Source organism: Desmodus rotundus, chromosome 11, assembly GCF_022682495.2.
Source record: "Desmodus rotundus isolate HL8 chromosome 11, HLdesRot8A.1, whole genome shotgun sequence".
NCBI classification, from domain to species: Eukaryota; Metazoa; Chordata; class Mammalia; order Chiroptera; family Phyllostomidae; genus Desmodus; species Desmodus rotundus.
The window spans coordinates 34,109,352-34,181,440 of NC_071397.1; positions in this window are offsets into that span (position 1 = coordinate 34,109,352).

The following is a 72,089-nucleotide window of genomic DNA, read 5'->3' on the forward strand; positions in this document are numbered from 1 at the left end:
GTGTTTCTCTCTCATATCAATGCTTCTCTCTCTCTCATTTCCTCTCTCCCTGTCACCAAAATTGGTAAGCATGTCCTTGGGTGAGGATAAAAACAAATAAAATTATTAGTATTGTAATTGGAAACACATCCATTGCAGAGCTGTGCAGTAATAGATATTTAATTTTCCAAGTTCTAGCAACACCTGAGTGCATTATAATCCAGTTACATTGAATTTACTTCTCTGTGGCTATTTCATAGGTGTATTTTAACTCACCAGGAAGAAAATCTTTTAAGAGTAAAATTTCCCCAAAACTTCCCTACAGCTTCCTTACCCCGACACATACAAAGATAGAATTGCTGTTTTTCATCTTTCTTACTGGATATTAAATCTTCATTCTGCTAATGGCTCCCTCCTCTTAAGAATAGTCTGGCTTGCTGAACTTCAGTCTGCATACAGAATGAGAAACTTTAGGAAGCAGACTCATGGTAGAGAAGTTTTCTGTTCCTGGAGATACACAGAAACAAGAAAATAGGGTCTCTGACAACGAGGCCTAGATATCAGTAACAGGACGGAGGTCCTCAACATTTTAATCTGTAGATGTGCATGATATTCTCATGTCTCACACTCCCATGGGCTCAGATAGTAGTGTCACAACCAATTTGCTAGTCATAACGTCACTTCTTTCTGTCCTTCGCATGAAAGCATATCAAAATACAAATGAGAATAATCTTATTAGATCAGTAATATCACATGTCCTCTTTTATTACAAAGATAAAATATTTAAACTTTAATCCTTTTAGTTATTATTAGCTCCAAATTATCTTTATATTTATCAATAATTGAAATAACCATCATGTTTCAAATTCTGTGACTAAGTCCCAGACTAGGCAGATTCTGGAGTTTTAAACATGGAATCAAGGAATTCCCAATTAATTCAGTCTCAGTATTAGCAAAATCAATGTTGCAGTTTTTAGGTTTTAAAACTCATTATAAATGAAAACATAATACAATGTCTTCCATAATATACAATGTACAAAATAAACATGCTGTTTACACATATAAATGGTCTTTTGTTTCAATCACTTTCAAACAGTGATTGGTGACATTTAAAATATGAATTACCTACATATCTCAGATATACATATAAAATATGAAGCTTCAGGAAACAATACTAGGGAGGAAATTGAAATATTGAACAACGGCTTTGTTCAATGAATGTTTAAATCCTGATAGTCTATAATTTTTATAAATTACTTCAGTTCTCCTTGCTATCTGATTTTAAAATGTCATTCATTTAAAAATGGCATTATACCTTTAACCTTAAATAAAAATGAATTATCTACTTTCTATAAATAAAAGCCTATGAGTATACTTAATGGTGGGGCTAGTCCAGACTGGCCTCTCTCTTCATAGCACCTTATCCTTTCTGTTTTCTAGCACTCCTCATCTCCACAACTGATGCCCGTGGGGGCAGTGACTATGTTGATCTGGCTCATTCCTCTGTTCTCAGCAGCTAGCACAATGGCTGCCACACAGTTAATTCCCAGTGAATACTTAATTGGAATAAATTGAATTGATTAGAATTAGTTCTTCAATAAATACCTCTTGAATGATTAAGATTCAGCTATCTGGGAGAGCTCATAATTTAATAAAAGCAACATGAAACTCAGATTGAAAACAATAAATTCAGTTATGCTCTGATAGAACTAAGTTTAGATGTATTCCTTCCCTAACCTTTGATGGACCAAGTGCCTAAGCCCTTATGTTCTTTTTCCTATGCCCCGTTGACTGGTTCAAGCTGGGAAAACAAATCTAGATTTTATTTGTGACTGATAAATTGGATATTTAGAATCATAGAATTATTAAGTTAGTGATTAAATTTTTCTTTTTTAAAGTATATTTTATTGATTATGCTATTACAGTTATCCCACTTTTTTCTCTCCTTTCTTCCTCTCCACCCTGCACCACCCTTCCCAACAGCATTCCCCTCCCCCCCACCTTTGTTCATGTCTATGGGTTGTATATATAAGGTCTTTGGCTTCTCCATTTCCAATACTATTCTTAACCTCACACAGTCTATTTTGTAATTACCTTTTATGTTTCTTTTTTAAAAAATTGTTTTACTGTTGTTCAATTACATTTGTCTGCATTTTCTCCACACCCCTCTCCCCTACTCCAGCCAAACCCACCTCCCTCCCTTGCTTCCACCCTCCCCCTTGGTTTTGTCCACGTGTCCTTTATAGTAGTTCCTGAAAATCCTTCTCCCACTGTTCCCTCTCCCCTCGCCTCTGGCTGTTGTTAGATTGTTCTTAACTTCAGTGTCTCTGGTTATATTTTGTTTGCTTTTTTCCTCTGTTGATTATGTTCCAGTTGAAGGTGAGATCATGCGGTATTTGTCCCTCACCACCTGGCTTATTTCACTTAGCATAATGCTCTCCAGTTCCATCCATGCTGTTACAAAGGGTATGAACTCCTTCTTTCTCTCTGCTGCTTATGAATTTTATTTCATAGTTTTTTGACCCACTCATTTGCTGATGGGCACTGAGGTTGTTTCCAGTACTTGGATACTGTAAATTGTGCTGCTGTGAACATTGGGGTGCGTAGGTTCTTTTGGATTGGTGTTTCAGGGCTCTTAGGGTATAATCCCAGCAGTGGAATTGCTGGGTCAAAAGGCAGTTACATTTTTAGTTTTCTGAAGAAATTCCATACTGTTTTCCACAGTGGTCTCACCAGTCTGCATTCCCACCAACAGTGCACTAGGGTTCCCTTTTCTCTGCATCCTCTCCAACACTTGTTTGTTGATTTGCTTATGTTGGCCATACTGACCGGTGCAAGGAGGTATCTCCTTGTGGTTTCAATTTACATCTCTCTGACAGCTAGTGATGCTGAAAATCTTTTCATATGTCTCTGGGCCCCCTGTATGTCTTCCTTGGAGAAGTGTCTGTTCAAGTCCTTTGCCCATTTTTTAATTGGGATGTCTTCCTGGAGTGGAGTCATGTGAGTTCTTTATATATTTTGGAGATCAGGCCCTTGTCTGAGATATCATTGGCAAATATGTTTTCCCATACAGTTGCTCTCTTTTCATTTTAATGCTGTTTTCTTTAGACATGTAGAAGCTTTTTATTTTGATGAGGTCCCATTTGTTTATTCTTTCCTTTATGTCTCCTGTTTTAGGGGACATGTCTGTGAGGATGTTGCTGCATGGAACGTCTGAGATTTTCCTGCCAATGTTTTCCTCTAGGACTTTTATGGTGTTACAACTTATATTTAAGTCTTTTATCCACCTTGAATTTATTTTTGTGTATAGTGTAAGTTGGTGATCAAGTTTCATTTTTTTGTATGTAGCTGTCCAGATCTCCCAACACCATTTGTTGAAGAGGCTGTTTTTGCTCCATTTTATACTCCTACCTCCTTTATCAAACATTAATTGACTATAAAGACGTGGGTTTATTTCTGGTCCATAGTTCTATGTGCCTGTTTTTATGTCAGTACCAGGCTGTTTTCATTACAGTGGCCTCGTAATACAGTTTGATATCAGGTATTGTTATCCCTCCTACTTTGTTCTCCTTTCTCAAAATTGCTGCAGCTATTCAGGGTTGTTTATGGTTCCATATGAATTTCTGAATTGTTTGCTCTATATCTGTGAAATATGTCATGGGTACTTTAATAGGGATTGCATTGAATCTATAGATCGCTTTGGGTAGTATGGCCATTTTGATGGTCTTAATTCTTCCAATCCATGAGCATGGTACATGCTTCCATTTGTTTGTGTCTTCCTTAATTTCTTTCTTCAGTGTTGTGTAGTTTTGTGAGTACAGGTCTTTTACCTCCTTGGTTAGGTTTATTCCTAGGTATTTTATTTTTCTTGTTGCAATATCAAATGGGATTTTTTCCTGATTCCTATTTCTGATGTTTCATTGTTGGTGTACAAGAATGCCGTTGATTTCTGAGTATTGACTTTGTACTCAGCTGTTTTGCCATATTCATTTATTAGGTCGAGTCATTTTTTTGATGGGGTCTATAGAATTTTTTATGTACACTATCATGTCATCTGCAAACAATGACAGTTTTGCTTTCTCCTTTCCAATTTTGATGCCTTTTATTTCTTTTTCTTGTCTGATTGTGTGGCTAGAACTTCCAATATTATGTTGAATATGAGTGGTGAGAGAGAGCATCCTTGTCTTGTTCCTGATCTTAATGGGACAGCTCGAAGATTTTGTCCATTGAGTATGATGTTGGCTGTAGTTCTCTTATAAATGGCCTTTCTTATGTTGAGAAATGCTCCCTCTATTCCCACTTTGCTGAGTGTTTTTATCATAAATGGGTGCTGTATCTTATCAAATGCCTTTTCCGCATCTATTGATATGATGATGGGATTTTTCTCTTTGCTGTTGTTTATGTGGTGTATTATGTTTATCGATTTGCAAATATTGTACCATCCTTGCATCCCTGGGATGAATCCCACTTGATCATGGTGTATGATCTTTTTAATGTATTGCTGGATGCGGGTTGCCAATATTTTGTTGAGGATTTTAGCGTCTATGTTCATCAGTGATATTGGCCTGAAGTTTTCTTTCTTTGTTATGTCTTCATCTGGTTTTGGGATTAGGATGATGTTGGCTTCATGAAAAGAGTTTGGGAGTCTTCCATCTTCTTGAATATTTTGAAATAATCTGTGGAGGATGGGGGTTAGTTCTCCCTTAAATGCTCTGTAGAATTCTCTTGTGAAACTGTCTGGTCCAGGGCTTTTGTGTGTCAGAAGGTTTTTGATTACTATTTCAATTTTATCAGGTGTTATTGGTCTGCTCAGGCTTTTTGCTTCAGGTTATATTTTTCTAGATATTGTCCATTTCATTTAGGTTTTCCAATTTCTTAGCATATGGTTCTTTGTAGTAATTTCTTACAATCATTTGCATTTCTGTGGTATCAGTTGTAATGTCACCTCTTTCATTTCTGATTGTGTTTATTTGGGTCCTCTCTCTTTTTTTTCTTGATGAGCCTGCTTAAAGGCTTGTCAATTTTGTTTATCATTTCAAAGAACCAGCTCCTGGATTCATTGATCCGTAGAAATGTGCTTTTAGTCTTGGAGCTTCCGGCCAAGATGGAGGTGTAGGTAGACACATTACACCTCCTCACACAACCAAAAGAAGGACAACAGCAATTTAAAAACAAAAAACAACCAGAACTGTCACAAAATCCAAACGCACGGAAGTCCAACAACCAGGGAGATAAAGAAGAAACATTCATCAAGACCAGTAGGAGGGGCAGAGAGGACGCACAGCAAGGCAGCAGCTGGTGGACCAAGTGGGGTGGTGGATTGTGGAATGAACGGGGAAGGCAGTGCGACAGCTAGCAGACCCTGCCTGCAGCCCCACATTCGCGCATATATAAACCAGGAGGAACAGCAAGGGAGCAAAGCAGACCACAAAACCCAGGGCTCCAGAGTGGGGAAATAAAGCCTCAAACCTCTGATTGAAAACACCTATGGGGATTGAGGTGGCAGCAGGAGAAACTCCCAGCCCCACAGGAGAGGTCATTGGAGAGACCCACAGGGTCTAGAGCATGCACAAGCCCACCCACTCGGGAATCAGCACCAGAGGGTCCCAATTTGATTGTGGGTAGCAGAGGGAGTGACTGAAATCTGGTAGAGAGTGGAGCAGGTGCCTTGCTCCCTGTCAACCCCTCCCCCACATACAGAGTCACAGCACAGCAACCAGCATTACCCGGCCCTGGTGAACACCTAAGGCTCTGCCCCTTTATGTAACAGGCATGCAAAGACCAAAAAAATATATATATATATGGCCCAAATGAAAGAACAGATCAAAGCTCCAGAAGTAATACAACTAAGCAGCGAATAGCTAGCCAACCTATCAGATGCACAGTTCAAAACACTGGTAATTAGGATGCTCACAGAACTGGTTGAATTTGGTCAAAAATTAGATGAAAAATGAAGGTTATGCTAAGAGAAACAAAGGAAAATGCACAGGGAACCAATAGTGATGAGAAGGAAACTGGGACTCAAATCAATGGTGTGGACCAGAAGGAGGAAAGAAACATCCAACTAGAAAAGAATGAAGCAACAAGAATTCGGAAAAATGAGGAGAGGCTTGGGAACCTCCAGGACATCTTGAAACGTTCCAACATCCGAATTATATGGGTGCCAGAAGGAGAAGAGGAAGAACAAAAAATTGAAAACTTATTGGAACAAATAATGAAGGAGAACTTCCCCAGTCTGGCAAAGGAAATAGACTTCCAGGAAGTCCAGGAAGCTCAGAGAGTCCCACAGAAGCTGGACCCAAGGAGGAACACACCAAGGCACATCATCATTACATTCCCCAAGATGAAACAGAAGGAGAGAATCTTAGAAGCAGCAAGAGAAAAGGACACAGTTACCTACAAAGGAGTTTCCATAAGACTGTCAGCTGACTTCTCAAAAGAGACCTTACAGGCAAGAAGGGACTGGCAAGAAGTATTCCAATTCATGAAAGGCAAGGAGCTACATGCAAGATTACTGTATCCAGCAAAGCTATCATTTAGAATGGAAGGCCAGATAAAGTGCTTCTCAGATAATGTCAGGGTAAAGGAGTTCATCATCACCAAGCCCTTATTATATGAAATGTTAAAGGGACTTATCTAAGAAAAAGAAGATCAAAAATATGAACAGTAAAAATGACAGCAAACTCACAGTTATTAACAACCACACCTAAAACCAAAACAAAAGAAAACTAAGCCAACAACTAAAACAAGAACAGAACTATAGAGATGGAGATCACATGGAGGGTTGTCAACAGGGAAGTGGGAGGGAGAGAGAGGAAGGAAAGATACAGAGAATAAGTAGCATAAATGGTAGGTAGAAAATAGACAGGGGGAAGATAAGAATAGTATAGGAAATGTAGAAGCCAAAGAACTTATATGTATGACCCATGGACATGAACTATAGGGGGCGAATGTGGGAGGGAGGGGCTGGGCAGGATGTAGTGGAGTGAAGGGGGAAAATGGGACAACCGTAATATCATAATCAATAAATATACTTAAGAAAGGAGGTGGGGGAGAGAGGTGGGATTGGCTGGGGTGGGGTGGAGGGATGGGGAGAATAGGCATACAAGTGTAATTGAATAACAATAAAAATTTTAAAAAAAGAATGAAAAAAAAAGAATTGTACTTTTAGTCCCTTTGTCATTTAATTCTGCTCTGATCTTGGTTATTTCCTTCCTTGTACTTGCTCTGGTTAGTCTTTGTTGTTTTTCCTCGAGTTCTTGTAGGTGTAGGGTTAGGTTGTTTATCTGAAATGTTTCTATTCTTTTTAGGTAGACCTGTATTGCTATCAACTTCTCTCTCAGGACTGCCTTTGCTGTGTCCCATAGGTTTTGGGTTGTTGTGAGTTCATTTTCATTTGTTTAATAGCTGATTTCTTCCTTAATCTCATTGTTGACCCATTCATTGTTTAATAGCATACTATTCAATCTCCATGATTTTGAGTGTTTTGGGGTTTTTTCTTTGTGGTTTGTTTCTAATTTCAGTCTCTTGTGGTCAGAGAAAATGCTTGATATGACATCAATTTTCTTGAACTTGTTGAGGCTTGTTTTGTGTCCTATCATGTGGTCTATCTTTGAAAATGTTCCATATGCATTTGAAAAGAATGTGTATTTTGCTTATTTGGGATGAAAGGCTCTATATATATCAGTTAAGTCCATTTCACCTAGGGCATTGTTCAACGCCCCGATATCTTTGTTGATATTTTGTTTGGAAGATCTGTCCATCTTTGACAGTGGGGTGTTAAAATCCCCTACTATAACTGTGTTGCTGTCAATATCTTTCTTGAAGACCTCCAAGATTTTCTTTCTGTATTTGGGTGCTCCTATGTTGGGTGCATATATATTTACAATGTTTATGTCTTCTTGGTGGATTCTTCCTGTGAGTATTATGAAGTGACCTTCTGGGTCTCTCTTTATGGCCCTTTTTTTGAAGTCTATTTTGTCTGATATGAGTATTGCTACCCCTGCTTTTTCCCCCTGTCCGTTTGCTTGGAAAATTTGTTTCTAGCCCTTCACTTTCAGTCTGTGTAGGTCTTTTGTCCTGAGGTGTGTCTCTTGTAGGCAGCATATGTGTGGGTCATGCTTTTTTATCCATTCAGCTATTCTATGTCTTTTGATTGGAGAATTTAATCCATTTACGTTTAAGGCTATTATTGATAGGTATTTATTCATTGCTGTTTTTTCATACCTGTGTTCCTCCCTCTCTCTCTTTTCCTTCCTTTCCTTAAAGCAGTCACTTTAGCATCTCTTTCAGAGCTGGTTTGGTGGAGGTGTATTCTTTTACACCTCTTTTGTCTTGGAAGCTCTTTATTTGGCCTTCTATCTTGATGGAGAGCCTTGCTGGGTAAAGTAGTCTTGGTTGCAGGCCTCTGGTTCTCATTACTTGGAATATTTTTTTGCCATTCTCCTCCAGTTTGGAGCATTTCCATTGAGAAATCAGCTGTAGTGTTATCAGGGCTCCCTTGTATGTTAATTCCTGTTTCTCCCTTGATGCCTTTAAGATTCTTTCTTTGTTTTGGAATTTTGCCATTTTAATTATGGTGTGTCTTGAAGTGGGCCTCTTTGGGTTCCTCTTGCTTGGGACTCTCTGTGATTCCTGGATTTGGGTGACTTTTTCTCTCATCAAATTAGGGAAATTTTCAATCATTACTTTTTCAAACAGGTTTTCTATCCCTTGCTCTCCTTCCTTTCCTTCTGGTATCCCTATGATACAGATATTATTGTTTCATGTAATGTCCTGCATTTCCCTTAAACCCTCTTCATTCTTTCTGAGCCTCTTTTCCTTTTCTTGCTCTTTCTGGGTGTTTTTTTCTACCTTGTCCTCCAGCTTGCTGATTTGATCCTGTGCTTCACTGAGCCTGATTTTGATTCCTTCTATTGTGTTCTTCAGTTCAGAAATTGTATTCTTCATTTCCTCTTGGCCTTTGTTGATAGTTTCTATTTCCTTTTCCATGTTGATATAGTTTGCAGTGAGTTCATTGTACTTTACGTGGAGTTTTCGGTAGTTCTCTGTGAGCTCACTAAGCTTCCTTATCACCAATGCTTTGAACTCAATATCTGGTAGTTGTTTTGCCTCTCTTTCATTTAGCATGCTTTCCGAGACTTCCTCCTTTCCTTTCTTTTGGGGTTTGTTTCTTTGTCTTCCCATTGTTTGTGAGACTGTTCCTGTTAGCCTCTGCTTGTTAAGTTGATCTGTTTTGACACCCTGGGTCGATGGTGTGAACTTCTGTGGTAGAATACCCATGAGACTCAGTGGTACAGTGTCCTTGATCTCCCGAGCTCACTGATCTTGGGCTGTGGTATATGTTGGCTCTGTTTATGTCTTTAGTTTTTGGGTGTTGTTGGGTCCTTCTTTGGTGGGTGTTTCCCACCAGCTGGTTAGCTGAGGGTCAGTCTGCCCACCACCTCTTGTTTTCTGTTGTGCAGGTGTGGGCAGGTTGTGTAGGAGCTGGTTCTTCTGTGTGAAGAAGGTTTTGAGGCTTTTCTCTTGCTCTCATTCAGGTGTTTGTTCTGAGTAATTTCTCCACTATTTAGTTGTATTTCCAGATAGGTCCTGGATACTTAAAGTATCAGCCCATAGAGAAGAGGTAGAAGATCCTTTGGCTCTGTATAGTGTTAACTGTGATAATTCACCCACCTAGCCACTTTTTAGAAAGAGTGGAAAGAAGATAAGACTCTTGTGGAGGGGGTGTGGGAAGGATTGTAAGTTGAATCTAGAAAGCTGTGAGCTTGTGAGAGGCCAGATTATGAGGTAAAGTGAGAGTAAAGGGTAGAAAATAGGTGTAATGTGTGAGAGAATAGAGTTAACCACAGCAGTAATAAAGTTCAGGAAGCAGTGAAGTGGGCTGAGGTCTGGGAGGGGTGCTGTGTAGTATTTAGAAATGTATGGAATAGCTGTTATTTGCAATAGTAATGGAGCAACAATCATATGACAGAATCTATGTGGTCTGGATAACTAGAATAGGGAGTATAGGTCCTCGAGTAGTGTGCTAATGGAACACAAGTGTAGTGAAAGACAGTTAATTAACAATACACTATGAAAGAGTGAACAAGGGGAAACAAGTCAAACAATGCAAATTAACCAGTCAAGCAAAGAAGACTAAACAGAAATAAGAGAAATAGAAAAATACTAATAAATGAGAGATGTAAGACTAATGAAAAAAATAATAATACAAATATACAATAACTTTCAAGTTCTCTGGAGTAGCAAAGTGAAATTTGTTTCACTATCTCAGCTGTTGGGATGCCCCCTCTTTGGGTCCAACTCTGGCCTTTTCACAGTTCCTGGTTTTATTGTCTCACTTGTGGGAATTTAAAAACAGAAGAAGAAGGAAGGAAGAAGAGATATAAATGGAAAGAAAGAAGGAACAAAACAAGAAAGAAGGAAAGAGTGGAAGAAGGTGTTAAAAGAAAAAAAAATAATAAAGAATTACTTATTAACCCCCGAAAAGCCTCCTGTTGGCCTCAAACTGGCCAAGCCAGTTTTGCTGGTCTTTTTGGCTGCAGCATGCTGAGTGGGGTTTAGTTTTGCTCTTCTCCATTCTGATCAGCACTCGGCCAGCCCCCAGCCCAGTTCCCCAGGAGCCCCCAGCCCAGTTCCCCAGCAGCCTCTGGTCCTGCAGTTCAGTTGCATACTTCCTCGGTTGCTATGGATGCAAGAGCAGGGCCTTCCATGGTGTGCACTCTCCCTGGTGCCTCTGATGTGGGCTTGGGGCCTTCCACACCACTGTAGGACCTGGGTGGAGAGGAGGCAGGAGCTGCTGCTGCACAAATCCCCAAACTGCCTCCGAGTATCTCTTTTTTTTCAGTTTTTCTTTTTGAGAAATTCCGTCCTGCTCAATCCTGCTGCCCCATACAAAGAAGGGCCTGTTCTCTCACACAGCGCACCTCTCCAGCTAGACCAGGGACTGTCTGGGTCAGGGCCCATCACGGCCCAACTCTCAACTCTCCCCAGCCAGTACACACGATCTCAGTGGGTTTACCACTTCATCCTTATTCCCCTCCTTGCGACTTCAAGCAAACAGGTCTCTCTCGGTGGTGCTCAAACCTTGTTTGGCAGGGGAGGGAGCCATTAACCTGGCTCTCTCCCAAGAGTCCTGTGGCAGGCCTGGGTGGGCACTGGGCCTGGGGCTGCAGTCACCCTGGTCCCTGTGGTGGTCCCAGAGACCTTATTGTCCTGAAGCAATCCCCTTACTGTCTGTTTTTTCAGTGTCCTCTACACTTTTTGGTCTCCTATATTCATATATGCTGGGGCACTTTTGGCTGTTTGCTTTGTTCTTCGGTAGATTGACTAGGTGTTTCACCCGTGTACAGGGGGAAGTAGACTCCACTCCCACCTATCTTGCTGCCATCTTCCATTTATGCTTCTTATTTTCTGTACCTTTTCTCCCCGTTTTCCCCCTTCCACCTCCCTGCTGATACCCTCCATGTGATCTCCATTTCTGTGATTCTATTCCTATTCTAGTTTGCTTAGTTTTTTTTTTTTTTTTTAGGTTCAGTTGTTGATAGTTGTGTTTGTTGTCATTTTACTGCTCATATTTTTGATCATCTTTTTCTCTTAGATAAGTCCCTTTATCATTTCATATAATAAGCACTTGGTGATGATGACCTTCTTTAACTTGACCTTATCTGGGAAGCACTTTATTTGCCCTTCCATTCTAAATGATATGTTTGCTGGATAGAATAATCTTGGATGTAGGTCCTTGTGTTTCATGAGTTTGAATACTTCTCTCCCGCCCCTTCTTGCTCGTAAGGTATTTTTGGAAATCAGCTGACAGTCTTATGGGAACTCCTTTGTAGGTAACTGACTTCTTTTCTCTCGCTGCTTTTAAGATTCTCTCTTTATCTGGGGGTGGGGGAGGCCTCCACCTTAGAGCCCCTCCACCTCCATCTGCCATGGATGAGAATAAGTCTATCAAGACATGATTTGCTTGTGGAGGAAAGGTCGTTGATATATCAAAGGAGAAGGGCCTTGAGCCTGTTCCTCAAGGGGCTTTTATTGGATTCAATTTGCATAGGAATACAGGGTATATATGTAAAGCTCCATCATTGTCAGGCAGTAGGGATCAAACAATAGACAACACACAAAGAAGTATGAGGGCTTATTCTGAGTCCGGGTGAGATAGCCAAAGGGCCATAAAACTTTGGGAAACAAACTCATTTTATGCTTGGACCCTTATCATTTAAATTGAGGGTATTAGCACAGCAGGTTTCACAGGATTTTATGCATTCTTTCTTAGGCCTGAGAGCTCCAGGGAACCTGCCCTTCCCAGCACAGGGCAGCACAACACACCTCCGGCATTGTTTCAGGCTTAAGTCAGGTTGGGGATGTGGGTAGCCAAGAGATTAGGAGACTTCTTGCAAACATAATGAGGAGTCAGGCTATGTCAAAGCCAAGGGGTGAGGGTCCATCACTCCCTTTTTCTATAGTCCCCAAGTCCTTCTCTGAGGGCCCCTTTGGGTCTGTGCCTGTCTTATGTCATTCCTCCCTTGAGGAATCTTACCTGTCATTGGCTAACCAGTCATCTGCCCAGGGCCAAGGAGGGTGAAGTAAAGGGGGTAGAAGCTGTGCCCCTGATGGGAGGATAAGCTTTGTCTCCTTAGTGGCTTATGGTCCCAAGGTCTTTTTACTCAGCCTTAGCCATGGGGGAGGGGGATTACAGCTTCTGAAACCAGGCAGGGAGGTTCCCAACACATCTTTAATCTTGGGTAATGTAATTATGATGTGGCTTGGTGTATGCTTCCTTGGATGCACTTTCTTTGGGGCTCTGAGCTTCCTAGACTTCCTGGAAGCCTATTTCCTTGGCCAGATTGGGGAAGGTCTCCTACATTATTTTTTCAGATAAGTTTTCAATTTCTTGCTCCCTCTTCTCCTTCTGGTACCCCTATGATTTAGATATTGGAATATTTAAAATTGTCCTGGGGGTTCCTAAGCCTGTCCTTGTTTTGTTTTTGAGTTCTTGTTTCTTCATTATGTTCTGGTTGAATGTTTATTTCTTCCTTTTGTTCCAAATCATTGATGTGAGTCCCAGTTTCCTTCCCATCACTGTTGGTTCCCTGTACATTTTCCTTTATTTTACTTTTCATAGCCTTTACTTTTTCCTCTATTTGGTGACCATACTCAACCATTTCTGTGAGCATCCTGATTACCAGTGTTTTGACCTCTGCATCTGATAGGTTGGCTATCTCTTCATCTCTTAGTTCTATTTCTGGAGTTTTGATCTGTTCTTTCATTTCTGCTGTATTTCTTTGTCTTGGCACACCTGTTATGTTGGGAGGCATAGAGCCCTGGGTATTCACCAGGGCAGCCCATGTGATGTGGCACTATAGTTGGGGGAGAGGTCCGAGAGGGAACACCACCATTTGCTCAGCTCTTGGCTGGTTTTCAGTCACTTCCCCTGCTACCCACACGCAAATTGGGCCCTTCTGGTGCTAATTCCCAGTGGTTGGGTTTGTATATGTTGTAGGACCCTGTGGGTCCCTCCAAGGAACTCTCCTGTGAGGCTGGGAGTTTCTCCTGCCACCACAACTCCCACACGTTTTCACAGTCAGAGATTTTGAGGCTTTATTTCCCTGTACTGGAACCCTGGGTTGTGCAGTCTGTCTCACTCACCATTTGTTCCTCCTGGTTTATTTGCAGGAAAATGTGGGACTGCCTGGTCCACCAGTCCCTGTCTTGCCTTTCATCCTTTTCACCTGGCTGCCTGTCTCTGCCCCTCCTACCAGTGTGAGTGAATGTTTAACTCTTTGGTTGTCTGATTTCCATACTGTTCAATTTTCTGGCAGTTCTGGGTTTTTTGTTTTTTTTTTTTTACATTTGTTGTTATCCTTTTTGTGTGTGAGGAGGGAAAGTGTATCTACTTTTGCTTCCATCTTGTCTGGAAGTCTCTTTTTTTCCCATTAAATTTTTCTGCATCTCAATTTCCTTTCTCTAAAATTAGGGAATTGTGTCACATACTTTGTCACTTGTGAATGGGAAATTATTGTTGGCTACATGAGCTTTAACTGCCCAGTCTCTGTGGAGATCCATCTGGCAGGGGAAGGTGCTAGCTATAGAATTTTTATGGGTTCTAATTCCTCCATTTTCAAATGTATTAAGCTTAAAACTCATAATTACAACTCAGATATGTGGATATATAACCTTATTTCTCTGCAAGTGAACTCAACCTGTCCCTGAGTCTTGTTCTGTGTGGAGTAGGTGACTAATTTCATTCTTTTAAGATCATGGTCATTCTGGTTTCCTCAGTCCTATCCAGATTATGCTAGTTTCTTTTGAATAACTATTCAAGTGAATACTCTCTCACTCTGTTTTTCTTTCTTACCTCCTAGAAATTTTCCTTCCAAATAGAATGAGTCTCTTAAGGAGAAAATGGCTCTTTATAACATTTCTCTAGGTAAAAGTGCCTTCAAACTCAAGACATGGTCATACACTCGGGGGGAGATGAAGTCCTTCAATTAAATACATATTTTAAAAAAATCTTTTTTCTTCTTGTGATATAAAGAATAATTTTGCTAGTGAATTAAAAATCTTATGAAATTTATGTTTTAGCAACATAAAGGTAGAGTTATTTTTGAGCTCTATGGAAAATCTATTTAAATCATAACAAGGAAAGGAAATGAGAATGCCAAAGACTCTATTGTACATAATTTCAGAGCTATTAAAAACATTCTAAAAGTTTTATTCCCACTTGGTTAATAACCAAATATAAAAATATGAGCAGCAAGAAATCTTAAGTAATTTTTTCTGTATTTTTTATGGTTAAGTAATTTTTTATTATCATGAAAATTCTAAAAGTAGATTTTAACATTCGAATAGAGAAGATTGAATAATACTCAGATTAAACACATTTAATATATAGGGTGTGGTAAAAGTAGGTTTATAATTGTTCATATGGAAAATAACACAATAATTAATAAATAATAACATAAGAATAAACTTTTTTTTTACTCACAACTATAAACCTACTTTTGTCCCACCCTGTATTATTGGGTTTTATAGTCTAAAAAACTAAATATTTTCAGGTGTTTGTCAGAGATAGTGTGGGTTTTGTTCCAAACCACCAAAATAAAGCAAGTCACATGAATATTTTGGTTTCCCAATGTATGTGAAAGTTATGCCGACACTATACTGTAGTCCTTCAAGTGTGGAACAGCATTATCTATAAAAACAGTGTACTAATCTTGAAGTATATTTTATTGCTAAAAAATGCTAATCATCTTCCAAGCCTTCAGTGAATCATAATTTTTTGCTAGTGAAAACTATTGCCTCTGTGTTTGTGGCTGCTGGCTGATCAAGGTGATAGGTGCTGAAATCTGGCAATTTCTTAAAATAAGACAATAATAAAGTTTGTCTCATTTCATGAGTGATTTCTCTGTAGCATGTGATGTATAGCATTTTACTCACAGTAGAACTTCTTCCAAAATTGGAGTCAGTCTTCTCAAACCCAGCTGCTGCTTCATCAGGTAAGTTTTTGTAATATACAAAATCTTTTGTTGTCATTTCTATACCCTTTTCAGCATCTTTACTAGGAATACATTCCATCTCAAGAAATCATTTTCTTAGTTCACCTGTAAGAAACAACTCCTCATCTGTTGAAGTTTTATCATAAGAGTGCAGCAATTCAATCACATTTTTAGGCTCCAACTATAACTCTATTTCTCTTTCTATTTCTACCACGTCTGCAGTTACTTCCTCCACTGAAATCTTGAACTCCTCAAAGTCATCCATGAGGGTTAGAATCAACTTCTTCCAAACTCCTGCTAATGCTGATATCTTGACTTCTTCCCATGAATCATGAATGTTCTTACTGGCATCTAGAATGGTAAATTCTTTCCAGAAAGTTTTTCAATTTGCTCATCAGTATTGCCATGAATCTTTAATTTTTTAAAACCACCATATTTGTAAAGCACAATAAAGTGAAGCAGAATAACACAAGGTATGCCTGTATAATAAATACCTCATATAAGTGCAATGTAAGTATAGGAAGATAAAGTATTCTCTAACTTCCTTTTCCATCCCACTACCTCAGGTGGAAACTTTCTTCAATATCTTAAGCCTTGTCCTTAGATGATAGAGTCACAAAAAAAAAACCTTTATGGGAGAAATAAGTAGTAAAAAAGAGGATTCTCATTGTTCTGAAGGAATAATAAAATGAAATCTATTAGAATGAAATAGAATGAAATTGAGGACAAGGCGAGGAGACTAACTTTAAAGAACAAAGAGCCCTATATTTCTTTCTTTTTTTTCTTAAATTTTTTTCTAATTTTAAGGATATAGAAATATCTTTAGTGTCCCTTTTCCAGCTCTTAAATCTTCAATCAGTGGAACTCATTCAATATTCAATAGCTTTTAGAAATGTAGTTTTAGGTAATAGCATTTTAGATAACCCGAATGATTAATTTACAAGTGGTTTAGGTTCTGTATTAAGTGTTGAACTATGTATATGTCGATTATTCAGATGCAAATGAGAGGAAAATTCAAGGAGTTTAGATGAAGACTCTGTTTAGGTGTTAATCTTTCTAAGTCCCTAGATGTCACTCATGTAAACTCTGTTGCTAGTTAGAAATAGCTTTAGGAAGGTTTAATAATTTCACATTTGCTGTAGACCATGCCAGTTTAGTTATGCTACTCTCACATTCGTTATACACGCTTATCTAATTTCTGATCAGGAAACCTTGATAATGGTATCATAACAAAAAAGCCAAATATTTTTATTTAAGTAGTGAAAATCATAGTGCACTATAAGTAGGATTTAAACCTTACAAAGATTTGAAGTAGCTTGTGTACATCACCATCATGTCAAATGTTGTCATTTATTCTGTTTTACATCTAAAAAGATGGCTGGGTTGACCATTTCCTGGTATTTTTGCTGGGTTTAATTGTACTATATTATCATCTGCTTTGCCTTTTTCAAATTGTGTGTCTTTGCAGGAGGAATGCCATGGCTGTAGAATACACACACTTATACTCAGACACATACACAACACCCACCCCAGGTTTATTGAGATATAATCACATATAACATTGTATAAATTTAAGGTATACACATAATGATTTGATATATGTACATAATGTGAAATGATTACCTTCCTAAAGTTAATTAACACACCCATCATTTGCATTAGCTTTGGGTGTCTGTGCAAGTGTGTGTGTGTGTATGTGGTGAGATTCATTCTCTTAATAACTTTCAAGAATAGAATATAGTATTGTTAACTACAGTCACCATGTTATGCACTTGATTCCCAGAACTTATATATCTTATAACTAGAGTTTGTATCCTTTGGTCATCTTCATTCATTTCTTTCTCTTCCCAACTCTGGCAACCTACTTTTTCTTTCTATGACTTCAGATTTTAGATTCTAGTTATAAGTGAGATCATGTAGCATTTGTCTTTCTCTGGTATTTCACTTAGCATGATGCCCTCAAGGTTCATCCATGTTGTCACAAATGACAGTATTCCTTCTTTTTAAGACTGAATAATATTCCATTATCACACACACACACACACACACACACACACACTTCTTTTATCTGTTTATGGACACTTGCATAGTTTCTATGTCTTGTCTATTGTAGGTAACACTGCACTGAGCATGAAAATGCAGATATGTCTTGAAGCTACTGATTTTTTTTCTTTGGATATAGTCTCAGAGATGGATCATATGGTAGGTCTATTTCTAATTTTTTAGTTATTAATTAATAACTGTGAGTTTGCTGTCATTTTTACTATTCATATTTTTATCTTCTTTTTCTTAGATAAGTCCCTTTAACATTTCATATAATAAGGGCTTGGTGATGATGAACTCCTTTACCCTGACATTATCTGAGAAGCACTTTATCTGGCCTTCCATTCTAAATGATAGCTTTGCTGGATACAGTAATCTTGCATGTAGCTCCTTGCCTTTCATGAATTGGAATACTTCTTGCCAGTCCCTTCTTGCCTGTAAGGTCTCTTTTGAGAAGTCAGCTGACAGTCTTATGGAAACTCCTTTGTAGGTAACTGTGTCCTTTTCTCTTGCTGCTTCTAAGATTCTCTCCTTCTGTTTCATCTTGGGGAATGTAATGATGATGTGCCTTGGTGTGTTCCTCCTTGGGTCCAGCTTCTGTGGGACTCTCTGAGCTTCCTGGACTTCCTGGAAGTCTATTTCCTTTGCCAGACTGGGGAAGTTCTCCTTCATTATTTGTTCCAATAAGTTTTCAATTTTTTGTTCTTCCTCTTCTCCTTCTGGCACCCCTATAATTCGGATGTTGGAATGTTTCAAGATGTCCTGGAGGTTGCTAAGCCTTTCCTCATTTTTCCGAATTCTTGTTTCTTCATTCTTTTCTGGTGGGATGTTTCTTTCTTCCTTCTGGTCCACACTGTTGATTTGAGTCCCAGTTTCCTTCTCATCACTATTGGTTCCCTGTACATTTTCCTTTGTCTCTCTTAGCATAGCCTTCATTTTTTCATCTAGTTTTCGACCAAATTCAAACAATTCTGTGCGTGTCCTAATTATCAGTGTTTTGAACTGTGCGTCTGATAGGTTGGCTAGCTGTTCGCTGCTTAGTTGTATTAATTCTGGAGCTTTGATCTGTTCTTTCATTTGGGCCTTTTTTTTTTTTTTTTTTTTTTTTTTTGTCTTGGCATGCCTGTTACTTAAAGGGGCAGAGCCTTAGGTGTTCCTGGGGCGGGGTAACGCTGGTGGCTGTGCTGTGATGCTGTACGTGGGGGAGGGGACGAGAGGCAGCAATGGAGCCTGCCTCACTCTCCTCTGGATTTCCATCTTTCACTCCGATACCCACAATCAAACTGGGCCCCTCTGGTGCTGGGTCCCGAGTGGATGGGCTTGTGCACACTCTAGGCCCCTGTGGGTCTCTCCAATGACCTCTCCTGTGAGGCTGGGAGTCTCTCCTGCTGCTGCCCCAACCCCCATGGGCGTTTTCAATCAGAGGTTTGAGGCTTTATTTCCCTGTGCTGGAGCCCTGGGTTGCATGGTCTGCTTTGCTCCCCACCGTTTGTCCTGTTTATCTATGCACGAATGTGGGGCCACAGGGTGCTACCCACTGCTCAGCCTGCCCCATTCTCCGCCATTCTGAGTCCGGCCCTCTGGGTTTATCTGTGCACCAATGTGCGGCCACAGGGTCCTCTAGTGGTCCCACTGCCTGCGCTGTTTGTCCCACACTCTGCCAGTCTCAGTCCCGCCACAGCCACACGAGTCCTCTCCACCCCAGTGCCTGTCTCCGCCCCTCCTACCAGTCTGGATGAATGTTTATTTTGTGTTTCCTTGGTGTTGGACCCCCTTGCCATTCGATTTTCTGTCAGTTCTGGTTGTGCGAGGAGACGCAGTGTGTCTACCTACACCTCCATCTTGGTTCTCGCTATTGGAATTTTGATAAGGATTGAACTGAATCTATATATGGTTTTAGGTAATATGAACTGAACATTTTCACAATTTTAATTTTTTATCTATGAACATAAGTTATCTCTGCATTTATTTGCATCTTCAATTTTTCATCAACATCTTACAGTTTTCAGCACATATACACTTTATTTTTGTGAAGCTAGCCGAAATGGACAGGGATCATGCTTATTTCAGAAGGCACCATAAAGAAGGATATAGATCCAAATTATCTCCAGGTATAAAGGAAATGAATGAAATGCTTTTAATATTTATGGGGCTTACATAACATTTTTTAAAAGCACCTTATTCATAAGATTAAGCTTACATAGGTTCGATAAGGTGAGGTGTATTAAGACTGATATTCTTTCTAAGGACTAATAAATAGACACAGTAAGTTGAAAAATAAGAGGAAGAGTCAACAGAAGGTCTTCAAGAGTTAAGATAGATTTTTCTGAGCCCCATGTTTCTCTTGATTCCTTTTGAATTTGGATTTTAGAGTCTAGCTTTATTCACTACAAGTTGCTGGAAAGATAGTGTTGGCATTGTCACCATCTACTAATGGCTCACTTAAGGAGTTATCAAGTCCCCCTTTACTCTAAAATATCTCCCTGTGTATCTTATACCTAGAAAGCTTATGCATTTTGCCTAAAAGTTCCCACCATCCACCCACTTATAGTTTAAAGCAATTCAGGCTGCTGTCAAACTCATTCAGTCTAACATTGCAATGACAATGCCTGTCAGTGATTGAATTGACTTTGTTCAAAATAAAACATCTGATTTTATTATATTATATTTACTGTAGCTACCTGGCAGAGTTCTCAGGGTGTGTGCTATAGAGCAGTCATGTTTTTGAGGTGGTGACATCCAAGAAGAGGGTGAGTTTGCTATGATGCATAGAAGGCAGCATGAAGGAACAAGGCCCTTCAGAGAGGGTAGAAGACCAGGAAAGTCTGGTGGTGATCAGAAGTCTTTTGGTGGGGAGATAACTCTTGCTGAAGTTGGAAGAATACATAGGATTTAGTATGTTCATGAGATGGACACATTTCCTAGCTGAGGGAAGAGAGTTGCAAAAATGAGGAGCTGTGAATCTGCTTATGTATATTTTAGCTAAAGTATTGACTTGATAGAGACCAAGTTATTTAAAATAATTGGAAGACTCAAAAGTAAAATTTTTCAGATTACATTTTGCATAATATTAGATAATGCTATATTCTGTTATCTCTTAAAACTTTATTATGGGATTCACTATGTTGCAAACAGCTGAGTAATGGGGGGGAGAGAAAAGGTATATCCAACTCATGTAATACAATAGTAACTATGACTCTGTTGAGAAAATGGAAACAAAAGAAAAATTACCATTTACAAAAATATTAAAAGTTAAAACATGATTTGCTACAGGAAGTCCAGGTTAAAGAGGTCAAGGACAGTTCTTGGAAAAAACCCATGAATGGGAAAGAATTCTTATGACTGAGTTAAATCAAGAATGTTTGTTCTTGAGGAAACAATCTTGTATCCTTAAGTTTTTTGGACATTTTGCCATTGGTAAGAATTCAAAACTCTAGCCCTGGCTGGCGTGGCTCCGTGGATTGATTGCTGGCCTGTGAACTGAAGGGTCGCTGGTTCGATTCACAGTCAGGGCATATGCCTGGGTTGACTGCCATGTCCCCAGTAGGGGACACACAAGAGGCAACTACACGTTGATGTTTCTCTCCATCTCTTTCTCCCTCCCTTCCTCTCTGTCTAAAAATAAATAAATAAAATTTTTAAAAAGAAAAAAAAAGAGTTCGTGGAGTGAGGGGGGGGAAATGGGACAACTGTAATAGCATAATCAATAAATATATTAAAAAGAAAAAAAGAGTTCAAAACTCTTTAAAATGTATGATCTGATTACACAATGCAAAGGTTACTTCATCTTACAAAGCATGGCAGTACATCATTCTTTTATAATATTGTCATGGGGACAAGTCTGGGTTGTTGGATAACAGGAGGCAAGAAGTAGAGTATGTTCCCTTTGAGATGTTCACATTGAAATGAGAGGAACTGAATACATGTCAGATAAAGGGGCCAGGCAGGTCACAAAAACACACCTGGAGAAGCTCAACAAGAAAGAAAAGGTATAAGCTGAATTTCCAAATCTGGATAAGCATGAAGGTGAGAATTGGAGGCCAAGAGACTATTTAGGCCAGGTGGAAGAGGAGCCAAGTGAAGGAAACCTGTGTATATGCATATTCATCTCAGATGAAGTTGGGGTATTATGGGCAGTACAATCTTGGGGGAAGGACCCAGGAGGACTTTCTTAGAGGAATGGTAATTGTCAATTTAAATAAAGTTAAGTCTACTCTCACAATTTCTAACAAACTTGAGTTATGACAAATAGGTTATATTTTTCAAGAAATAGTCCACCGAAGCTAGCTTTTTCACAGATTCCTTGGTACTCCATCTGTATATTTTTGTAAAATTCTCTAATTTTAAAATTTTGCTTGCTTTGGAGTTTATACACTCATCTCAATGTTCTTTTGTGATATGTCAGCTTGGCCTCAACACATTATATCACAGCTATTTCTATTAATTATTCTTATTATTTCCCAGTATTACAAAGTTTAATCTCCTTGGCATGTCTCACCAGAGTTCTTCCAGTTTACCTTTAACCTCCTCCAATAGATAGGAACTAACATATACAAATTGTGAGAAAATGTAAAATATCCAGATATAAAATGCCATAGTTAAGTGAAAGACATAGATACAGAGTATTTATATCTTGAATTTTAATTCTATTTTATTTTATTTAATAATACTTTTCTTCAAAGGAACTTAAGTACAATTGAGAAACATGATCACTATCTGCACATATTTATTTTTCTTATAAGTCAGAGGTTTGGACTTGGCAGTGGTATATTCACAACCTCCAAAAGCAGAACAGCACTAGGACTGTGAAGTAGTTGGGAGGAAGGATTAAAATTTGGTGAATCTTTCTACTTATGTGCTTCATGTCTTCTTGACTTTCAAAAGACAGACATTTCAAGTGGAAGAAATGAATGACAAATAGCTAAAGATGTTCAGAAATATTACAACACCTACACTTGGTATAAATTAAACTATAATAGTCTCAAGCCTGCTTTTTTCTGTCTTTAATGATGCTTGTATATATGCCTTGATGACAGTCTTAGTGGGAACAATTGGCCTTTAAGTTCTGGTACTTTTTGCATTTTCAGGAAAGCATAGACTAAATTGTACAGCAACATCGTTGAAAGGTGAAAACTCAATTTCATTGTAAGGTATGTCCTCCATAGTAAATAGAACAAATTGTCATCTATCCTAATAAAACAATAGAGTTGAACCTCAGTTCTCAAACTTCATTAATTCCAGAAGGCTGTTGGAAAATGGATTTGTTTGAAACTGAATCTCCTTTGTTGCCTGAAAGATGTATGACTGCTTATACACGCATCAGCATGAAAAGGTTGTCGAGTTGAGAATTGAAGTTTTGTTTGACACTGGGACACTCTGTCCATGAAAAACTTGGTTGAGAACCTAATTGTTAAACATGGGAGATGTTTGAGAACCAAGGTTTGACTGTACTATGAAAAATTTGAGAGTCCCTGGAAATAGCATTGTTAACTCTTATGTTTACCTCCATCTTTTACTGGTTATGCCATTAACTGCTTTTTCCTACAATGGTTCTGAAGGTACTCTCTAGTTTCAATTTTATCACTTTGTCATGATATCATAATTCATAGGTGGAAACTAGACACCATATTTAAAAACAATCATTTAGTAGCAAAAGGCAAAAAGGAGGGAGTGATATAAACAAGTACTGCAAGTGTTGGTAAATGGCATAGCTTTATTATAGCTAGAGAGGTCTTCAAAGAAGGCAGAGATATTTATATTAGCCTTTAAGACTGGGTAGACTTTGAATAGATAGAGAGAAAAATTGCATGTGGGGTTGGCGAGGGAATGGCACAGGTATTTACCAGCATGAATGCCGTTGGAGTGTTAGGAGGTGGCCTGGGAATGGAGAGATGAAGCCATGCAAGGATGCCTAAGCCAACGGACTTCATTTTATGGTCAATAATAAGACCCTGGATGTTTGAATAGCACAACGACAAAGTGAAAGCAATATTTAGGGATATAAATTTTGAGCTTATAGTTGTCTTAACTTTTCTATTCTGGTTGCTTATAAAAAACATAAAGCTGAGGAAAGGGAGTGGGTTGCAAGAGGGAGAGGGAGTGGAAGAATTAATCCTTATTCAAAGAGATATTCTTTGAAGACGAGGAAGGAAATCTGAAGTCAGCTACTTAGAAAATTCAAGGCTGGAGAGATGTGAGTAAAGTTTACAGTTGCAGAGAGAGTAAGTCAGCTGGGTAAGACACTAGGCCAGATCTACGAACTCGGCCTGGGCTGCTCATGCACGGCTAAGTTTGATTTAGTTGTCTTTAACTCCCTGCAGTTCTCCCACTATTCTTAAAAACCGTGCTTTTAAACTTACAGGATCATAAGCAGTTAGTTAACAAATCTATCATTACCTAGGGCTTTGTGCCTCATATCTGCAGTTTGGCATTTCTATCAGAAATTAAGCTCCCCAAAATATTTAATTCTGGAATTTAATAATAAAGGTGGAAGCTTTTGTTTTCCTGAAAAATCAAAACCTGTTTATAATGTTCTTTGCCAAAATAGTAATAATATAGCAATACAGTGTTTTAAAATATATTACCTTTTTGATTCTTAGCATGACCCTCTTACTGAGGCAGGGCAAATGTTACTGTTGCTAGAAAACAGGAAGCCAGAGTAGTTGTTTCATTAAGTAACTGTAGAGAGGAGTGGGGTGAGGACTTGTGATTTCTAATTTTTAGATGCTTTTACAAGTGGTCCATTAGTTATATTTGGCTCTGTCAAGTAAGTTGTACATATGCTTACTTTCATCATAAAACTGAGGTTATATTTATTTCCTTGGTTTCAAAAATTGTATAAAACATCAATATCATATGACTAAGTTAAATGTAATAATTCTCTATAGATAGATGTCAATATTGTAGTTATTTTTCCAATTGAATAATCTTTGAAAGAGACTCCTAAAGGAGTTTCTTGAAGCAAGTAACTTTTTTCAGAAGATGGGAACAATAGGTTTTTCTGGAAAACTTTCATAGAGACAAAAACATAAGAGACTTCAGAGTAAGGAATGCTACAATCATGAACAATTTGAGGGTCAAAAACCAATATTAGGAATAATTTTTACCAAAGATTAAAGTATGACATGAGGTTTACACTACAAATGCTTATAGTGTAAGAAGCATTTTTCAGAGGTCTTGTCCATTGTTTGATGTTTTACTTAGCTCAGGGAGAAAATGGTTGTTTTATCTTATGGCTGACTTCACATATAGCAGACTAGGAACTTTTCTAAACTAGTGTGATTTAAAGGGTATCTTCCCCCAAATAGGAACACATAAATATGCAGAGACATATATGCACTTGATTTCTGGCTGCCTGACCATCATCTTTCTAGATCTATCTATCTATCCATCCATCCATCCATCCACCCATCAATCTTTTTATCATCACATATCTTGTTTGCACATAAACCATTGCAATTCAAAAGCTACTACCAATGGGTTAGCATTTTAGGTTTAGAAATTATTTAAGTATTTATATATGAATATAAATGTTCAAAACATTGATGGAAGTAGCTCTTTTATATTTGTATGAAAATTGCTGTAATCAGGAGGCAGTTAAGTCATGCTAAAAGAGCTATGTTTGAAAGAGGAGGACAGAGACATTTGTGGCAGTTAATGAGGATCATGGTGGGGATGTGTGTGTATGTGCATATGAGTGGGTATGTGAGGTTATATGGGCAGCTAGTGAATACCCTGGAAGTGCTGTGTAATAAAAAAGACAAGGACATGAAATGACCAAAGGGAAATTTCACCTTCATCCCCCTGCTTCTAATGTCTTCTGTAATTAGAGTTCAACAGAGAGTCCTTTCTTTCGAGTGTTAAAATTTTGGCTATTATTGACAATCAGTGCTTTCTGGTATAGTGCAGTATACAATTATTAGATATTTGGTAACTTCAACTAATTTTATATATATATATATACACAAATTACATATATATACACACACAAATACAAAAGATTATAAATATATAATCTTTTATATATAATATATATTTAATCCTTTATATATAATCTTAATATATATTTATATATAAAGATTATATATATTATATAATCATAATGTATATAATAAATATACAATAATGTTTATAATGTATAAATATAAACAACATCTATCTAGCATAAGAACTTAGCATCATTACTATAAGTGGATGAGTTTGATGTAAGGCAAACCTAAAATTCTAATAATTATTGGCAAACAGGGAATGCATTATTGATTTTCTGTTCTTGGATAACCAAAGAGTTGTGGAAATATGTTACCATATGGGAAAAGAAGAGATTTGGAGGGAAAGAAATTAAGGTTTTCTTCTTCTTTTCCAGGAAAATTATAGCTGGAGTAATGACCCATAGGTTTAAGAGTGTGTCAGCTGACACCAATAAAAGCAAGTTCTGTAGGGATTTTGAGAGAAATATGTATTTTTACTTCACACTTTTGGCTCCTTAAGCTGAAACCTACCAGAACTTCTTGCCTCTAATAGTGCTCAGTTTCACCTTAATATTACCTTGGTCCTATTATAGCTCAGTTTTTTCAAAGTTATACAGCCATTAGTCAATCAGAGTGCACCTGCTTTTCAGTTTCATACAGGAGCACATGGAGCGAGAGGTTTTTCAGCCTGAGAAACCCCAGTTTCCCGGTGATGCAAATGTGACCCGACGAGTCTGGGTTTTTTAAAAAAATATATTTATTGATTATGCTATTACAGTTGTCCCATTTCCAGCCCCCCTCACTCCACTCCATCCTGCCCACCCCATCCCTCCCACATTCCCCCCATATAGTTCATGTCCACAGGTCATACTTATAAGTTCTTTGGCTTCTACATTTCCTACACTATTCTTACCCTCCCCCTGTCTATTTTCCACCTATCATCTATGCTACTTATTCTCTGTACCTTCCCCCCCTCCCCCTCCCACTCCCCTATTGACAACCCTCCATGTGATCTCCATCTCTATGGTTCTGTTCCTGTTCTAGTTGTTTGCCTAGTTTGCTCTTGCTTTTGTTTTAGGTGTGGTCGTTAATAACTGTGAGTTTGCTGTCATTTTTATTGTTCATATTTTTTAATCTACTTTTTCTTAGGTAATTCCCTTTAACATTTCATATAATAAGGGCTTGGTGATGATGGACTCCTTGAACTTGACCTTATCTGAGAAGCACTTTATCTGCCCTTCCATTCTAAATGATAGCTTTGCTGGATACAGTAATCTTGAATGTAGGCCCTTGCCTTTCATGACTTGGAATACTTCTTTCCAGCCCCTTCTTGCCTGTAAGGTCTCTTTGGAGAAATCAGCTGACAGTCTTATGGGAACTCCTTTGTAGGTAACTGTGTCCTTTTCTCTTGCTGCTTCTAAGATTCTCTCCTTCTGTTTCATCTTGGACAATGTAATTATGATGTGCCTTGGTGTGTTCCTCTTTGGGTCCAGCTTCTTTGGGACTCTCTGAGCTTCCTGGACTTCCTGGAAGTCTATTTCCTTTGCCAGATGAGGGAAGTTCTTCATTATTTGTTCAAATAAGTTTTCAATTTTTTGTTCTTCCTCTTCTTCTGGCACCCCTATAATTCGGATGTTGGAACGTTTCAAGATGTCCTGGAGGTTCCTGAGCCTCTCCTCATTTTTCTGAATTCTTGTTTCTTCATTCTTTTCCAGTTGGATGTTTCTTTCTTCCTTCTGGTCCACACCATTGATTTGAATCCCAGTTTCCTTCCCATCACTATTGGTTCCCTGTACATTTTCCTTCGTTTCTCTTAGCATAGGCTTCATTTTTTCATCTAGTTTTTGACCAAATTCAACCAATTCTGTGAGCATCTTGATAACCAGTGTTTTGAACTGTGCATCTGATAGGTTAGCTATCTCTTCCTCGCTTAGTTGTATTTTTTCTGGAGCTTTGAAGTGTTCTGTCATTTGTGCCCTTTTTTTTTTTTTTTTTGTCTTGGCGCATCTGTTACTTAAAGGGGTGGAGCTTAGGTGTTCCCGGGGTGGGGCAGTGTAACACTGGTCGCTGCACTGTGACGCTGTATGTGGGGGAGGGGCTGAGAGGGAGCAATGACGCCCACTCCACTCTCCACCGGACCTCAATCTTTCACTCTGCTACCCACAATCAAACTGGACCCCTCTGGTGCTGGTTCCTGAGTGGGTGGGCTTGTGCACGCCTTAGGCCCCTGTGGGTCTCTCCAGTGACCTCTCCTGTGAGGCTGGGAGTCTCTCCTGCTGCCGCCCCAACCCTCACGGGTGTTTTCAATCAGAGGTTTGAGGCTTTATTTCCCCGCGCTGGAGCCCTGGGTTGTGCAGTCTGCTTTGCTCCCCACCGTTTGTCTGGTTTATCTGTGCGTGAATGTGGGGCCACTGGATGCTACCTGCTGCTCTGCCTGTTCTGTTCTCTGCCACTCTGGGTCTGGCCCTCTCGTTTTATCTGTGCGAATGTGGGGCCGCAGGGTCTGCCAGTGGTCAGACTGCCTGCCCCGTTCGTCCCACACTCTGCCAGTCTCGGTCCCGCCACAGCCACACAAGTCCTCTCCATCCCAGCTGCCTGTCTCCGCCCCTCCTACCAGTCTGGATAAATGTTTATTTTTTATTTCCTTGGTGTTGGACTTCCTTGCCTTTGGTTCTCTGTCAGTTCTGGTTGTGCGAGGAGGCGCAGTGTGTCTACTTACGCCGCCATCTTGGTTCTCCACTACGAGTCTGGTTTTGATGAGAGATTTTCTGAGGCCCCATAAAAAAACATGCCTTATATTTGTATATTGCTTTACAGTTTTCACAAAATAATTGTCTCATGTATTGTCTCAGTTGTTTTTACTCACATCTAAACTGTCACTGAGAGGAGTGTTATCTGTTTTACATCTGAGGAAACTGAAGGGCAAAGGGGATATGTGGCATACTGATCCACTGAGCTGAAAAGTAGCAGTACTGGGATTTAAACTGGGTCTTCTCATTCCACGTGCAATGTTTTCTCTACAGACCTTTATTAGGTGCTCCACAGTGCTTGTCAAAGAAGGTAAAGATAAAAACATTTCTTTTCAGGTCAACACACTACATGTTAAGTGTAAGCTTTACTCATATTAGGAACAAACATTTCTTTAGGAATTAATTTATAATTAAGAATGTGGGTCAAAGAAATACTATTTTTTGTTATATAGGCAAAGAGTATTTCTTTTATGCCCAACTGGATCATATCAGCTCTACTTAGAAATTAGCTTTGTATCCACCACTGCCAGGCTCAAGACTAGAGCTGGGAATGTGAGGACCGAGACCCGGCTCACAGAGCAGAATGTGCTCTGGAGAGCCAGATGCACTAGCATGTGGAATAAGAGAAAATAGTCTTTCGGAATGATCAATTTGTTCACTCACCTTTCTCAGTTTCAGTCAAATACAGGAGAGAAAAGGAGAATATTTTGGCTTGAGTAATTTATTTTTTTGTCAAATTTTCTGGAGTTTCACACTGTTTAAAATACATTTAAATTTTAGAATAGAATCTGATACTGATGCACATGGAATTAGCTAACATTCTATGGAATTATAACTTACATATTTTTGGTGGAGTTCTAGTTGATGAAAATTACTGGCGACTTTAATTATCAATGATTTTTACTTCTAAATTCATAGGTTAAGTCATAAAGTATTAATAATCAAATAAGCAATATTGTGTTAATATTTTGATTAAGCTGTCTTTGGTGAGCATAAAAGAATATCTTATGGCACATTCCTAAATATTGTTTAAGATTTTATTTTCACTAGAAAAATAAGAAAAGAATGCATTTTAGATTGGCTACATGGTTGAATTATTACCCTTCCAAATAGACAAAGACACAGAGCAAAGCTTTGCATTTGACTGAATAATGAAACACCAGCCCTCTTTTAGATAAAGAATAATTAAATGTGCTGATGGAAAATTTTTCATTGAAGGCCATTTCTTGTTCTTTAAAAATGAGACTTTGGGATCACTCTTTGGGGTTGTCAGTATTTGAATTTATCTGAGATTGACAGAGATTTTCACCTTGACCAACGTTTACTCAGGCTCCTCTGAACTCTCTTCTGAACTAGGCCCTGAATTTTGGGCCTCTCTGTTTATGCATTGTCCAATTTTAGTAAGAATCCTGTTAATTTAGTTTACCAAGAATCTCCAACCTTGATATGTTATCACCTCAATATGTGATCAGGTGCTTCATCTCCATTCTGCACCTTCCCCTGGGTGGTGTCTGATCACCCTGGCCTTCTTTCATCAAAAAATCCTGTTAGGTCAGTTTGGCCAGAATCCCCCTGTGCCCCTGATGTTTCTTTTTAGTAATTTTCCATCCACTGGCTTCCACTCTGCTTGTTGGCTGTGAATTCCCAATTCTTCCTGTTGAATTCAGAGTTTAGTCCAATCTCTCTCCCCTACTGCAAAACCCCACTGCAGTGGTCCCTACTCCCACCCGGATATTCAGTCTCTCCCTGAATAACAGCTGCCTTACTGTACTTTAACACGTGTCATGAATATTTTTTCCTTTAACAATTAGAATACTTGATCTTTAATCAGAGGACAAACAGCTAATTTTGTTATTTAATATATTGGTAGTGAACCTTAAATCCTTGAGTTCAGTCAAAAGAGAAACTGAATGAACAAGGCTGGGTTTTTTTTGTGAGGTTTGTGAAGAATGTGGGCTCAGTTAGTAGGGAGAATAAAATTTCAGAGTAAAGATTTAGACTTGTGGGAGAGGAAGAAATTATTTTCTACCCTTTAAGCTTCTGTAGGCTAGTCTAATAATTAAATCTACATGAGACAGATTAAGAAGAAAAAATAACTAAATTTAATTACGCATGTATGTGTGTCAGAGACCCAACATGCCTGTGAGGCTCAGAGACAGAAAATCAAAATGAGGAATCTTTGACATTCTGCGCTAGGGGTGGGGGAAGGCACCTTGGGGCTTCAGAGGGTCATTGCAGGATGATAAGAAACACAGATGTTGGTAGCTGGTAGTTTGTCCTGCCCCATACATAGGTCATAAAAGGTTATTTCCAGTGATAACTCTTATTATAGGCAAGGACCCTAGTTTAAATTATTTAAGGGAGAGATAAAAGTTCTTGTGAGCATGCAGGGTCTTGATTACCTTCAGCTCAAAATATTTCACTTGCCAAAGTGGCACATATTGGGAAGGGCTGTTCTGAACCCCTGCAGACTTTATTATGTAATAAGGAGTTATTGAAGTTTTGCTCAGGATGTTTGAGAAGATCTGGCACTGTGTATAAAACAGAAGGTGAAGGGGAAAATAGACAGGGAAGGAGATAATGTGGAGAGTACATCAATGTTCCAGATGAGAAATCACAAGGACTTTAAGTGAGGTAGGAGGGTGAGAATAAAGAAGAAATGGACATTGTAGCTGTTATGGAAGCAGGATGAATATTGATTACATGTTGGCAATCAAAGAAAAGTGAAGTGTTAATGGTGTGAAAATGTTTTCAGCCCTGGGGGCTCAAGGGGCTGGTGTCACTAGAAGGAGGAAATATACCAAGCTCAGTTAAAAGTGGGGTTGTAGTTTAAAATGTAGGGCTGACCTTGACATACAAATAAGAACTATAAATAAATATGTATAAATTATCAACATCCAGGCAGTGTTTGAAGTCATGAATAATGAACCTGGATAAAACTGACAAGGGAGAAAACATTGAAAGGAGAAAATAAATTTATGCATTAATCCTTGGGAGACATTTATATTTAGGTTGATGTCAGGAGACAGAGAAACCACAGAAAGAGAAGACAGAGGAGGTACAGGAGCAGAAGAGTCCATAGTGAAGCAGAACAAGACTTTTTATACAAGAAGGCTGTTGACACAATTGAGTGCTGCAGAGAACAATGAAAGTGAGAAAAAGCCAGTAATTTGATGGCTAGGAGGTCTTTGATGACCTTGGGAAAGCAGATTAAGTAGAGCAGATGAGAATGTACACTGGATTTCAGTAACTGGGGGTAAATCATAGGAAGCTGTTGGTGTGTTTTCTTTGTAAAGTTTGGCAGAGAAAGAAAGAAAGCAGATAAAATCATAGTTGATGAGGAAAAGGTAATAATGGTAAAGAATAGTTGTTATTTAAGAAGAGGACATGTGTACATGTGCCTGTGTTTATAAGCTGAGGGGAGGAGTTTTATGAGAACATATGATTTCAGAAGAAGTGAGAAATGGGGAGACCATTCACAAGCAAGTTCTCAGAGAAGGTGGGGTCATGTGGCATTAAGGGAACATTTGAAGCCATTATCTCTTTTTCTCTGAAATGGAAGGTAATTGAGAAGACCAGTTAGGTGAAGGAATGTGGAATTGTTCTTGCCTAATGATCTCAAACTTCACAATGAAGTGTAGGATAACTTGAAAATGGATTTTATGAATTCTGATTTTATCCTTTATAAATATTACTTAATCTACTAAGTAAAGTACTGTTACTAGAATGAATTAATAGTTTATTTAATTGCATAGTTTAATCTTAGGTATTAGTTATAGAGTGAAATATTCCTAAAAACAAGTCTATATGTTCTTTAAAATTTATACATCAGAAATGATGAGTAGTATAACATGAAGTGAGTGAACATAGATCAACTTTAATCTCAGTTGTTTTGTGATTTCAAGATTATGAATCTGAATCATGAGCTCTGATTATAATTGAAGCACACTTAGATTTGGATGTTTTCTTGGTTCCCTTAACCTGTTGTCATTTGCTAGAACTATTCCCACCACTGTCTTCTTGACAGTTCCCTTAAAATATCACAAAGGCCCCACAGAGTTATCTTGTCCTTTGCTGAACTCACAGGTTTTCCCTTGTGTGGGCTAGATCTCTACTTCCTGGTGTTTACCCACTTGTGTGGTCCCCTCCCACATTGTACCAGGGTTGGTCCATGGGACCAATGCCATATGGCAGGAGTGAGATATGTCACTTCTGATAATAGCTTTAAAAACCATGCAGCTTCCATCTTGGAGACTCTCTCTTGCTGGTGCTTTCTCCCTTTTGGATATCTCACTGGGGGAAGGGTGGGAGGGATGAGGAAGCAAGCCACCATGTTGTTGTGAACTGCCCTGTGGAGAGGCTCATGTTGCAAGGAACTGAAGCCTCCAGTTAATAACTAAGGAGGAATTGAGACCTGTTAACAACCAGAGTAAGTTTCAAAATGGATTCTTCAATCATAATAGACTCCTGAGATGACTGCAGCCCTGGCTAGTAGCTTGTTTGCAACTTCATGGAGAACCTGTATCAGAACCACCTAAGTAATCTGCTTCCATATTTCCAAATTTCAGAAGCTCTGAGCTTGCTGTTTTATGTGGCTACCTTTGGGGTAATTTGCTATGCAGAAAACTAATACACCCCTGAGTAGACCCTCTGCTTGTACTCCTAGTCGCAGTGGATTGCACAATCATCATTGGCTCACTTTCAAAGCCAATATCCTGAGGGTCATCCAGGATACTGCTTTCTCCCTCACTCTGCCAATCAATTAGAAAGTTTTTTTAAACACCTACTTTTTACTAGGGATTAATGTAGTTACTGGAATACAACAATGAACAAAATTTTAAGAAAGTTTCTCCTTGCCTGAAATATACATTTTAGTGGAGGGACCAGACAATAAACAGTGAATGACGACTTGTCTGGTGGTGGTGATAGGTATAGGGTGAAGGAATAAAAAGTGGAGTGGGGGAAAGCTAGTTTTTGTAGAAGGGTCACAGAAGGCATCTCCAGTAAAGTATCATTTAAAATGAAATCTGAAGGAAGTGTCTGTGTGGGTGCCATGCAGAAGAGGGGTCCAGATAGTGGGTAACATGAGAGTAAAGCCCTTGAGATAGGAGTGTGCTTGATGTGCTGGAGGAGGGGCAAGGAGACATGTGGCTGTATCAGAGAGAATAAAGAGGAGTGTCATAGGGAATGACATCTGAGAGGTAGTGGGTGACCTTGTAGATCATAGAAAAGATTTTGGATTTTACTCTTAGTAAAATTACTTGGGAAGCCATTAGAATGTTTTGAGTACAGGAGTAACAAGGTCAGGCTTAGGTTTCAACAGAATCACTATGACTGTAGTGTTGGGAACAGATGTTGTAGGAGGGCTGGGAGAAGGGAGAACACCAATGTATGATGGTGATGTAGATACGAGTGGTGGAGTTAGAGGTGGTCTAACATGGTCAGGAATAGTTTGAAAGTAACATTGCCAATTAGATGATAGATAGGATGTGAGTGAGCGAGAAAGCTAAGAATCAAAGGTGTCTTCAGATAATGTGCAGATGCTCTGGTGAACCTGAAAAAAGGGTGAGTCAGTCTACTGTGGTCCTCCCAATGCTTGGTCTCCACCCCATTATCCTTTCTTGCAGTCCACCATTTCACTTCTTCCTTGCCCCACTCAATTCCTCAGTGTTCCTGGATGAATTAAAAAACTACTGCTCTGCTCATAGTGACTGGAAATCCCTATAATATTGGTCTTTGAAGTTATGTTTAACTTACTCATATTCCAAATTATATTAGGCACTATATTATTTATAACATACTATTAAATGCATTTAATGTTTCAATAATAAGAGTTATGGCAGCTCATGTATATTGAGCACTTTTCATATATTATTCCTTGACTCCTTGAAACAACCCTACCGAGTAGGTACTGTTTTTATGACAATTTCATGGTCAAGAAGATTGAGGGTTTGAAAAGTTAAAGAAACTTTTCCATGCTCACTCAGATAGTGGTGGGGACAGAAATTGTATGTGATTCTATATGATTCCAAAGTCCCTGTCCAGGAGAACTACATTCCAATGAACTCTTCTGCCTCTGTAAAGTAAGTCAGGTTTTTTAGCATGCTCAATTATACTGATAGTGAGATTATATCTGCCTCACTTTCAAATAGATCTACTAAAGTTTTACACTTGAGAATCACATACTTATTAGCTGACAAGGATTAGTGATAATGTGCTAATGAAGCCTCAGACAGATGACATCATTTCTGTATACACGCTAAAAAGGCTACAACATGTACAGGGGTGGACCATCAACAGACTAATAAGAACTAATAAATATCCCTCTGTAGTCTGTTTATTCCCAAATAATCCAATTTGCATGGAGAACTGGTATGAGACTTGTCATAAACGCCAATATTAAAAAAGCTGTTCCATTTGTGAGTCATGAACATTGAGTAACCTGAAGGGTAGGTTAATGTGACGTTTTCTTTTTGACCACTCACCTTCTAAATTATTATATTCTCTTAGGTGCATGCTGGTGCAATTTATATTATAAACTATCAGAACTCAATTACCCAGGTATTTTTATACAGAAAATAAAACTCAGATGTCAAAATTAGAGAAATGCCTATGCATTTTTATATTTCTTAGGTGTTTGATTTTCTCAGCTATTTTAAAATTCACTACAGATGCTATTACATTATCCAAATACTGATAGTAGTACCAGTAGTCCAATAGTCCATTTGCTTTATTTTATTATGAAATGATATTTAACAAGTACTTTAAGTTCTTTGGAAGAAAATCACTATTACTATGATGATGAAGATTGCTATTATTTGGGGTAATTTTTTTTTTTCTAGGATATAAAGAATATGTCTGGGAAAATGGAAATGTCCATACTATTTCTCATATAAAATCAATAAGAACTGCTGCTACTTTTTAAAGATGCATTGGCAGAATATTTGAAATCATTTTCTGCTTATAAAGAAATTAGGGACCTTCAGTGATAAGACTCCAGTCACCTTCTTACTTTAGCAAACTGGTTGTTCTGCCCTAATCCTGACATTTTTCTAATGTAGTTAAGTGTAATTAAATCCACACAGAAGCTGTATTTTAGCAATCAACTTGGATATGATGAATTCTAATAGTCTCATTCTGGGTGTGATTACTTGTTCCTCTACCAAAAAAAGAGGGCAGAGTAGGCACAATAATGGCCTTAGGGGCCCTATCTCAATGTTGGAGGTCTTCCTTCTTTGATTCCTCTCCAATTTTGCAGAGATGGAAACATATCATTTAGTTGAGTCTGGGGGCTTTCTATAACTCTCTTCTCAGGGGTCTCCCCCGCCGCCCCCCGAACCTCTGTCTAAGAATGAGTTTTTACTGGTGAATTTTATCCTCTTTAAAAGGATAGAGGCACTTTGTAGTGAGGCACTTTATCCTCTCTACAAGTTCCTGAAGAAACTGATATAGAGACCCTACCTTCCCCTTCCCTTTAGTTATCCAAAGAGGGAATGACTTGGAAAGGGATGGGTGCTCAGTTGTACTAGAAGAAGATTTCAATGGCAGGAGGGTAAAGAAAAAAAGGATGCACTGAGTTCCGGCCAAGATGGAGGCATAGGTAGACATACTGTGCCTCCTCACACAACCAAAAGAAGGACAACAAAAATTTAAAAACAAAAAACAACCAGAACTGACAGAAAATCGAACTGCATGGAGGTCCAACAACCAAGGAGATAAAGAAGAAACATTCATCCAGACCAGTAGGAGGGGAGGAGTCAGGCAGCCCGGGGAGGATAGGACTCGTGGCAATGCAGCCAGACCCAGAGAGATGGCGGATTGTGGGACAAACGGGGCAGGCAGTGCGACCGCTAGCAGACCCTGCGGCCCCACATTCATGCATAGATAAACTGGGAGGAACGGTGGGAGAGTGGGGAGAGTGAAACAGACAGTGCAACCCAGGGCTCCAGCATGGGGAAATAAAGCCTCAAAACTCTGATTGAAAACACCGGTGGGGGTTGAGGCGGCAGCAGGAGAAGCTCCCAGCCTCACAGGAAAGTTTGTTGGAGAGACTCACAGGGGCCTAGAGCATGCACAGTCCCACCCACTTGGGAATGAGCACCAGAGGGGCCCAGTTTGATTGTGGGTAGCAGAGGGAGTGACTTAAATCTGGCCGAAAGTGGAGCAGGCGCCATTGCTCCCTCTCAACCCCTCCCCCACATACAGCATCACAGTGCAGTGACCGGTGTTAACCTGCCCGGTGAACACCTAAGGCTCCACCCCTTAACAGGCGCGTCAAGACAAAAAAAAAAAAAAATGGCCCAAATGAAAGAACAGATCAAAGCTCCAGAAATAATTCAACTAAGCAGCAAACAGATAGTCAACCTATCAGATGCACAGTTCAAAACACTGGTAATCAGGAAACTCAAAGAATTGGTTGAATTTGGTCGCAAATTAGATGAAAAAATGAAGGCTATGCTAAGAGAAACAAAGGAAAATGTACAGGGAACCAATAGTGATGGGAAGGAAACTGGGACTGAAATCAACAGTGTGGACCAGAAGGAAGAAAGAAACATCCAACCAGAAAAGAATGAAGCAACAAGAATTCAGAAAAATGAGGAGAGGCTTAGGAACCTCCAGGACATCTTGAAACATTCCAACATCCGAATTATAGGGGTGCCAGAAGGAGAAGAGGAAGAACAAAAAATTGAAAACTTATTTGACAAATAATGGAGGAGAACTTCCCTCATCTGGCAAAGGAAATAGACTTCCAGGAAGTCCAGGAAGCTCAGAGTCCCAAAGAAGCTGGATCCAAGGAGGAACACACCAAGGCACATCATAATTACATTACCTAAGATGAAAGAGAAGGAGAGAATCTTAGAAGCAGCAAGAGAAAAGGACACAGTTACCTACAAAGGAGTTCCCATAAGACTGTCAGCTGACTTCTCAAAAGAGACCTTACAGGCAAGAAGGGGCTGGCAAGAAGTATTCCAAGTCATGAAAGGCAAGGACCTACATCCAAGATTACTGTATCCAGCAAAGCTATCATTTAGAATGGAAGGGCAGATAAAGTGCTTCTCAGATAAGGTCAAGTTAAAGAAGTTCATTATCACCAAGTAATTATTATATCAAATGTTAAAGGGAGTTACCTAAGAAAAAGAAGATGAAAAATATGAACAGTAAAAATGACAGCAAACTCACAGTTATTAACAACCACACCTAAAACAAAAACAAGAGCAAACTAAGCAAACAACTAGAACAGGAACAGAACTACAGAAATGGAGATCACATGGAGGGTCATCAACAGGGGAGTGGGAGGGAGAGAGAGGGGGGAAAGGTACAGAGAATAAGTAGCGTAAATGGTAGGTAGGAAATAGACAGGGGGAGGGTAAGAACAGTATAGGAAATGTAGAAGCCAAAGAACTTATATGTATAACCCATGGACATGAACTCTAGGTGGGGAATGTGGGAGGGAGAGGGTGGACAGGATGGAGTGGAGTGAGGGGGGGGAAATGGGACAACTGTAATAGCATAATCAATAAATATATTAAAAACCTTTAAAAAAGGATGCAAAATATGGGGACTTTTATTGTATTCTTTTTTATTATACTTATGTTATAAAATTAATATTTGGGAGATGCGACTTTTTCTAACTCAAAAATGACTCTAGAGTCCCATCGTACTGTATACATCTATGTAGCTTACACATAATATTTACTATGTGCCAGACACTATTCTAGTTGTTTTACATGTACTGTCTCATTTAATTTTTATACCAATCCCATAAGTAGAGACCAATTTTATACCCAGGGCCGGAAGCCCACCCAGGACTGGCTTAATGAGCCTATAACCTTTGTGATTGCCTAGGGCCTCAGAGGGGCCCTGCATTTGGTTTAATGCTATATTGTCATTGTCTTGAAATTCTTAATAATTTTTGGAGAAGAAACACTGAATTTTTATTTTACACTAGACTTTGCAAATACGTAGCTGAGTGAGGCTGGGAGAAGTTTAAGTAATTTTCACACAGCAAGTGGTCTGACCTCCAGATTGTGTGACCTTAACCCTAACCTACTGTGATAAGACTGATAATTCATATTCTACAACTGTCTACTAAATGTGAACTGAATGTGTTCTCATTGAACCCATGCAATGATTCTTTTAAGTAGAATTATTAGCTCCATTAAACAGAAGAGAAAACTGAGCAGCTAGGAGGTTAAAGGACTCCTTGAAGGCCAACCACCAGTCCAAGACTAACTCCAAGGAAACTTCCTTTCTTATTGAGCTCTCATTTTCTTGGAAAACCCTGTTAAACCTGAATATTGTTACATGAGATTAACAGAAAAAGTTAAGATAAAAAATTGTCTTTTGCTTTGGGCAATTAAATTTTTTATAGGAGGACTGCTTTTTAATAATTTATTTTTGTAGTTTTGTTTTGAGTCAGTGGGGTTAGAATGATTCTGCAACGCACAGTTTTAAACTGAGGAAGCCTTGCCCTTTGTGCTGTACCTGAATTCCAGATGGAAGCACTAAGCGCTTTAAAAGATGCCTAGCGATTTTTGGCCCATCTTCTACTTTCTTTAAATGGTACCATGAGCAGCAGCTTTTAGAAATTATTTGGCTCATTGAGTGATTAGAACTACAGACTGGACTCATCATGGATAGTTGATAATTTGTCTTTTGTAAGCCAAAAAGCACTTTAAAAAAAAAAAATGAGCAGTGTTTTTAAAAGTGTCAAAGTAGCTGCATTTCCAGGCACACAGTAGTTTTTTTTTTTCATGATTCCAGAAGATTCGGGAGTTTTTCTATACTTAACAAAATAACCATTTCTACTTTAAGGTTGGCCATTTTAATTCAATTGAACAGATTTTTATTATTCCTCTGTGGCAAGCCTTATGCAGCGAGTTACAGACCCAGAGATTAGTTAGACCCAGGCTCTGATTTTAAGGAGTTTGTAGGAAGACTGCCAAGTAAACGAAGAGGAGGGAGTGACCTGATTAGGGATCGTGGAGACTTTCAGGACTTGAAGAGGAGCATTCTGAATGTGGATGTTTGGTGTTTGGGGGAATGAGAAGGAAGGGTAGGTGAGGCAAAGGAAAAGCCTGTGCAAAGGCAGGGCAGTGGGAGGCAGTGCAAGAGCTTCCTGCTAAAATACCATGCTGTGAGGGTTTGACAAGAGAAGAGAGGGGCTGCAAAAATGTGCAGCCTGGGGTTGAGGTTTCACTTTGTAGGTAGGTGATGGTGGGGCCAGCCATATTTGAATCATGGCAACAGACATATGCAAATAGGCTTCAAATACTTTCCATACTTACAGACTGTAAGCTACAGATTCACAGTGAACTTCTGACAAACAGGTAGTGACCATTTTACTGAACCCAGAAGTCATACAAGAAGCACATGAATAAGAAACCCCAATAATTGCTATATCCTTGGTTGGAGTCATTCACCTGAATGCGAAGTACATAGAGCTAGAACACTAAGGCTCTGTACTGTTTCGCTGTGCACTCAGTCTATTAGAATACAGACCAGAAAAAAAAAACAGATTAACAAATGAAATATAACAAAAAATTATTAGAAATAAAGTCATTTTCCCATGAGGTCATATTTACTTGATCTCAGAGGATTAATTTAATAGTGTGTTCTCAATGCACTGCGGCAACCCTGCTTCACCAAGGTGATCCTATGCAACATCGGGTCCTTCTACCTCCATATCTGTGCAAAGAACTCCCAAATGCACACCCTCCCCCGAGTCTGAGATTTGAACATCAAATATCTTCCTTCTGATTGCTGTCAGTTGCTGATGGAAACCAGTCCAACACTGAGTCCTTGATCATCCTCTCCTGAAATTCTTCTTCCTCTGATCTGTCCATTTTAGAAGTTGGCAGCCTCAGTCATCTTAGTTTTTCCTCATGTGAGTAATACATCGTTGTCACCCACTTCTCTCTAACTCCCTGCATCCATTACCATTTCTTTGACTCTGTGCTTCAAATCCAGCCATATTTTCATATTTCTATTGCTGTTATTCCCAATCATGCCTCCTTCATTTCTCACTTGAACTATTGCACTCGTCTCCCTAATGGTTTCTCTGTCCCTTTTCTGGTCCCCTCTTCAATTCTTCTCAGTGTTGTAGCCAGAGAATCTTATGAAGGCCAAAACTGGCCCACGCTTGCTTAAAGCCCACCAGGGGTTTGCCAGTTTGATTAGAGTAAAACCCAAACTCCTATAGGAGGCTGAAGGAGTCTGTCCCCAGCCTGTTATCAACCTTGTCTTATATCTCCTCCCAGTTTACCAAGAAAAGAGTCACACTTTCCTTGTTACAGTTCTAGGAATGTTCTAGATTCTGTCCTGCCTTGGGCCTGGGTACAGGCTGAGCCCTCTCCCTGAATACAGTTCTGTATAGATCATCTAACTCCTATTCATTGTCCAGAACCCTGAAAGATATCACTTCTTCATCTTTGATCTAAAATGGATCTCCTTGCTATCCTGTATCTACAGGCTCTGTGAGTTTCAATTATTGTTTGTTTAATGTCTGCCTCTTATGACAGACTGGAAGCTTCACGAGGACCAGACCACATTTCCTCTTCACCTCCATCCCTAAGGCCTAGTGCAACACCTGATGCTAAGTATTTAATAAATATTTACTAAGTGAATAAACAGGGATTTAATGTTTTTTACCTCATATGCTTTGTGTATTTTGTACTCTGAAGCTTGTCTTTGGAGGACTCACCTGAACATTTGCATCTTCCTTTAGATTTTTTTTTCTTTTTTGCTTGCTTGTCTCCTGGTGCTACCCCCGCAGTGTTCCATACTTAGTACTGCTGTTCTTCCCTGATGAACTATTCACTGCTCAGGGCCTGAGGCAGTGTTTCCACTGAAGTACCACCCACTGAGGTGTGGGGGTAGGAGGGGAAGGGTGTGTGGGTAGGAGCTCTGGGAACATGCCCCCTGATGCTTACCACAAACATGAGGTTTCTTTGAATCTCTTATCTTAATGTTAAGTAAACTTGCATCCTACTTTATAATTATTTCATAGTTGTTTTTCTATAAAAAGTAGATGCTTGGTGTTGTTTCTGTGGCTTGTACCTATATACCAGAAGCCCTGATTTAGACGTTTTTAGGCCAGCTCAGTTTCCTAAACAGTCCTTCCCACTCCTAGCAGAAACCTGCTGAGCAGTATAAAAGGTACCCAAGTCCCACCCCCACCCTTCTCTGATTTGCTTGTTCTTGTTTCTTTTCTCCTTTTCACAGCAATTCTGCTTTCAGTAAGTTTTGATGGACTACTATTTTCATTTTTGGGTGGAAAAATTCTGTATTGTGCTAGATTGTCCTATAATTGTCTCCACTTGTCTCCATATTGCAGAGCTTAGCATAACTGGGCCCCACTCACCAACTGTCTGTCTATAGCACCCAAGGCCATTTTGACAAGCCAAACCCCTACCCATCATGTTGCCAAATACCCATAAGTAGGTTGTCCTTCCCCCAGCTAAGAACCACTTATTCAAAATCCAGAAACTTCTGCTTGATAAAGTTAACAATTCTTTCATTCATTCAAAACTCAGACAACTATTTATTAAATACGTATTGTGAGCCAAGCACTGTTCTAGGCACGGGGGACTATAGCAATGATAGACCCAAGCACTGAGTTTTACTGTGTGGTTCTTTCTCTCTATCAACTCACTTATTTTTTATGTTTGTTTCCAAACTAGGTTGTTCTCCAATGTATCATTGAATAATTTTCATTTTATGTTCTAATGGTTTTTTGCTTAGAAGTTATAAGGCCATTGATATTAAGGATTAATGAAAACATTGACCAAAATAATAATAAAAATAATTTTAAAAACGCACAAAATATGAGTGGTCAGGGCCCCATAGGTAAAGTGTTAACAGAATATTAATATTTTAAACATACTGAATTAAAAATATTTTAGTACTAAATAATGTCATTTTTATAAGAATTCCTGCTTCCATTTTCCTACTTTTTTTTCCTTTTTAATATAAGTAGTTCATTGTGGTGGCAACAACCTTACTTGCTACATGCAATTATTTAACTTCTCTGGGTTTACTTGCATTGCTATGTCATTCTAACATATTTATGTATTCATTCATGTGTGGCTGTATAATATTTTAAAAAGCTGCTGACTGTTATTAGAAGAAACCTATCAAATGCTGCAGCCTTACAGGATGGGGAGAGGAGGGTTGTTGGGCTGGCGTGAGGCACGTGTGGAAAAGAGAGACGTGCGTATTTCCAAATAAAGTGATGTGACGCATGAAAAATAAGTATCAGTAGGAGGTAATAAAACAGGTACCATTTATTCTCCTACCTGGTAACATTACCTGCTGGTTTCAGAACCTGCTGTGACTTGATGATACAATGATAGCTCTTTTACCAGTACATCACTTTTTTCTATGTGTCAAGCATCGTTATAAATACTTTATATGCGTTACCTTGTTTAATCTTCACAGCTATCTTGTGAGGTAGATTAATCATCCCCACTGCCACTGCCACCACCATCATCATCATCATTGTTGTTTTCATCATCTTGTTTTCCAAATTAAGACACTGAGGCACCTGGAGATTAAGTGACAGGTAGTGTCAGAGATAGGCTCCAAACCCAGAGAGTATGGCTCTAAGGTTTTGGTGCTTAACTCCTATACTGCATCACCTCTGGAAGGATAAACAGTCTTGAGAGTTAAGTAATATTATACCCTCTTAAGGTCAGCCTTGGTAAAGCTGTGTGGTAAGCCATTTTTTTTACACCGGAATTTAATGTTTTTTAAAATTTAATTTTAATTAGCTTAATTTTAACTTTAACTCCTTTTTTTGCACATTAAGCGAGATAAGTCTTCAGTTTTGTTACAATTAAACATTTTACTCCTTTTTAAAAAACATTGTTTTATAGAAAAATTTCTACGGCATGATATAATAATAATTAATTACATTTTATTTCTCTTAATTTTACTTTCTCAAAACAGAAAGTAAAATTTCTTTTACTTGTACATGTAGTTTACCTGTAGTTGCAAAAAAGAACTATTAGTTTCAAAGGGAAGCTATTAAATAAAATAGATTAAATATTATTTATTAGCTATTACCTACATAAAGACCACCAAAATGTATATACCTGAATGTTTCTTTTTTCTTCTCTACTTTGTCTCATTTTGTTTTTTACTTTCAAATGTTAGAGGATAATATTTTTCAGGTCTTCTTCTCTTTGTAGTTTCACAAACTCTTAGCCAAACTGACAGTCATCTCTAGGGATAAAACGGGATAAAACCGCAGAAACTGTGATAAAGATATCGCCCAATGGCCCCTAATTGAATTGCCTAATGCAATAAAGTGTTTTTCTTGTGATACAGTTAGAAGATCATGATGGAATTCTCTGGAATTGAATGCCTATGGAGCTGTTCTTAATTAGTTTATATACTTATTATTTGCCAAATACAAAACATCAATTGTTAGACATTAAGTGCATTGTTCTTTTTGTTAAACAGAAGCACAAGCTTCACCTTTCATTCATTCATTTCTTCCCTTTAATTTCTAAGTTTATTCTCTCATCTGGCCATCACTGCTGCTCTGTGCCCTTACCCCTACCTGTCCTCTGTGAACACACTTGTCCACTGCATCCCTTACCAGCTGATCTCTTGTGAGGTCTCTATACCTTCACAGCCTAGCTTTGATCTTTGCTAAAATTGTGCTTTCAAAAAATGATAATCATTAATGATCAGATCCAGTGATCTTTCCCCTGTTCTTTGTCTTTTTTTTTTTTTGGTACATAACATAAAATTTACCATTGTAACCACTTTTTGGTGTAAAGTTTAGTGGCATTAAGTACATTCTCATTATTGTGCAACTATTACCGCCATCCGTCTCCAGGACATTTTCATCTTCCCAAACTGAAACTCTGTCCCCATTAACAATAACTCCCCATTCTCCCTCCTTCTAGACCACAGGTGGCAAACACAAGGCCCTCGGGCTGAATCTGGCCCTCCACCTTGTTTTATCCAGCCCAGCACCTTGTTTCTACCCGGCAGCAGTGCCAAACTCTCGCTTAACTGTTAAGGAGTAGTTACATTTATACAGTCCTAAAATGACATTCGGCCCTTTGAAGTCAACCTCGAGGCTGATGTGGTCCCCATTGAAAATGAGTTTGATACCTCTGTCTAGACCTGGGGAACCACCATTATCCTTTCTGTTTCCATGAATTTGACTACATATTGATAGGGAAACTCAAGGGTTAAAGATTTTAGCTTTAGTCATAGTTGATAGGCTTAAATGATTAATGCATGTGGAAACCTGTTGTCCCAGGAACTGGAACTCATGACTGAAGTGCCTCCAGGAGGTCAACAAGCAATTCACCCTTTGTGCCCCAGGGGGTCTGCAAGTGATGAAAATGGTGTCTGTGTTGTTGACCAACAGGTAATGAAATACTTGGAAAATCAGCCCTGGACTGCAATTCTTACCCTATTAACCTTTTTCCCAAACTGCTTACCTACCCTTCCTTCTCTTTATAAAAAGGTCTGCTTGAGATGAGATGTGAAGACAGTTTTGGAGGTACATAACTTACCATCTTCTCAGATTACTGGCATCTGCATAATGCTCCCATAAAGATTCAATCCTTGTCTCTATTTGTGGGTTCTGGGGGGTGACAGCAGCATAGATGCCAACTTTTTTGGTTTCAATATAAGTGGAGTCATACACTATTTCACTTTTTGTTACTAGCTTATTTCACTCAACAAGGGTTGAGGAAAATAAACTGTCATTTTATCCTTGTAAGTTTCTCTGACTGGACTAATGATCAGATTAACATGAACCAGATTAATAGGAGACAATAACCAACTTTATTAAGTGCATATGGGGTTTTTTAAAGAATATTGGCCTGAGGATGGATTGGTCAGTTGAGGCTTATATGCCATCTTGAGCTAAGGAGGAGTGGGATGTGGTTTGGGACTTCATAGGGCAATAGAGCAATTCACAAGGAGATGGAAAAGCAAATGTTTGGTAAGTAAACGTTTGCTGGGCCATCTTAATGATGGAACAAAGGTGCCTTTGATCAAACAGACCTGCTAAGTTCTTCCCAATGACACACTAATTCATATTAAACTACAGTTATCTATGATAATAGCTCCCTTCCTGGGGCAGGTCCTCTATTTAAATTATTTTAGGCAGGTAGGGGAAAGGTCAAATGTTCTTTCTGAGTCTTTTGCTTTTTAAAAATAATCAGCTTAAAATAATCAGTATCTTCAGAGGTATATTTTGGGGTGACGAACTCTGCTATCCCTTAATGTCTTAAAGGTTCATCCATGTGTCAATTGATGTAGGAAACATCCAAATCTGTAGAGAATTTTTATGAGTTATTTCACCCAAACTGGTGATAATTGTTGGGAAACAAAATCTTAATGGATTGAGAAGATGCTCCAGAGAAGTACAGTTTTACTGCTTATTTTATGCATTAGAATCCAAGGAGATGTAAAGATGGGATTACATAAAATTCATTGGTGATAGATTAGGGAGATGGGAGAAAGCAAATTGGGGAAATCGCTGAGACTAGATAAGGAGTTAATCAGAGAGACACATCCTTCTTTGACATTGATGAGAGCAGGAGAGTTACAGCACGTAGAGATGGTATTTGGAGAACTAGGTAACAATGAGGGGCTCTATGGTCTGGTGCTGTGGTTCAAGGTTGTACCTGAGGGTTCCAGCAAAAGGTGGTTACTCTTAAATTCCAAGGGTACCTACCCTTGCATCCTAGATGCAAAGAGACAATAGATATATAAGGGAAAGTTTGACCTTTGTCAAGGAAGCTAAAGGCCCAAGACGTGACTACCCACCATGAACCACTTTTAATGAGGATTTTTATGTTCAGATCATCCTGTGTGGTTTACTTTCAGTCTCTGAGTTTGTAAGGGCCTGCCGTGTAGGCTTCCTCTGCGTTTGTTAGGTTTAGTATGTGGTTCCTTTTTCATCCACAAACTTTATAGCATTTGTCAAAATTTTCTTCCTTTTTAAGGCTGAATAATATATCAGTGTGTGTGTATGTACACACACACACCAAGTTTTGTTTATCAATTCATCCATCTGTGAACATTTGGGTTGCCTCTACCTTTTGACTATTGTGAATAATGCTGCTATTAAATGTGTCCCTGCTTTCAATTCTTTAGTGTATATTTCCAGAAAGGCAAACAAGTGGGTCCTAGAGCAAATTAAGACTGACATACTGCTGGAGACAAAAATGACAAAGCCAAGGTTATCTTTTTTGGGCACATCATGAGAAGTCAGCGTTCTTTGGAAAAGACAATAATGTGCCTTCTATGCCTGACTCCATAAAAGAAGCCATAGGCATGACTGTACAGGAGATGAGCAGTGCTGTTGAGGACAGGCCATTGCGGATGTCACTCCTTTATATGGCTGTCAGGAGTCTGAGCAACTCAAAGTCACATTACATTAACATATATCCTGAAGTGGAATTGCTAGATCCTATGGTGATTTTTGAGGAACTGACATATTGTTTATACAATTGCACTATTTTATGTTTCCACTAGCACCGCACAGATGTTCTCATTTCCTCTCCACCTTGTTCTTTTCTTTTATTAAATATTAACCATCATCCTAATGGGTGTGAAGTGGTATCTCTTTGCGGTTTTGATTTACATTTCCCTAATGATTAGTGATCTCAAGCATCTTTTCATGTGTTTATTGTCCATTACATGCTGATTTTTTAAGCAACTCCAGAAATCAGAACTTTTGTCATTCTGGTCTTTCCAAATTCAGTACGTTCAACTTGTTCTTGTATTTCCTGAGAATCTTTAGCATCTCCCCACTCCCCCTTTTTAAAACTAGTTCAGCTTGATGTCTGCTACTGTTGGTAACCAACATTTCTGATTCCCCTTTCCTGGGGAACTCTGTGCTCCTCCTTGCCTCCACTGATGCTGCAATTAACTGTAGCATTTGATTCACACTGCCCTCTTTGTAAATCATTTCTGTCACAACCTTATCATCTCTGCTTATTTTTTAATAGAGAAAACTTATTAGCTATGGCAAAGAACAATCCTAAATGTATTTTTTACTTGAGTGTAATAAATATAGGAGCAGCACATTTAAGAGTGTACTTTCTTCTCCATGGGAGTCTCTAAAATACATGCCAACTATTGCCCCTTAAACTTCTGCTTTCTCTTATGCTGGGATGTCAGGGAAATAGCAGTCTGTGCTACAACAGCCAGTCAAGAAAATCTCTTAAGGTAAAAGAATAACAAGCTCTTGTGTGTCTGTATATTGATGAGTGGCAAGGTGGGGGACGGCATGGGGGTAGACTTTCCTTAAGTCTCCACAGTTGCACTAATGTTAATCCCAGCATTCCTGTTTCAGGATCTCATAGGTAGAGTGAGAAATAAATGACATAATCTATGTATAGTACTTTACCAGTGCTTGGCATTTAATAGCAGATCAGTAAAGGTTAGCTATCTCCCTCCAACAAAGGATATGTTAATATCAAAATTTTAAAATTCTCTTCATTCTAGGGTGACTTCTCTTAGCTGGTATTTAGAGAACATGAAATATAGACATTTTATTTCTTTTTAAGTTAATGTCTGGCATTTAATGTTACGAGATGGCTTTCTAATTGTACAGTGATTAAACTTAAGCAAATGTTAAAATGGGGAAGAGGCATTGACCATGCCATCATTTAAATGGGGAATGAGGATAAGATCAATGCCTTGGTTTTTCTGTAATCATTATAAGTCGCATAAAATGCCATTTTCTGTAATGGGGGCTACATTTTCATTCTACCATTAAGACTTCTGAAGTAATGAAGAGGAAAAGAAAAATAAAGTTATAATGTATTTCACTGACAGCTTAGCAGATTTGAGTTAATATTTTTAAGGATCTATAGAGTTTTACCAAATAATGGCTCAGCTCAAATTAAAATGGAAATTGCAGTAATATTTTTTCTCTGAGAAAGAACTCCTTTGTCTGATCTGTCACAGTATCATCATCTATTCTTCTGTTATTAGAATGATCATTCTATCATATTTTCTTATTTTAGGGTTAATTACAAGCTTAAAGACTTACCATCAGCTCTCTCCCCAATGTCATGACTATATCCTAGAATGTATCGTCAGGATTCTGACAAAGCAGGATCTTGGACCTGCATTTATCTTTTCTGTTTTTGGAAAGGAAGTGACTTAAAGTAACTATAATTTGTCACTGGTAAGAAATCATCATACTTGGTCTTTTTAAGATTTGTGGGTTGTTGTTTTTTTGTAAGGAATTTTACCTTATATGTTTCCCGAACCACCAGTACAGATCCGGAAAAACCGTGGGTTTACCCTCAGCCAATGGAAATTACAGAGGTCAACCCTAGTATTGTGCAGTACTTAGACATGCTGCCAGATATGATTACAGTTTCTGTTTGTAGCCATTCAGTTTCTCGAACTGTGGCTACTTTCTGCCATCTCTCTGAAAAAAGTTTGTATTCTTTATTCCTTTAACTCAAGGGTGAGACTTCCATGAGAAGATAATGGTTCTTCAAGGCTTCAGTGTCCTTGTTTCTCCTGCCCTCCAACACATCAGAATGTTCTGTGTGTGGGTGCCATGGACTGACCCCATGCAACTGCATCTGGACCATGACACAATCCCAGTTAATGCTTTGAAAATTTGATGCGGTGTTTTCATTTGCCTCACTAGCAAATGGATATTTTTTTTTTAGTGTGCAACGTGTAGTCTTCTCAGCTGAAAGAAAACTTCTGTAGGTATCTTTGATCATGGAAATGATATTTAAAAATCAGAAATGTGGCTTCACATAGAGCATAGGACAGACTTTGTCTTCACTAGGAAGAAATGACTCTTGAATATCAACATTAAAAACAATAGAAGCTTAAAGATACAGAATGCTACAAGGTGTTAGGCTAGTATTGTATCATGCTAAGACCAGCCATAAAATAAAAAGGAAACAATACCATTCTTGAGACTGCCCCATTTTGCCTCAGGTTTTGTTTCTGTTACAGGCTAACAGCCTCATATTTTCTAACATTTTCACTTTACCTCACAGAAAACTATGCCTATGAATGCTCTCAGAACAGACTGATGCCTCATTCATGTCAACCTCTCCAGCATGCTATGCAGTACCTGACCCTTAGTGGAACGCACTAAATAATAGCTAAATGAAGCAGGAGTTGTTCCTTTTTTATGCTTTTCTATAGCTTGAAGTTGTGATATCTATGCCTGATCTAGAGGAAAAAGATACCTCCTTTTCTGGCGCAAAAATTGCTATTTAAGAAAATTTGTGAGTTTTTTTCTAAACTATTTATGATCTTTGGAGATCTCCCAGGCTGTAGGAGCATCTGTTCTCACACAATTTTAACTACTTGGCTACTCCACCTATATGTGCCATGGACCTAAAGTCCTGAGCCCAAGTTGACCTCATCTTTTTTTCTTTTAACTGATTCCCTCTGGCTGTTTCTGTTACAATCATCACACTTACTCCAATTACTTCTTCCAGTAACTGGGCAGTGTGCTTGACTTCTGCCCTTTCCTACACATAACTTCTTATCTGCCAAATACTGACAATTATACCTCCCAATATCACGTACATCTATCTCCTCTTCTGCACACCCAACTGTCACTTGCTTTATTGCATCTTGTATGCTTTTCTTTCTTCTTCTTTCTGCTCTAGTCCCTCCCTTTTCAGTCAAGATTAATCACCTAGAAACACATATCTAATTATGTCACCTAGTCACTCACTCTTTGTCCTCAGGCCTCAACTTCTAACAGAGCAAAGTACAAAGATTCCAGCTATTACTTCACAACAGCATTTACCAATAGAATACAATTTGCACCATGTCTATAATTTAAAATTTTATCATAGTCATATGAAAACATAAAAATAAAAGGATATATTGTTAACACAATATATTAAAGTATCATTTTAATATGTCATCATATAAGAATTATTATTTTACAATATTTTTCCTAATTACTTAAAATGTTACACATTTTAAGATATGTTTCAAGGCTCAGTGCAACAGGACAAATGGCTACCCTGTTAGTGCAGCTCTAGAATGGTCACTGCCGCTTGCAAACCTGTTTCTGACTCCAGTTTTCTTTCCTCTATATATTCCTCGTTCCAGCCCAATTGACCTCTATGCTCGTAGCTGCAAATCATCCAAGTCATTTTGCCACCATGTCTTTGTGCTGTTTTGTACGCATGGAATACTCTTGTCCCTCCACAATTCCAAATCCACTCTAAGACTTTGTGCAAATGCCCCCTGACCTGTGAGCACTTACTCCCCTCTCATGAAGTAACCTTTCCCCTCTCTGACTTTCCCTAGCTCATTCCTTTGTGATGATATTTATCAATCTTATTTTTCTGCACACCCATCATTCCTCCTTTTTTAGGTCACACATTTCTTGAGAGCAAAGACTGCTTCTTCGTGTTTTGGTGCTTAGCCCTGTGCTTTGTTCATAAAAGCATTTCCTGAATGCTTAATGAGTCATAAGTTAAACTTCACCTGAAGGTGATTTTATTAACTGAGCTTAGAAAAGTTTGCAAACAGAAATGAAATAAAAGTGCTTGTATACAGTTGTCATTATTTTTGGATTTGTGTGACATTTAAAACAGTGCTCTTAAGTTGACAGAAAATGTATAGTCTTACCACCAACAACATGGGTCATGCAGCCTGTGTAAAGAGTTTATAAGGACATATTTTCCCATAGTAAGTGCCAAGAGAACACTTTCATAGACTCCTTTACAATCACCTTGATTAGCCCTTATTTACAAGAGGATTCTGCCAGAGGTTGCATTTATTTTACTTAGCAGTTCCTTGCTAAAAACCACATCAGGGAGAATCTCTGCCTCTTTAAACCTCTCCCAGACACTTATAACTATACCTTCTCATTTGTCAGTTTTATACGCTCATTGTCCTCAGGATGATTGAGTCAGGTAACTCACTGTCTCCTGTAAGCTTGATATTGGTTAGGCTAAGTTGCAGTTTTTAAATGATGGCATATCTCCTTAAATTTGCCTTGGACTGATTCTTACCATTATAAAATAGATTCTTCTAATATAAAGGCCTAAAATCTGTTACTTTATGCACCACAATATATATATACCAAGTTTCCATAGTTCAGCCCAATTTCTTTCTTTTTCTTGGACAGAACTTAATGAAATTTCTCTTTAGTTTCTGAGTGCAGGAGGGGCTGTCAATTCTTCACTCATATGCCCTGGGGTTCTTTTTCTCTCATGCCAGCCTACTTCCAACATCCAGCACCTTCACACGTCAGGTTGAAAATGCCTGAGAACTCGAGTACTCCCGGGAGCAGCCCCTAACAATTACTGAGGGGTGTGGGGGTAAGTCAGTCCAGCTCCCTCTGCCCTTGGCTTAAACTCATGTGCTTTGCACTGTTGCCAAGAGCTTCCTTTCACTCATATCATTCCATCACCCGTAGTGCTTACTGCCTTAATGATATAAACATTTGAATTCAGAACCCTTATTATTTCATGCCTGGGCTGTTGCAAAGCTGTTAATGGTATTTGTCTCTAAAATTACTCATCTTTACTCCATCACAATCATAGTTAGTTCCCAGATCACTCTTCCTAAAATGACTCATACTGTGTCTGTGCTTTGCTGGAAAATGTCAGTGATTTCCAGGTGTCTGTCTATAGGTAAGGTGAGACTGCTTCATCCAGCCACGGTCTTCCACAATGAGTCCAAACATCTATCTTTTTTCCTAGAGCTTTACCCATGTGGGTTTATTTAATCCTTTTTATTATCTGTATAGTATTTCAGCATAAAACTATCTTCATATACATTTATTTTATCTCCATTTTTATTTGCTAGCCAAGAAAAGTTTGACAAATTGTCCTGGTACATGTATCCTTTGGTGTATCTTCTGAAAGGCTTTCCCCTTCCTTCCTTCATTCCTTCCTTCCTTCTTTCCTTCCTTTCTTCCTTCCTTCCTTCCCTTTCTCTCTTTCTTTTGTCATTTTAATGTTATCACTTGGCAGACAAAGCTTCTAAATTTTCTTTAAAAAATTGAGATATAATTGACATATAACATTATATAGTTTCAGATATACAACATAATGATTTGATATTTGTATATATTGCAAAATAATCATCATAATAACATCCATCACCAATATGGTTAGAAAATTTTTTTCTTGTGGTGAGAACTTTTAAGGTTTGCTCTCTTACAAGTTTCAAGTGTACAGTGCACACTGCACATTACATCCCCATGACTTACTTATTTTATAACTAGAAGTTTGTACCTTTGGCCACCTTAAACCATTTTGTTTACTTCCCCACCTCTCCATTTCTGGCAAACACCAATCTGTTATCTTTATCTATCAGTTTGGCTTCTTTATTTCATTTTATTAGATTCCACATATAAGATCATATGGCATTTCTCTTTCTCTGTTTGACTTACTTCACTCAGCATCATACTGTCAAGGTCCATTCATGTTGTAACAAATGGCAAGATTTCCTTCCTATTTTTTCTTCTAGGAATTTCATGGTTTTCGGTCTTAAGTTCAAGTCTTTAATCCATTTTGACTTACTTTTTGAGTATGGGGTAAGATAGTGGTCCAGTTTCATTTTTTGAATGTGCCTATCCTATTTTCCCAACACTATTTATTGAAGAGATTATCTTTCCCCTTTCTGTAGCCTTGGCTCCTTCGTAGTAAATTACTTAACTATGTATGTGTGTGGGTTTATTTCTGGGCTCCTATTTTGTTTCACTGATCTGTATGTCTATTTTTATCTTAATACCATAATGTTTTGATTAATACCACTTTGTAGGGTAGTTTGAAATCAGGAAGCATGATGCCTCCAGCTTTGTTCTTCTTTCTCAAGATTGCTTTGGCTATATGGGGTCTTATATTGTAGTTCCATACAAATTTTAAGATGTTTTGTTATATTTCTATGAAATATGTCATTGGTATTTTGATTGGAAATGCATTAAATCTGTAGATTGCTTTGGGTAAAATGGACATTTTAACAATATTAATTTTTCCAATTCATGAGTGCAGAATATCTTTCCATTAACTTGTGTTTTCTTAAATTTCTTTTATTGGCATCTTACAGTTTTCAGAGTACAGGTCTTTCACTTCCTTGGTTAAATTTATTCCTTAGTATTTTATATTCTTTGATGCAGTTGTAAATGCAATTACTTTTGTAATTTTTCCATTCTAATAGTTTGTTATTCATGTATGGTATAGCAACAGATTTTTGTTGATTTTGTACCCTGCAAATTTACTGACTTTGTTTATTGTTAGTTCTAAGATTAGAAATTTCAATAGAATGTTGAATGAAATTGGTATCTTGTCTCTTTCCTGATCTTAAAGGAAAAGCCTTTAGCTTTTCATTGTTGAGCATGATATTAACTGTGGGTTTGTCATATACGGCCTCTCTTATTTCCCTTTCTACCCCCTTTGTTGAGACTGCTTATTATTATTTTATGTTGAATTTTGTCAAATGGTTTGAAGTAACATTTTCAGTAAAATAAATTGTTGATTGCTGTTTCCCAAGACTGTAGTGCTAATACTTTCTACTATTTTCTCATTCTCATGAATGTAGAAAACAATATTTCTCACTTTTATCCTGTCTTCCAGTGGCAATTTACATTTGCCTAGGCTAAATTTTTTTGTTGTTAAATTGTGTAAGTACTTGGAACTAAATGGATGCATTGCTCTCTTCCGCTTTTAGGACTACTATTAGGCTTTTTAAATAGGTGAATTAGGAAAATTTCAGTATATGGTATTCTTTCACTTCCAGACCAGGCACAACAATGTTTAATGAATTAGGAATTTATTAGCACCAATGCTTCCTTGTTAAACTCCAGGAGAGTTACCTTGACCAATACAGCTACCCTGTGAATTGCTTATTAGTATTCCATTGTTTCTATGGTTAGAACATGTGAATAATCGTGACCGTTATTTTCTTACATATATCCACAACATGTAAGATATGGTCTTTGTTTCTTTATTCATCAATGTTATAACTTTACTGAAAAGCTATCACCTTGCTTCTATTTTTGCCTTCAAAGCTCTTGCTGCTTTTGCTAATGATTCATTGTGCTTTCTATTTTCTTTGTAAATGCTTATTTCATTATTTTTACTTAAATTGCAAAAGGGCTCTTAAAATGTAAATTTCAGTCTTATTCTAAGTATTTGGAAGATCTGTGCCAATTTCTCTTTTAATCTTCCAGGCTCCATTTTCTGAAACAATGGCGAATCATTCATATGCGTATATGTGCTCTGTGAGCTCCATTAGAAGTTAATCTCAAGCGGTGAATAAGACTGCCAATTTTGCTTTTGAGCCAAATGAAATATAGAATAGAAATAAGATGTTTGAAGTGAAGTTAATGGCTTTAGGGGTGGATATGTGTTAAATGAACTATTTTTGTGACTTGCTGACTTACTGAGCAGAGAACATTAGGACCTCTCAATTCTAAGTGCTTGTTACTAGACCTTGGTGCTCAGTGACAATTACCAGTGTTTGCTCTAAGAGAAGCTTCTCTGATGGTTTTAAAGAAAAAAGACTATCTAAAACATATGATACTCTTTTTCCTTTAATGCAACACAACTGACTTAAAAATGAGTAAGAGACATATTGTGAATTGTGCACTGTTATCAGACGTAGAATGTCATGTAACACCTAGAATTTGCCCATGCCCTATGACAGATACTTTTGATGTATATTTGACAAGGTGGTTTCCCAAGGATGGCATGTAATGCAAAGTGATATGACTGAAAGCCTAAGCCATGATGCACTGAAATCAATTAGATGTTGGTTCTTGAATTAGGATTTCTGTCCAAAATTATTTAAGAGGAAAAATGAGAGTTCTAGGCATCCAGACACAGACACCAGGCTTTTCAGTGTCCTCACAGCATTAATTTAATTTGACTGAGTAGGACTCAGTGTGTTTGTATGTGTGTTAATTTAGTCAAGATTCCAGAAGTCTGTGACAGAAGTATTTAAGTCATTGACAGGGTAAAAATGATTTGTATAAGAAACAAAATTTTGTATTTGAAAAGAAACAGTGACTTGAATTATTTGCTAAAGCCACTGCTTTTCATTTGAGGAAATTCTTGAAAGGCTAATTACTTGGCTTGGGGGTCAGGTAACAAGTTAGCTCTTGGGAGTCCTAGCAGTCTTAGCAGGCGTCCTACAGGTTGATGATAGACCAAGCTGAACTATTAGACCATACCTTAGGGCAGCCACACACTTCATCATTTCCAGTATCTACATTACAACTGGTGTTTACTGTTAAATCAGGTGCCTGCATGTAAAGCCAATTACGTGAAAACCACTCACTGTAAAGTGCTCTCTGCAACTACACTTTTCGGTCACTGATCATTGGCTAAGCAGTTTGCAGAAATGCTTTGGAGCCGTGGTGTATGTGCTGCAGCAAGGCCTTTCGTAGAAACTCTGCTTCAGAGGACAAGTGAAACTGTTGGAATGTATATTGCTATACTTAGTCACAATGTATAAAACAGTGAATGGCAGTGTAGAGCTCATTGGACTTAACTGATGTTGGAGGACGGACTCAGTAGTTATCTAGCATGGGGCAATAGTACATAAACCTACCCAGTAATTCTAAAGCCAGACTACTCCATGTGCCCATTTCCTCATTTAATGTAGCAATAACAAGCCCAGCTTCTGTCTTACAGTCATATGAATCAAACATGGAAGTGATGGTGTACATTCAACACCGGATCTTTAGTGCCATAACTAGTCTATGAAGAAAAAGTTCTTATCTCAATTGTTCCATAAAACAATTCTAAAATTCAAAGAATATTTTACAAATAATTGTTTCATATACTTATTTTTTTTAAATTCCAGTATGAATGATATTTTAGAAATAGTTAGAATCAGCCTTTATGCCATACCTAATACTTAAAATGGAAACTAGGGAAGAAATTTTCTGTTAGTCCTGACCATGAAGGGTTTCTGATTTATGCATTTGCAAGGGGCGTTGCAATACGAGAAGCTGGAACCTACTGTCCCTCTAGCATTGCTGCTTTATAAAACAGTGATAACACATTGTTTTAGAGAGCTTGAGTCCTTTTGCAGCATAGCTTCGTGCTTTTTTCTAACAGTCTGTCATTTTAGGGGTGTTAATACATTCATTCTGTGGTGTGTGTGTAATGGTGAAGCAGAGTTTGTGCCTCTGTTAAGGAATGTGCTTGACTGTCATCTATCAGGAGGCAGTTTACACAAATAGAATGCAGTAGAAAATGGATGTTGGGCGGGGAAGACATTGAAATCTGCCTTGTATAGTTCAATATTCAAATCAAGATCCATGTCCTCCTTAGTTCCTGGCTTCGAAGGGTCTGGAAGAATAATTAGCCACCAGTTCAGAAGTTTAGGGGTAGCCCGAAGTACGTGAGTGCAGTATGTAAGGAGAGAGAAAGTTTGCTAACCATGGAAAGGGTGCTTCATAATGGATTTAGAGGGTGAGGAGCAGGGCAAGGTTGCGTGGGGATGAAGGAAGCACATAACCATATATCTTTGGTTGTTTTACTGTTTCTCTTTAATTATATGTCTCCTTAAAACATTTCACATCCTTTAATTACATTGTGGTGTCTTAGAGAACTTAGTACTATATTTTATGTTTCTTTTGCATCTGGCACCCTCTCCCCCAAATATCCAGCAAAGTGTCCAATAGATTTTAGAACTTCTTTGAATTATATTTAATAATGTATATGTCCTATCATTTAAACAAGTTTCATAGGGCATTCATCTTTGTATCTGCCACATCTTGGAATACAACTTCTTCAGCACTTTGAAAGGTGTCACAAAGTTTCATGCGATATTTAAAGACTCCTTTCCATTAATGATATGTAGCTGCCCTGTTTTCTCACATTCTTTAATTTATTTTTAGCAGACTCCTGTGTTTAGAAACCTACCATACAGAAATAAAGGTGGAAATGGTAACAAAACAAGTAACTTTGAAGCTGAAGTAACTTTGTCTGGAAATGTAAAGACAGGAGGAGAAATATTATGGCCAGTGGGAATATTTCAAAATAAAAATGAAAGAATATTTTATGCAGATTATGTGATATTAAGCAACCATCAACTAAATGGATCCTGAAAAACTCTGGTGGTTTTGCTCTGGATGTCTTCCGGGTAGAGTTTCAAGGCCACCTCTCAACAGTGCTGGGCACCCCTCCCCAATTGAGGGGCCCATTTCTATTCATGGAGATCAGTTAACTTTTCCTTACCTGAATGGTTGGTGAGGGGCTGGAGTGTCAGAGGGCTTGGAGGATAAGGAGTCAGAGATGGAACTGGTGGATGTGTCTAGGGTAATTCTAGAAAGAGACCTAGTTATCTCTTTGGGTGTCAAATTAATACCCAAGGTTCAGAAATGTGATCGAGATTTATTTCTTAAAATTGCCAGTATTTAAAGCTTTCTACTTTCTCCCTCCTGGTTTGAGTCATTGTATATGGCATGGGTTTTAGGAGATTTATTTCATAATATATAACTCACGTCATTTTCTTCTTTATTTGCTATATTCCTCATTCTTATAGTTAAAGCTACAGGCTGCAGTATCACCTTGTTTAATTTCAACATGGTAGTATATAATTACTCCAAATAATGAGGAGTTTGAAGCTCAGCTATGAGCTGTGACTTGTCACTTTTGGTAGTTACACTCTTTTCTACGTGGTCTGAGATTTCATTATCAGGTGGGACGTCAGCATTCCACAGGCTGTATCCACACCCAGCACTTTCTTACAGCTCTCTGGCCACGAGTAGGACCAATGTTCATATTCTGCTGGTGGTGATGTGTCAAAAACATAATCCTTGAAGATGAATTATCCCTTCAATTGGTTTATTCATTAGATATTGATTTAATCAACCTTTCAATCTCACCTTAGAATTTTTCATTTCTGCTTCAAGGGCACAGGCACACCACAGATTGTCTTATAACAGAAATACCTAGATTCCATCATCAAACATATTATCCTCTCATACTGCAATGATAGTAAGTATTTGATGAAAATTATATGGTGTGTTCCTACAAATACAGAACTTGCTACTCAGCTAACTCAGTTATTTGATGTGTTCTCTAGCATGTTACTAGAAGGGTTTCTATAATGAAGAAAATGAAGAGAAGAGAAATTTTTAAACCTTATTTCCAAGATTTATTTAAGAGTGAAACAAATATAACTTTATTCAAATGGGCATAACAGAATTGCAGAAAGAATTCAAAAAATAAAAGTGCAGCAAAGTTTAATTATGATATTTTCTGAGGTTTTTTTTTTTACTTTATATCTAAATATTTTAATTCCTACACCAGTGCATTTTATTTAAAAAGTAAATTCTCCAGGTAATTTCTTTGTGTGAATCATTGCAAATAAACAGTTTCTAGAATGCACTGGAAAACTTATAACATGGAATCTGTAGCTTTTCTTACCATGAATGCATGTTTGAGAGAGTTAGCATCATATAAGTCACATCAAACTTTCAATGAAAAGAATAGGCCTTGAGAACCCTTGGGTAACTTACGCTTTTGAAAGCCCATTCTTACCAACCTGGGACTTTGACAAGGATGTGCTTCCTAGTATTTCAGACCCAGCCCTTTGCCAGCTGTGCAGAATTCACCCACCAATGTGCTGACTTCAGTTCTTCTAGGGGACATGCTGGAGACAGCTTTATCAAGATGGGGCAACCACAGCATTAGAGCGAATCCTTTCAAACAGCAGTCCTCAAATCTCGATGCCTGACAGAAAGCCCTACTCTGCTCAGGGGGAGCCACAGCATCTTACTGCTCTCCTCACCAATCTTCTGTAAGCTTGCACGGTGATCCACTGCAGTCGCTGCTGTTCCTGGTCTCCCAGGGATCCTTCCTGCCTGCTCCCTTAATTGTATCAGGCTGGTTACTTTGCCAGAGTGGAGAATCACTTTATATTTTTCTGTTTTCTGCCTGTTCCTTGATGTCTCTGTCTTTCTCTTTGTATTTTTTATCATCAGAGATCCATCCCCATTTCCCTAAAAGCTTTATCATCTTCATTGCCTTCCAATTTTTTTTTTAAATCACATATACTATATGACGTCTGTCTGGAAAAAGTCCAACCATTGTTAATATGACAAGAACGGTTTGTGAAACATCGATGTAAACTGACAGCTGAGAAGAGTGGACTGGAACGTGCATGCATGAATAATGACAACTTCCCTGTGCTAGTCAGTTGGGGTGGTAGGCTCCGTTGAGTGAACATGTGTACTGTGTGGCCTTCACATTCAAAATGACTGAGCAAGTATAGCAATGAGTCTGCATCACATTTTGTGTTAAGCTTGAACATTCTTCCATGGACACTATTTGGATGATTCAGAAGGCTTCGACTATGGGCAATTAGTGATTGGCTGCTTCATCACAACAGCATCTGGTCATGCATCATGCCTTGTGCAGAGTTCTTTGGTGAAACATCAAACCACTTGGGTGACTCAGCCCCCCTGCAGCCCAGATTTGGTGCCCTTTGACTTATGGCTTTTCCCAAAACTAAAATCCCCTTTGAAAGGGTGAGATTTCAGACCATCAGTGAGATTCAGCAAAATACGATGGGGCAGCTGGTGGTGACTGGGAGAACTGTGTAAGGTCCCAAGGTGTCTATGTTGAAGGGGACTGAGGCATCATTGTCCTAGGTACAATGTTTCTTGTATCTTCTTCAATAAATGTCTCTATTTTTTCATATTACATTGGTGGATAGTTTCTGGACATACCTTGTAGTTCAAAAAATAATATTAAGTTGAAGGGGATTACAGCTAGTATTGTGAGCTATAAATCACCTTTTAAAAGTAGTGTTATCATTTTTTTCTACCAACTTGAAGAAATACTCCACATATGCCTGTAGCAGAATGATAGAGCCATTATTTAGGAGAGATGGGACTGCTTATGTATAACATAAAAGGCAGATAATAATTTAATGATGGCCTTGAGATTGATTATCCAAATATACATTTCTTGCCACCAAGTAGAATGATAAATTCTTCTGTACTTAGAGTTGGCAGGGACAGGGATATGAATGATTTTAATGTACTAAAAAAAAGTAGTAATTTTTCAGTATTATCATCTCTCTGTTGCACAGGTTGTTTTACATACATTATTACATTCAGTCCTCACAATGAATCTTGAATTTTTGCTTCAGAAAGCAAGAGTTCAGAGAAGCTCAGCACCTTGTTCTAAGTGATGCTTCCAAGCTTGTTGATGACAATGATTTGATTCAAAATCAGGTCTATTTTCCTCTAAAGTTTACATTTTTCATTATATCAGTTTTTCCCAGAGAGTGCTATAGGGAACACAGTGTCAGTAAGAGACTTGCTCCAAATCAAGGGTTCTCTGCTTAACTAATATTGAGAACTTCTACAGTAAGGAAAATGGTTTAATTTTTAAAAACCCGAATGGCCCAAACATTTTACTATGGTGACTTTTTTATGATAAATATTCTGTGGAGTTAGTGTTTTTCCATTGTGGTTTTAACTGTGAACCTTCTTGGTTCATCAGAGCCTAGTTGTATTACATTTTCTCTGAATTCATTGGGGCACTGCTTCTGTATGATTACTCCAGTCAATAAACCCCAAGCAGCTAGGAGCCATGTTGTGGTAGATTAATAATATGGTCACAAATTCTTTGTAGCTGCTTTATCATGAGGACAAAACTATTTTCTCATCCTGTGAATCTGGGCTGACTTTGTGACTTGCTTTGACTAACAATGTGGCTAAAGTGACACTGTGTGAGGCTTTCGTCCTTCTCAGTATGCTTTTGCTTATGGAAGCTTATCTTGCCTCTTAGTGAATAAGTGGCCATGTGAAGGAAAACTGGGATATTCAGTTGCCAAAAAATGAGTGACACCATCTTGAACCTTCCAGCAGAATAAGACCTCCAGTGAATGCAGCCCTGTGAGTGACCATGTAAAACCTGCAGAAGAATCATCTAGCCATCCTGGGGACTTGTGAGAAATAATAGAGTATTGAGTTTAACTACTAAGTTTTGGGCTGAATTTTTACTTAGAAAGAGTTAACTGAAGTGCATGTGAAAATTATAATGGGTAATTCATGAATGTTGACATTCTAGCACAGAGTATTGCCTAGTTATAAGAACTATATGCATTTCTGGTAATAGACTTAATCTTGTTACAATTAATATTTTATATTTTGCATGTGCTATCTGTTAGGAGATAATTTGTCATAGGTCTCTTATGTTTCTACATGTCTTGTGAGCAGAAACATTGACAACTTTTGTGCTAACTTTTCAGATTTTTATATAGTGTACAGACTTGGAAGATAGAGACAGTATCTACCTGTGGGGCAGAAGACAGATTTGTTTTTGTCCAGGACAATAAGTATAATGTCTTCCTCTGAAGCAAAAATGAGGTAGGTTTGCCCAAGCTCAGAGTTTTTCACTTGTGACTCAATCCCATGGTAGCATCCACTTGGACTCTTCCACGTTGCTGCGTTGGGAGTTAGAGGTTGAAGAGAGTCAATGCAAACACGGAGCTCATACTGCCTGATATGCTGTGAGTAACAAAGTCTTGTATCTGTGACCTGGGCATCGCACATCTTCTTCCACCATAACTAGTTGTAACAGGCTAACTTTTTAGCATACAACCTGGGAAAGCCTGACACTCTTCATGGTTCCTGACATTCTAGTTTGAACTTAATGCATAACATAAGATATTTTATGAATGTTGTATGAGTTTCTGACTTTTTTCAGAGATAAAATTATGAGGAAATGTGCTTATTTCTTCTGAAATGTGTAATTATTCATAAGCAATTATATGTTGGTCTCTCATGACTTCAATTATTAGATTCATTAGGAATTATATCTAAGAAGAATGAAATTTTAAATTGCCATTATAATTATACATTTGAATAGAACACTAATATTTCATTAATGACTATTAAGTGCTGCTAAAACAGCATATATTATGCTAGATATAGTTTGTTTTTTAATAAGTATTTATTTTCCTGTCTGTACTTTTTTCTCATTATATTTTGTATTTTGTGGTTTATTATTTTATTTTTAAAAACCCAACTATTGTGTTTATTAGTTTTACTTATTTTCTGATTTATAATTCATAAATTCCTGACTTTTAAAAATCAGTTTCTTTGTTCTGCTTTCCAATCTTTTTTGTTCTTGTTTCCATCTTCTCAAGATGAAATACTTAATTCACTTATTTTCACTCTTATTTGATACATAGCATTACACATTTTGCTGTGTTCTATAGACTCAAAATGTGGCATTTTCATTATTTTTATTTTTTAGTACTGGTTGTAATTTTTCTTAAAGAGTTAAGAAGACAGACCTTTCACTTTACTTGATAGTATTTTTTTTTTTTCTCCTCCACTTCTGGAATTAAGTTAGTGTGTTGTGACCAGGGAATAGAATTTGTTTTGGTTATGATATTTGGAATTTTTGAGAGCATTTTTGGTGTATAATATATTATTAATTTTTGGAACTATTCTTTTAAGTAGGTATTTTCTCTGTTTCCAATGTGAAGTTTCTCAATACAGGGTTTCATGTAGGCTAGGACTTGAGTATAGGGGGAAAAGATAATGAAATTTGAAGAATGCCCACGAGGGTTTTTTTTTTAAATAAATTATTTTAGAGAGAGGGGAAGGGAGAGAGAGACATCAGTTTGTTATTCCACTTATTTATGTGTTCATTTGTTGATTCTTGTATGTGCCCTGACCGGGGATTGAACTCTCAACCTTGGTATGTTGCGATGGTGCTCTAACCTGGCCAGGGCAAGGATGCCACATAGGGTTTTGAATTGTGCAAAATGTTGAGATGTACAAAGTGGCAAGGATGATCTATGAGGTTTTCCATTAGTAATTCAGATATTGGACAACTTTAACATCATTTGCTGAAAAATCTTAATCCGTAAAAGTCTTAGGTTGGTGTTAACATGTCCATTTGGAATACAAAGTTAGATAATAAAATTGTTTAAAATGCGTAGTTTCTTCTAGGTGCATAAGAAGAGTTTGTCATTTTTTACCTCATTTTAGTTACCAGATTCTAATTGTTTTCTGTGGACATACCTGCATATTATTATTATATGATAAACATCATATTATCATCATCAGTTCAACATCAGAACCTGGAATCCACCAACATTTTCTGACATTTGGGCTATTATAGGACTGGGAGCTCATTTTTGAATCAAAAGAATCAAATCATGATTTGTGCTGCTCCTAATCGGCCCAATATTAACCTGCTCTTTGGAGCTGGAAAGATCTGGGTTTGAATTTCAACCTTATCCTCTATTACCTGTCCATCCTTGGATAAGCTGCATAACTTAACTGAGCCTTTTTTTTTTTCTTTTATAAAAATTTAGATAACAAAATTCACCTGGTATATCACTTTGAAGATGAAAGGACATGAATGTATAAAAGCTGGGACATTGCTTACACAATTTTATTCCTTCTTTGAATTTAGGCCTTTAGAATATATGTTTTAGGGAATGGGAAACTCAATCTTGACAATGTAACTTAATAAAGAATCAAATTCCGTCCTAAACTAGTAGCTTTGGGTTTACCATTTTCATCATTGCACGGGAGCACGGGTGTCCTCGATCAGTGGGAGCACACTGTATCGCGGTTCCGTGGAGGGATATAGAGATGGACTCCCAGGCCCAGGGTCTAAATCCCTGCTCCATCTTTCTAGCTGTGTGACATTGACCAGAGTAATTAATCCCCTTAAGCCTCAGTTCTCTCCTCCTTTAAAGGTGGAATAATAGTAGTACCTGAAAAGGTACTTGTGAAGGATAAATTCAGTAAAACGTGGGGAGCGGTTAGCACTGTACCAGGAGCACATGCACTGTCACCACCTCATCAACATGCTACACAGGATTTTCTCTGGGGACACTTACTATTGAAAGTTAAAAATGGTCCAAGTTAGACTTAAGCAATGGTACAGGAGGATTTGGCGACTGTTTTTTTTTTTTTATTTTTAAATTTTGATGAGTAATATTTAAGGTAAAGGATATTGAAATACAGAAATAAAAGAGTTGATTAAATCATCACCTCAGGCTTACCAAGGAGTGTGACACTGAGGTGTTCACATAGCAATTATGGTTGCCCCAGAATTACGAAGTATGTCTACAAGAATCTATGTATTTATAGGACAGGCTAAAAATAGGGCAGGAAAATATTAGGAGAATGCAGAGAAAAATTGGCGACTCAGCTGTGGTTGGTTCGTGACAATAACTGACATAAGCAGGACATTATTTCTGAGTGTTGCAGGGCCGTGCTGGTCATTTTTCAGCAAACCACGGGGAACTTCGGCCTTGAATCCGAATGTGTGAGTGCAGTGGTGGAGCTTTCCCTAAAGGGCTCAGCTGTCATAAACTCTGGATACCTCAGGCTATTCGAATGACACATCGTAGGGGCCATTTCTCTTCCTAAAGATTACATATAAAAACTTACTTATTTCTTTAAATAAAAGGAGCAGGTTTATGTGAAGCCGTTTATCAAAGCCTTGTAGAGCCAATGAACACCAGAGTATTCCAGTGTCAAAACCATGAAACAATCTTGTGAATACTGGAGGATAAAATTCCCTTTCCGGATAAAACTCCTCTTTCCCAGTGAGACTCCTCAGCAAGACCCAAATTCTGGTGTTCTATTCTTTCTTATGTATTAGATGATAAAAACAAAAATAAAAGAAGAGGTGATATAACACATCACACTAGCATACAGAACACCCCACATTTTATCACTCCAAAGAAGATAGTTGTTTCTTTTAAAAGGAATTTCTAAGATCTAGGGAGGAAGCAGGGAATGTAGCACCACATTTGGGGAGGTGGAAGGTGAGGATTTTGATGTCAGTCTTATAATTGGATTCATTTTTTAAAATTAAGTGTTGACAGAAAACAGGGCAGAAGTTAACCATTATAAAAGCAAACCTACTTTCATAGCCTGTATTTTTTGATTAATTACAAATGTGAAACCTTTCCTAATAGAACTTTATTCCCATTGAGCCTACCAGTACATTCCCAGGCTGCAAACTTTCCTGATGTAGGTAAACTTGTTGATGTCCTGCAAGAGGGCTATTATTACACTGATGTAGCAGAAGCTTAATTTCCAAGGATGTGCTTTTTATCTACCCTGGCAGGTAGTAAGGGAGAGACAAGCACACAAACCCTGGACCATGACTGCAGGGACTTGCTGTATAACTTCACCGGCACTGAGTAATGTAGGTTCCTTTGCAAACGTGATTGAAAGTTATCACCCCTGGTTCAAAACAAGTATCTAGTTCAACCTTTACAGCAGTGTACCTATCTGTACTTCCTGCTTCCCTCTTGTAACGTTAGTCCTTTTCTCCCATTATAATCCTCAGCAAAATATAAAGGGCCTGCAGTGGAGGGTTCTGGTGCTGGAACATAGATGTTCCTCAAGAAACTTAGAAAACAGTTTTGTTGAGGAAGAAGCCTGGAACAGATTAAAATGGGTAAGCACTCACAACAAACTCTCAGTGTTTTGGAGGAAAGAGGACTCAGGAGCAGTGGGATTGCTGGGGAGGTCACACATTGTACGGGTCTGACCTGCAGACATGTGGGCAGTTACATCCGCAGGCCAGAATAGCACCTGAGCAATAAAGTTAATTTTCTGTAACTGATATTTATATTTTGAGCTTATGTTCTTCTGATTAGTGGATGTTTAATCTCAATCAAATTAGGTTTGCTTCCTCCCTCCATCAATTGGTGTTTATAGAGTGGGAAAGATGTGGGTGGGTATGGAAGGAGTACCTTTTCTGAGGTGTTAGTGCCTGAATGGGAATGGGGGTCATGGGTGGTGAGGGGCCCATGAGCAGAGTGAAGCTTTTCCATTAGAAATTACCAAGAATGCAAACACATAAATTAATTTTCAAAGTATTATCTTATACATATAAAACATTTAAAATCATTTAAGCATGAAGAGCTTTCATGTAAAAATCCAGATTTCTGACTTATTTTGAAAATCAAAGGGCAATACTGGCCCCAAATTCCTGCAATACTCATTTATTTCTGAATCTACACATTTAAGTTAACAACTAGGCTATGAGATTTGACTTTTGCAGTCCTTGATGTAGTCTTGAGGGAAAGGTAGGGTATTTAGACAATAATGGAAAAGCATAAAAAAACATTGAAGCAAGGCAAAGGAGAGTCTACACAGCCCAGCACGACTCACTTCTGTTACTGACACTTCCTTTCCCTATTTCACTCAGCCCAGCACGGCTCCTTCTGTTGCCATAACTTGTTTCCTGAGTGTAAGCGCCCAGTGTGGCTCACTTCTGTCTCTGTGACTTCCTTTCTTGCATCTGGACTGCTCAGCCTAGTTCACTCCTGTTGCTGTGATCTTGCCTCTTTTATCTTACACCCTTCCTTTGTTTCACTGTCCCCAGCTTTAATAAACATGCTCTCAAAATCACTTAGACTTGTGTCATGAAATCTTTCCTGCATGAAGTCAAGAACCCACACGTTCCAGCCTGTGTTGGAGTAGACCCACTTTGGTCACAGTCCCTTTCTGGTGACACTATGAACTACAAAAACTCATTAATGAATTTACATTTTTAAAAATTGATTTTAGAGAAAGAGAGGAAGGGAGGGAGAGAGAGAGAAACATTGATTTTTTTTGTTCCACTTTTTACTGCATTCATTGGTTGCTTCTTGTATGTGTCCTAGCTGGGGATCAAACCTGCAACCTTGGTGTATTGGGACAATGTTTTAACCAACTGGGCTACCTGGCTGGGACACACTTATGAATTTTAATGCTTATGTTAACTAATGTTTTGATGCACTTGTTATAGAGATTGTATGCAGAATAGGTGAGAGTAGGGAGAAAAAATGTTGAAAAAAGGGGAGTCAAAATTGAATTAGACAAATGTAGTCTTTTGAATACTTAGCAGCTTTTGTGAGCAGCTAGTGAAGTAGAAATTTCATCTCAGTGTCTAAATTTTTGATTGTTAGAGAATTTAAGTTAAGTGTCCTGATGCTTTTTTACCTGTATTCATTAGGCAGCTGGTCAATATTTGCCACCAACTTTTGCATACATTATTTGGTTCTGATTTTTTAAAACTTTGCATTTTATCTTGTTAAGAGCACAAGGCTTGAGTTAGTCACTGTTTAATAAAAAGATCAGAGTAGACTGTAAGTGCAGGTGAAGCTCTGCAGTTGCCGCCAAGGTCAGCTTTCACACAGCACGACCCACGGAACGGAGTGGAGGTCCACTGAGCACACATGGTCTGCAACCCATCTCTGACTCGGTCTCCCATCTTCTGTTGATGTGAAATCGACTACTGTGAAGTTGCCACTTGAGCAATTCAGAAACAGCATGTTTCTTATTTTATTTTATTTTTTTTTACTTCTTGCTGTGAATGCAGGTATAGAACTGAGTTAACTTCAAATAGTTTTCCCCTTCTGAACTGCATAAAGTGTTACTTAACAATGGTACTATTTCTGTTAAACCAACATTTTATTCCCTTTATTCACTTACCAATTGTTTGATGCACCTAATCACTGTTAGTAAAGATCTTAAGGGTTTATTATTAATATTCTAATGCTCAATATAAATTACAAAGCACTGAAATTAATGATAATGGCTATGATTTACTGAGCAATGTAATATGTGCCAGAGAGTGAGCTATAAATTTGATCTTGATATTTAAAAAACTTAAAAACAACACTACAAGACATGTATTCTTATTCTCATTTTACAAATGAGAACACCAAAGTCTAGAGAGATTTAGAAACTTATTCAAGATAACATGGGAGAGAGTAGAGATGTTTAACTTACCATTTTATATCCTAAGTAGAGTCACAGATATGAAGGCAATCTGAGATTATGTGTATGTGATATAATGAAAACTACAGTGACAATGACCTGTACTTTAGTTAATGACAAATGAAGCTCAAGTGTTCCATAGACAGTATGTAATCTTACTCTGGCCAAGTATCTTACAAGGTTAAGATTAGCAGTATTTGATGTTTATGGGGTGATGATGCTACTAACAGAGTATTATAGGGAAGGCACAAATATAGTTACTTTTCTCAAATGGTGATAAGTTTGTGCTGATTCAGCCACATTCTCTCTTCTCATTCACTCTGCAACAGATGGATACACATGTGCAAGGCGGCTGCCCTCACCGAGGATGGTGCGTTGCAGGGCACTGTCATTACTGTAATAGCTGGGAAAAAAATCATTCCAGTTACTGAGCCTTAAAATCTATGAAATTCCCCTTTACTCATTTATTTTAAACTCTTGCTAACTTTGCTAAGACAAATGCTATCTTTTTATATTATTAACCATTAGTGATTAGGAGGAAGATTGTTCTCCTCAAGAGTTCAGAAAATATTTTTGTCTGACAGTTTGTGAGCTCTCATAAATGTCTGGAGGTTAGAAGGGATTTTATCATTCAGGAACTTTCTGATAAAATTTAACCCAATATTTATAAAATCAATAGTGTCTTAATGTAACCATGAAGCATGGGATACAGACACTTGTCACCCTTAATAAACATGACCCAAAGATTCATGTTGAAGGAAACAGGTCTTTGTTAACAGGGTTCAAATTTTGGAGGGGCTGAGAGCAGTCCTGCTCTGAGCTCTTTTCTCCCAGGAGACCCAGAACTTCTCTTGCTCCTCAAAAGACTACAAGCCAAAACCATGCCCAGAAGTTCCCCATTTCCTTATCTGTCCTTTGGAACTTAGGCTGGCTACGCAAACAGATTTCCACCCTCTCTGGAAAGTGCACTCATGGGTCTCAGAATTGCCATCCTCTTGAAGCAGCTCTCTCTCAGAATCTGAGGTGCGCTGCTCTCAGTCACCATGTAGCAGTCTGGGACCTGTGTGCTGGGCTGCACTGGATCATGGAGTCCCAGAGGCTGGAGCCCAGCAAGGCATGTGTCCCAGTGTGGAACCCTGCCTCCAGGCTCAGGCTTCCTACCATGTGTGCCCTAAACCCCTGGGCCCAGAATTTCCTGGTCCCATGAGTGCACCCATCCATGTAGGGAGCAAGGGCCAGAGATCCAAGGCATCCTAGTCCACCTGCAACCAAAAGTCCCAAGCCAAAGCTCCATAAGCCAAGGGGGCCAAGACCCTGCACCCAGTGCCAATGCAAGAGAGCAAGCTTCTCCCACCTCCTGTTTAAAAGCTCTTTCTCCTGGAATCCCAAGTGCTCTGGGAGCCAAGGGAGCATCCAGCTTTCCAACCAGTGAGGGCTATTGTTGGCCATATTTACCTTTTCTCTACCTCTGGCCCAGTAAAAAGCAAGTGTCCTCCCACAGCCCCTCCCTGCTGGGAAGGCTCCAGGCTACCTGGTTGTCAGGGTTACCCATGCAGCTAGTTCACAGTTGATAGCTGCCTTTGTTATGCCATGTGCCTTGAGCAATGTGCCTTCACCCCCTTGCTCCTCAGTGCTGGATTTGGGCATCCCCTGCTTCCCAGGGATCTTTGTCCTACCTACCCTGTTACATTAATTTTGGGCACTTTGAATAATTTCAGTAGATTACTTAAGATTCCCTTTTAAAGTCTTTATGAAAAAATCTGATAAAAGATAATAAAACATTTTCTTTACAGTGTAAGCTTTTCATACGACAGAGACCCAGTAACTGATATTAGAAATACGAGGAATTGAATGCAACTATTTTATTTTATGAAATGATAGAGTACAGCTTCTGTGTAATGAGACATTTATGACTTTGTTAGGCTGTTGGTTTTATACATTTAAGAAAAAAAGTGTTAAATAACTATCCTGTGATATGTGAATATGTTAGAAACAATACAATGTCTTAACTTATTAAATTATAATATTTTACTCTGGAAATGTGAGGTGTTTTGTCACTAATATCAGCAACACTATTAGACATATTTGTTACCTTCTTGAGTCTTGGTCTATTATATGCTCAAACATTTGTTCTTACAAAAATGTTAGTAATAAACTTTTCAAGTAATGTGATTAGAATATACTTCATTACTTTTTAAAATTTCTAGTTTGACACTTTGGATGCTGTGATTTGATTTGAAAACCTTCCTCTAACACACTTTATTTTCAAACTCAATTTGGTAGCAGTAATAGCACCAAACATTTGAATGAAAAAGCACGTCATTTATTGCACTTATTAAATTATAAGTATCAGTGATGCAGTGGGTTTTGTAAAAACATGACTCAAACATTTTTATTTTTTCTTATATTAATCAGTTTTTTTTGTAGACAAATTGGAAGGACAGTGAGTTGTATGTAGGTGTATAAGTTGGTGCAAATTTTCTGAAATTTTTTTTTGCCACGTATTAAAAATCCAAAAAACATATTCTTTGACACAGCAATTCCATTACTATGTATTTAAGCTAGGGAAATAAAGGGATATATGCACTGATGGTCATGTGAGGATTTTTATGGTGCTGGATACTGCTAAAAAAGTGGAAATAAATGTTTAATAATTGGACATGAGTTAATTATGTCCTCTAAATAATACAATTCTCTGGAGTCATTAAAATTTTGTATAGTACTAATATTAATGAGTATTTATTGAATATTCACTATGTACTACTTAATGCACTTATATACATTTTAAATTTTAATCCTCATACCCACCTGATGTCTTGGAGATTTTATATCACACCTGAAAACCACATATCTAGTTAATGACTGAAATGGGATTGAGACTCAAGCCTATCAGACTTTATGGATATTACATAGAGAAATGCACATGATTTATTGCTGAGGGCAAAGATAGAAAGTGCTATATATAACATTGTCACATTTAAGCAATTCTTCAGTGCATAAAGAAAAAATTTTGCAGTACTAAAGATAATTTTCTTGTTTTATTATTTGGTTTTACAAATTTTATGCAGTGGGTATGTGCTGATTTTGTAATTAGAAAAACAAGGTGTTTTTTCTCTCCTAAATTTCCCTGCCCCAAGATGTTAATTGCAGCACTATTTATAATGTAATTTGGAACAACTTAAATGTCCAACAATAGAAGGATTGTTTAATGAAATATTGTTCACCAATTCAATGGAGTACTATAAAATAAAATGCTTTCTACTAGAACAGGCAACAAGATGGGGTTATGTTTATTCAGTAATGTTCTGTGAAACCAGGGTGAACATAAAATATTATTTACTCTAAAATTACTATGATTTACACTATGATATGATGTAAATTCTTTATGCACATGGCTAAAGGTGAGAATGTATAGAATAATAAAAATTTATTGTGATATCAGAGAAGCTAGGGAATAGTACGAGTATTTTCCCTAATGTTCCAATTATGAAAATGTAAAAATAAAAGAATCTTTGCAACTTGGTTAACAGGATATATAAAACAGAAGACTTCCAAACAAAATGCTTGGTCTATTTTGCTACTATACAAAAGAAATTTACCTTTCAGGAGGTAATACAATTAGACACATACAGTTTGACTTCAAAATGTTAATTCTTTTAATATTATTCAGCATCATCAGAAATAATATGGATACAAAGGAAGAGCAGCCCCTGGTTTTCTTCTCCTCCACTCTTGCCAGCATTATTCCTATAGATTGTTGCCATCCCAAAATAGAAATCAACCTGAATAAAAAAGTTCCCCAGACGGGCTGTCTCTGCTGCTTTGACAAATGCTGATATTTTATCCCTGAGGTCATGGCAAATGACAGGATGCAAAAAGTGAATAGAAAATGCTTCCCCAGCACTCTCTCATCTCTGGTTTGCTGAGTAAGATGGGCAGTGCAAAAAGCCAGCAGCTTCAAGCCCCACACTTCTGGAGAGGGCATCCACAAAGACGGAAATTTCTCTCCCACCTGGAAGTGGATGTGCGATCTCAGCATGTATCTTGCCTCTGGAGCATTGAAATGAAAGCTGGCAGATTGTCCTGTTTTCTTTTCAAATTCAGGCACAGAAGTAGCCAAATG